The sequence below is a fragment of the Gossypium hirsutum genome, chromosome A06 (assembly GCF_007990345.1).
Source record: "Gossypium hirsutum isolate 1008001.06 chromosome A06, Gossypium_hirsutum_v2.1, whole genome shotgun sequence".
Lineage (NCBI taxonomy): Eukaryota > Viridiplantae > Streptophyta > Magnoliopsida > Malvales > Malvaceae > Gossypium > Gossypium hirsutum.
In genome coordinates this window covers 88,424,161-88,488,274 of record NC_053429.1, presented here as the reverse complement: position 1 = coordinate 88,488,274, position 64,114 = coordinate 88,424,161, and the positions used below count along the sequence as shown (strand labels likewise).

Here is a 64,114-nt window from a genome sequence, read left to right as displayed (position 1 = left end):
GTAAGCATAAATGCTTAGTAAGTTCATATATAAATAACAAGTAACATAACAATACAAATATACCAAACAACTTTAGCATGGTACCACCAAAACATATATCACATCTTTAAACATCATTCATCATCTTACCACCTTATCGTTGTTGTATCTATTTTCAACCCGAGGGTTAAGAACATACCTCTCCAAAGTGTCCATTTCACAACACTTACCCAAAACGTCACTTATATCTTAAGTGCTCTTCCATTAAACTAGAAATTTCACCCGTTGAACACATCAGAATATAACTCGGATACATGGATAATTTGCACATAAGTGCCACATATGTAATCAAGAAATCATGTAACCCGCCCCTAAGTGAACTCGGACTCAACTCAACGAGCTCGGGCGTTCGCATCCATAAATGAACTCAGACTCAACTCAACGAGTTCGGATGCCTAGTTACATCTCACGAACTCGGACTCAACTCAACGAGTTCGGACATTTGCATCCATAAGTGAACTCGGACTCAACTCAACGAGCTCGGATGCTCAACCATCCTAGTGACATGTCACTTGTATCCTAATCTATTCCTAAAGTTCAAACGGGCTTTTTCCCTCGATCTCACATTTGCCGTCTTCCATGGAATATCGGAACCGATACTCGGTAGCAATTCATATTTATCAAGTAGTAAACATAATTTGCATATTACTCAACATTAACCACAAAGCATAATATTTCACGATTAAAAATCAGCATATCATATAATTAACATTAATAACTTAAAAATAACATTTATGCTACATTATTTACACATGAACTTACCTTGGTACCAAAATATAAAGATTTTGCAATTTAGTCCACAATCTTTCTTTTCCTCGATCACGACTTGAATCTCGTTTCTCTTGATCTATGATGCCAAATTAATCTTATTTAATACATACATTCATCAAAACAGCATTTAATACGAACTTTTGAAAAATTACACTTTTGCCCCTAGGCTCGGGAATTCAACTTTATTCCTTATTCTTATGTTTTATAACATGCTGATCACTTTTCCCTTCTATGGCAACATCAAATTCTCTCTCTAACATATACTTGTGACTATTAGGTATTTTTGCCGATTAAGCCCTTTTACTCGTTTTCACTCAAAATCGAGTAGCACAAGTTGTCTAACATAATTTAAAACCCCATATTCTATCATAAAACATAAAAATACACAAATTTCACCTATGGGTATTTTTCCAAATATAAACCCTAGGTTGAATTATTGCTAGCATAAGCTTAATCGAGCTTCCGGGATTCCAAAAATGTAAAGAACATTAAAAACGGAGCTTGGAATCACTTACTATGGAGCTTGGAAGCTTGAAACAAACCTTAGCTATGGAGAACCCTTGAAATTTCGGCCTAATGAAGAAGATGGACAAAAATTGGCTTTTAATTTTGTTTTTAATTCATTTTAATAACTAAATGACCAAAATACCCTTACTAAACTTTCCAAAAATTCCTTCCATGTCCTAATTTTGTCCATGAACTTAAAATTGGTCAAATTGCTATTTAATACCTCCTCATTAATATTCCAAAACAATTTCATACTAAAAACTTCTAGAATGCAAGTTTTGCAACTTATTCGATTTAGTCCCTACTTTCAATTGAAAAAGATGTAAAAGTTAATTGCTATAGATTTAATATAGTAAAGGGACCAAAATGGTGATTAAACCATGGTCAAAAAGTCTAAGAAGTGGTGGATGTCAATCATTCCACTAACTTTTGGGTTATTTATTCATTTAGTCCTAATTAGTTTAAGGCTAAATTATAAATAAGTTTGTTTAATTGGATTTTAATATAATTGAAGGACCAATTGTGTAATTGAACCCTTGTTAAATGGCCTAATAATAGAAATGATGAGGAATTCTTTAGATTGTGGTAAATTTCAATTAAATTCTAATTAAATAAGGATTTACTAATTAGTTTGTTTTTCAGTATGTTTAGAAACGATGGTTTTGGGGCCACAACTCCAATGTTTCAGGTCGTAGATATTAAGTGTTGTATTAAAATTTGGTTAGGAAATTTTAACGTTTGGATGGTTAATTAAGTAAAAAGGACTAAATTGTAAATATGGAAAAGGTGGATTTATTAGTTAAAAGGGGTAAATTAAAGGGGTTTGGATGGCAAATAAGCCATCGTTACCCATAATGGATGGTTTTGGCTTTCATTTAGCTAAAATTTCATGAGTTAATTAAGGGTAAAATAGTAATTAAGTAAATAAATAAAATTTGAATTAAAAGCTAAATTGGCTAGGAAAATTTCATTGCTTCTTCTTCCAAAGGCCAAAACACCATTGTTAAGGGGAGAGCAAGCTTCGGCTAGCTAGGTTTCTCTATTGGGTATGTGTTTGATGTCTGTTTTTAGTAATTTTTATGTTTTTGAGCTCGTATTAGTTTAATTTAGCTAACCCGTAGACTAATTTGTAAAATTATCAAATGTTATGCATTGGGCCAATAATGAATTTGAGTTTTTCTTGAAGTTTTATGGTAAAATATTAATCTTGGTTGCTAAATAGGACCATTTTGTAAAATAATTTTTGTTAATTTTAATGTTTTTGGACTAAAATGTGAAAATAGTAAAAATACAAGGACTTGGTATGAAATAATTGCAAATAGGGGCTGTTAGGAGACCATTAATGTGTCAGTTGTATTGGGTTTAAGGTAAAAATAGTTAATTTGCATGTTTAGGGCTTAAGGACTAAATTGCATAAAAGTAAAATATTTGGGGCAATTTTGTAAAAATGGACTTAAAAGCATAAAAGAGTTAATTTTATTGTTGGATTCTGTTAATTAAATGAAATTAACATTTTAGTTCAAGAATGATTTGAAAATCGAGGCGTAGAGAAGTTGTTGAATAGTCCCTGTACTTTCACAGTTACTGCAAATCAGTCCGATAAGTTTGTACTATTATTTCTATAATATAATGATTCTTTTTATACGGTCTTTGTTATATAATTAAATTCATAGTATGCTTAATAATTGATTGGTTGAAAATATCTAAGAAATGATTAACTAATGAGTTATCAGGCTTCGAGCCGGTGAATACTAAATGAATATTCTGCTCTGTTGATACACACCATCATGATGGCTGAGATCCTGAATATGTTGCGGATTCTCGAAAGCTTGTGTGAGCAGCATCGTGAACTGGTGAAATGACTGAATACTCTGTTTTGATGAAACAGGTCATTAAGATGGCTGAGATCCTGCATTCGTTGTGGATTCTCGTCAGCTTGTGCGAGCAGCCTCGTGAACTGGTCAAGACTTTGTAAGTAGTTGAAACGAGCGAGATCTGTGCTTACTAAAATGAGATCATGCCTGTAACGACCCAAATTTTACTGTTACCGGAAAAGTGTATTTTCGGGTCTCCGTTTCTAAAAAACAGATTCATAAATATTTATTAAAAATATTTACGAAGTAAAATGAGTGGTTAATTAGAGTTTAATTAAATGAATTTAATTTAATTAAGAATAATTAAGTAAAAGGACCAAATTGAATAAAGTGTGAAAGTTTAATTGTAGATTAAAAGAAAATAAAGAGGACCAAAATGGAATTATGCCATTTGTCTTAAGTGAGGCGGCAAATGCATAAAAATCTTTTGATTTTTATGCATAAATATGTTTATTAAATTATTATTATTATTATTTATTATGGTTTTTACATTTAATATTTATTAATATTATTTTTATTAAATTGATATTTATTATGAAATAAATTACAAGTTAACAAATGTATGGTAATAAAATATACATGTGTAATGAATTAAATACATACATGTGTAATATAATTATATAATTACTTATAATATAAGAATTATTATTATATTATATATATATATATATATATAGTAAAGTAAACGAAAAAAAGAAACAAATAGAAAAAGAAAGGAGAAAGAACAGAGAGCAGGGACGAAATAAGGGAAGGAAAGAAAAAAAAAAGGGAAAATTGGGGGTTTGATGCTTGAAGCTTAAATAGGTAAGTCAATTTAGCCATTTTTACTTAATTTTTATGTTTTAGAAATTTTAGAGCAAGGTTTTGATGAAGTTAAGTTGATATATTGTAAGATAGTTGATTATAAGACATTGTTCTTGTTGAACAAAAAGATGAATTAAGGGCTAAATTGATAGAAATTCAAGTTAGAAATGAAATAAGGATTGAATTGTAAAGTGATTCATAAGTTTTATGCTTTAAGGACTAAATTAAAAGAATTTTGAAATTATGGTTTTATGATGAAAAATAGATAATTATGTCTAAGTTTGGTTAAAAATTGAGTAGAAATAAAGTATGAATTAAGATAGAAAAGTAAGTGAATTTAGTTAGGATTAAATTGAAATTAAAGTAGAAAATCAATATTTTGCATTAAGACTGTTTGGGACAGCAGCAGTAGTCTAAGTTTGAAAAGTCACCAAAAATTTTAGAAATTGAATTAGAGGATGAATAAAATATGGAATTAAAGCTTATTGAGTCTAATTTCTTATAGAAGAAACAGTGTAAGCAATTGAATTGTAAATTATGAGATATAATGAGTTTTGTGAGACAAGGTCAGAATGAATTTGGGTTTCCCTGTTCTGACTTTGGAAAATCACCAAAAATTGGAGAAAAATAATTAGAAGCTTAAAGTTATATGTTTAGAATTCCTAATGAGTCTATTTTCAAGAGAAATCAACAGGAATATTATCCGAGTTCTGTACTGTGAGATAATTAATTTTTAGTGAAGAAGGGTCAGAACTGTCAGACAGCAGAATAGGGGTGAATTTAAAGAATAAACTGTACTTAATGACTAAACGAAAATTTCTGAAAATTTTATGGTAAGAAGATTTGTGAGTCTAGTTTCAGGAGAAATTAACGGATCTTAATTTAGAATTCTGTAACTCAAGATATAAATTAGTAATGTATTAATGATTATGAACTGTATTACTTTCGTAGTCAATGTGATACCGGAAATCTCGGCTAAGAAAGGACAAGACAAAGTCAACGGGAGTTAGCTCGGAAATTAAGGTTTGTATTTCTATAATTCGAACTTAATATTTAATTATTGAATTTATTATTTATTATGTATGGTAGGTGCATTGATTAGATTATTTGAAATAAAATGAATATTGATTGAAATTGAAGGGTGAATTTAATTAATAATTGTTGTATTTTAATTGAATGTTATGGTAAATAATTAAAGTATGAATTATTGGTATTTTGTTTTTATTGAAATGATTTGATTTGAAAATGTGGTGAAATAATTATGAACATGTGTTTATTGTGGAATTTAATTATATGAAAATGAAAAGTGAATTGAATTGTATTCAATTATGAATTAATGTGAATAATTGAGATATATATATATATATTGAATTGAATGAAAATGTATGAGATTGTGAAAATGTGTGAATATATGTAATTATTGGAATGGTATATTAAGGAAAGAATTATTGAATTGAGAAAGTGAATTATAATTGATACTGAACTAAGATAGAAATTATACTGAAAAGTGAGTTAAATACCCTATTAACTAGTCGGGCTAGTCGGATATAGTTGGTATGCCATAGGATATAAAAGAGTACGGGTTTTTTTCGGCTTACTGATCAGGCACTTATTTGCCGACTACTGCTACGTTACCGTTACTGTTACCGACTCGGCACTTTGTGTGTCAAATACTGTTACTGTTACCGTTATCGATTCAGCACTTTGTGTGTTGAATACTGTTATTGTTACTGTTCTGAATTTGTTCCGATGAGGTACTCTGTGTACCGTATTGCTACTGTTACTGTTACTGTTTCGGCTTTGGCCGATGAGGCACTATGTGCCGTACTGGTGTGTTGGTTGGATCCGTGTATCCGTCTGAGTCCGAGTCATGTTAATAGGGGTAAATAAAGGTATAAAATAACTGATTATTACTGAATAATTGACTATTACCGGATAATTGACTGTTACTGGATATTAGACTGTTACTGAATAACTGAATATTACCGAATAATTGATCATTACTGAATAACTGATTGTCGCTGAATGAACGACTGTTACTGAATAACTTAATTGTTACTGAATATCTGATTTTACTGAATAATTGACTGTTACTGGATAATCGATTAATTGATCGATACTGAATAACTGGTTATTATTGAATAATTGATTGTTATCGAATAACTGACTATTACTGAATAAATAATTGTTCTGAGTGTTAATGAACATTACTGATTGATTAATTGTTATTGAAAAATAATAAATGATATGAAATTTAAAGTAGACCAAAACATTGGTTGGAAAGTGAATGTTTGAATTCTCATTGAGTTTTAATAGTTCAATATATATAAATTAATATGTTTTATAATTGTTTAAGTGTTCAGATTATAGAAATACCACTGAGTGTATACTCAGCGTACAATTTGTTTCCGTGTGCAGATTAAGTTAAGGCTAGACTGTTGAATCAGCATCCCAGGCCGATCCCGAATTTAATGAGGTAAAGTATGTTGAGTATTGGTAATGGCATGTACCTAGGATGTTTTGTGAGAGTCATTTAGGTTGTAGAAGTATTGATGAAATGAGTAAATTATGGTTGGCAACGGTATGTAGTATGAATTTTGAAATTTACTAAAAATTCGTAGTGATTCTAAATTAGTCCCGAATTGAATTTACTGTTCATTTTGGACCGCGAGGGCCCATTAAAGGGATGACATCTTAAAACTAGGATGTGTGTGAATATTTATTTTAATTAATGACCAAGAATTGGGCTGTACTGACTGGTAATGTCTCGTAACCCTGTTCCGACGACGGTATAGGGTTAGGGAGACGTTACAATGCCTTACCGAAATAGGAAGAATTTTAGTTATGGTATGTTATAATACTCGATGTTGTGAACTGTGTTTGATAGGGATTATGTTGTTATTTCTTATAATTGAACTGTTAAATTTGTTGGTAAAATTTATCGTTAATTTGGTGAACTTACTAATCTTTCATTAACCTTTCCCATGTTTTGTTCTATTTTTGTAGATTTTATTTTGGGGCGGGAAATTGGATCAACCTACAACATCACACTATCTTAAGGACCCTTTGGTAGATTTTGAAACAACTTGGCTTATATGGCATGTAATAGGGCTATTGAATATGTTTTGTGATTGATTATGTGTAAATTGTTGTATAACTTGGTTGCTTGGAGTTTTGTGGTCTAAGGTAAGTACATGTTTGATAACATGAGTCATGTTGTAGCATATGCAAGTGTGCTGAATGAGTTGGAAATTGGTATAGTTTGAATATAAAACAAATAAGGCATTTTGGCTGTGGAAGCAAGACCTTGGATGTGCATTTGTGACTTTTATGTCAATTTAAAGTAAAGAATTGACTAGGTGTTTGAGTTGTGGTGTCATTGATGACACATTGGTTTGGCACTTAGACTAATTGCTTTGCCATGTTTTAAGCATATTTGAATGTACTTTAAAGGTTAGTATGCATATACTTTAGGTATGTTTAGATACACAAGCATTTGGGCATGAAAAGGGCAAGTTTTAAGTCATTTAATGGTGCACACGGCCTGGTGCACGGGCTGCCACACGGCCGTATGTCACACACTGGCAGCCCACACGGGCGTGTGTCTGGGCGTACTAGGTGTAGGGTTCACATGGTTTGGTACACAGTCTGAGACACGGGCGTGTAACCCAAGTTAGTGAGTTACAGAAGCAGGCACATGGTTGATCACAAGGGCATGTTGGAGAGCCACAAGACTGTGTGACCCCTGTAGGTGAAAAATTTTTAGTTTTGCCTGAAATGTCCTAAATCTTTCTGATTTGGTTCTCGGTTATTCGTAAACTATTTTTAGGGCCTCGAAGGCCCGATTTAAAACCTGTACATGTATGTTTTATTTCTTTCGAACATATCCGTATTAATGGAATTTATTTGATATTTGGATGCAAATTGTTATGAGAAGTCTTTGTATGTCTCGTAACCCTATTTCAGCGACGGAAATGGGATATGAGTGTTACAAGTCCCGATTTAGTTTTGAACTTGTTCGAAGGCTTTCGTAAGCCCGATTAAGGCTCGATTTTGATTGTAATGCATGTTTAACATTGAATTAACTTGTATTTATTAATTATTGAGTATTATTGAATAAATCACTTGTGAATGTTTCGGTTTACTGTTGTAGCATCCTATAGCTTGGGTCTGGTGACTGAGCCGGGTATAGGGTGTTACAAATATATTAAAGTTCGATTAAATAATTTAGATGAGAAAATAGTTAATTAAAGCTTAGGGACTAAATTGTAAAAGTCCAATTACTATTGGGTTTTAATTAAGAAATGATTTAGGAACCTATATAAAAATTATCCAAAAGACTGGAATGGTAATTAAACCATTATTTTCTTATAGTTAGTGGATGTGACATTTCCATTTAGTTTAATTAAAAGTTAAATTATTATACTTAAACCACAATTAAGTTATTTAAGATTAATTAATTTTAATCATGGCATAAATATTAGCTTTAGTGAAAAAATATGAGAAATATCATCATCTTTTTTAGTTTCTCTACTGTCCACAATTAACACTATAAAAATCCGTTTTTCAATGGTATTAGAAACAGTAGTTTTGGGACCATAATTCCGACGAGTGAGTTCGTAAATATTATTATTTAATATTTATGAGTCAAATATGATGTTGTAGTAAGTCTTGATTGTAACATCCTAAACCCGACCCGACTCACTGGGTCTAGATCTTGGGTGTTACCAAAACCATTTAACAAATTTAGTAAAACAGTTAACAATCACACATTTTTATTTAAAATCATTTCTTATTATTTTAATGAAAGACCACATATTAAAGAGAGGAGGAAAATATCTAAAAATAATATTTACATCAGACTTACTACAACACAAATGTTTACAAAAGACAGACTCTTTAGGCATAGTCCTAAAATATGCCAAGTTTTCCAAAACAACCACTGTATGCATAGTATCTTGTAACGCCCTAAATTTCTTAGTTATGAATTGCTAAATTATGTCAAGTAAATTGATCTGGTTTAGTGGTTAAGTACTCTGGATAAATGATATCCTTTCATCTCCATTACATGATAAATGATTTAATTATTATTTATTAGTAATTGATTTTTCATGAAAGAATATGTAATGATTACCATGGGATAAAATAAGATCATATTGGGAAAATGGATTTATCCTAATGAGATTAAGGATATCCTATGAAGGTAAAATACTTATTATAAAGTCATTAGACAAACACTTATTGAGTAGCTTTCATAATAAAGGAGAGCTCAATCATTATATTTTAGTGGAATGACTTAATGATTAAATAATTGTAACGCCCCAAAATTTTTATTTCGAATTTTGTGGAAATGTGATACAATTGTGTATCTGTTTTAGTGGTTAAGTGTTCTAGGTGTGTGTGAGAGGTCCCAAGATCAAGCCTCAACTTTGGCAAATTTTGCTATTTTTCTGAGCTAAGCCTTGTGTTTGGGGAGTGAGCTTATATTTAGTTATAGGTAGAATCATATTAGAAAGGGCCTGCTGGTGTGGTGGTTATGTTGAGTGTTAGTTTGCTGGAGGTCTTGTGTTTGAATCCTTGTGCAAGCAGGGGTATTTATTTTGGTTCGGCTATGGCAAGTGTTTTGGTGGAGTTGGGTTTCTGAGTAGTGGCTATTAGTGGGGTTAGTAGAGAGGAATTTTAGGGATTCCTGATGTTATCTGATTCCTTTCACTTTTGCAAATTTTCCTCTCTCCTCCTAAAATTTCCAAGTTTCTGACGTGCATTCTTCTTCTTGCTCTTGTCGTTTCTCCTCTTTTCTTTTCGCTACTTTGATTCTTTTCTTTTTTTTTCTTTCGTCTTCCTATTTGTTACCAAATTTTAGCGCCTCTCTAGTTTAGTTCCTTTCGGGCGTTATAGGTAAGTTGGGTAGAGTAATTATGTTTTTTCTTGTTAATCCTTCATTGATGGATGTTGTTAATGCTGATTAGGGGAAAATTCAGGGGCTTAAATCATTTGTTGGGGACTTAATTCTTGGAATTTACTGTGGTTTGATTGAAGGTAAGGTTTGGCAGCTTTTCGGATGAATAGCTTAATTTGGGTTTGATTTTAATTTGGTTCGAAATGACTAAATTAATGTCTTAATAGATGATTTTAGGTTCTGGAGGGCCCGGGAGTGGTTTCACATCGAAACAATACCAAGTGTGTACCCAAAAAGCAGAAATTGAACTTCCGAAAAAAGCTGAAAAAAGCCACTTTCAATGCCACACGGGCATGTGGTCACCCGTGTGGTAGGCCGTGTACGGCAGCACGGCCGTATGATCGACGAAGGCCAGGCCATGCGTAAGACACGGTCGTGTGATGGCCGGGGTGTGGTAGCGTGGGCCACACAAGCTACGCCAAATCGGGTGTGTGGGCTACACGGGCATGCCACATGAGTATGATATTTGGGACAGGCCGTGTGATCCATACGGGCCAAGGCCAACCTGGGCGTGTGGGCCACACGAGCAAGCTACATGGGCATGTTGGCCCATTTAGTTAAAATGTTTCCAAGGGTTGCATAGGTTGCCCAAGTCGACTGTGAACCTATTGTAGGGTCAGTAAGGGCTATTTAGACTCTAAATCGTCTGCCCTGAATATATAATGTATGTACTGAGCATGTTAAATTTATGCATGTTTACTGATCCGTATGTATGATTGATAACTGAATCTTAGCATGTATTATTGTATGTCTACATTGAGCATGTTTAGTTGTATCTGCATTGGTGGGATGATTGATTATTGGAGGAAGTGTACTGAAAGGCTTTCATGCCTATTATCTGGTAGTTCAGCTGCAATATTATTAATATGTGCCGCATTCGGTACGACTTGGTGTGTAGGGCTGGGTGGGTGTTTTAAACCCCACATGGTGTGTAGGAATGGTCGGAGATGGTGTGCAGAGGCTGGTGGGTAGGATACTGATTTCTGTTACTGTATGCATATTGTATCTGAGATGGGCTAAGGCCCTAATTTATATCTAAAACTATATCTGAATTGGCTAAGGCTTCAACTGTATCTGAATCTGTAATGGGCTTAGGCCCCAGACTATATTTGACTGATAGCTTTTGTTTGACTGTATGCATGTCTTCTGTGGGGATTACACACTGATTTTACATAAACTCACCCCTTTCTATTTTATCTGTACAGGTAATCCCCAGACTTAGACGGATCGATGTGGCAGAGGACTTAACGGTGTCCACAAGTCTATTGAACTGCTTTAATTTTATTTATGGTTTTTGTTTCCTATTTTTGATGTGATTTGAGACTTTTGGACTGTTTTCCTTTAATTTGGATTTAACTGTTTTCATGGACTTTTAAATTGCAAAACTCAACGAGAACTCGGTTTAATTAAAAACAACATTTTCCTAAACGTGAACGGCTTTTCTCTAGATATCACGGTTTTAAAAGCTTCCGCTACAGAATATGTTTTTAAATGAATCAAATCAATGAGAAAATAATTTTGAAATTGAAGAGAGATAAATAGAAGCTAATAAATGAAAATGGTTTTAACTTGATAAATTCGATTTCAAATCTCACTCCATGTGACATCGCCAGATTCGGCCATAACGTCTAAGCCGGGTTTGGGGTGTTACAATAATGTTATAATTAATAGATGAAAAGTCGAAACTTAATTAGAAATCATTTGGGCCCTAATTATATATGTTCAATCGGTCCCTCCGCTAGCTCAAGATAACCATAAACGAATTGCATGTAGAATCAATGTTATAAAATAATGAAAACAATGCTAGCTCAAGATAACCAGAAACGAATTGCATGTAGAACCAATGTTATAAAATAATGAAAACGATGAAGTAAGAGAAATATCATGTATCATTATCTGCATAGAATGTGTTTTCTCACTAAGTACAAAAAGATGATTTTATAAATTAATTTAATTTTTTCGAACTATCATTGAATTGAGTATTATTAAATAATTGAAGTTAAAAGTCATAATTGAATTAATTAGTCATCATGAATTTGTTCAAAAAGACAATTAGATATGTTTTCTTTATAAATTCTAATATGGTAAAGTTGTCATTACTTTAACAAAATTAGAATTTGATTGAGAAAATAATTTAATTGATAAATTAATTAATTAATATTTTGGTAATAGAAAATAAATATTGGGTTGGATAAAAATCTAGATAGAACATATAATTAGATCCAATACATAATAGAACCAAATAAGCTTTGTTACTGGATAGCAGCGGCAAACCCTAGTATTTTACTACAGGTGTTCTCACCTCTTATGTTCTAGTTCTATTGGAATATTGTAGTTTTTATTAAAATTTTATTATCTAATTGGACTTTATTTGAATAGAACTATTGTGCTAATTTTTTATAAATAGGAACTATGTGTTAAACTTTACACAAACTTCATAAGTGTTATTACTCTGTCGGAACATAGTGAAAATTTATTTTATAGAATAAATTCTATTGTTTGGAAAAAAACTCATAGTTACCAATTAAAGAGATAATTAACTTTTCTATTGAAAGTTAAGAAAACTTTCATTGTGTGGGATTGATACATGTTTCTTTGAGTCTACACTCAAAGCAATTCGTGGTTTGAGAATAGTGGAAAAGATGATTCAGTAGAAAGCCAAAATTGACTTAACCACATTGTACAAAGCACAAGTATAATTTCGATTAAGGGTTTATTACTATTAATAACATAATGGCTCGGTTTTAAAAGAAAATTTTTGAACTTTTGCTGACCTAAAAATACTTTTTTTAAATCAATTTTTCCAACAATAACATTCCTAATCTGGACCGACAATAATCTTGATTAAATAGTGCTACAACCTATACGTGGTGACTTTTTTTGATTTATCGGTGAACAATAATACTACATCATACATTTATTAGAGCTTTCCAATCTAATGTTATTGAGCAATCTATACTTAGGTGATAAATTTGAGCTTGACTATCAAAATACTGTCAGAACACCGATATGCCTCGTGGGGTAGCAGAAAAATAATTTCGATGATCACATTCCATTGAGCCATGTACGAGGAATAAATCTGTATTGAGAAAAGTTTAAAATATACCTTAAACAATTTGAAAAAAAACATTGGTACGAGGTTGAAGCCTCTGTGATATTGCAAACCTTAGCCGCAGCAAAAAAGTCCCAACCATTATGTGATCCATCAAGAAAGAACAACCAGACTAGAAAACCTCCAAACTTTTTAGAGAAAAATAAAACTTTGTTTCTAGTTAATATGATGTTTCGGGTAACCCAAAAATTGGAATTCAACCTCCCTTTTATTCAAAACTCTTTTGAATGATAATTAAACAGTAAGAGTAAAGTTAAGATTTTTGCCAAAACATGATATGTTTCTTTCTATAAGGAATATTAGTTTATTTCAAATTCAAACCTAATACTTATTCACTGAATTTTATTAAATTCTATATTTAATTAATTCAATATAGTTGATTTATCACATTAAAATATGTAAAATATATTTTCACATTATTTTAATCGAATCCTCTGTACGCATCAAATATGTACAAATATCATGTTCAATTTTAACATTTTCAAATTAAATTAAATATTAAAATATTTATATAATCAATTTAATTCTTTTGACATATTGAATATAATCCCAACTTTAATTGCATTTGATCGTCCCAACCAAAAGGTGTGACCCTATAAAATCCTCTAATGTTGACAGTAACATTAAAACAATTCTAGGTTACAAATAATGAGTGACATCTAGCAATATATTATTACTACTCAAGTTGTAGGAAGTCGTGGTTCGATATAACCTTCCGTGATAATATTATTATGTAGTATATCTCTTTATACTTGATATCTAGGTTGAACACAAGTTACAAAATAATCACACTTGTATAGTCTAATCTCTTGTTTCTTGATTCCCAAGTAGACCAACATAAACAAATAAGTGTGGTATCTCATATAAACTCATTTGAGCATGACCATCATTTTTAATCTCACTTGATCAAGAGGCCTGAGATATTGCTCTCAGTATGTAGGAGGGACAAATCTTATCTTTGTAGGGCCTAGTCAGACAGTGGTTTCAAGACCACAAATCTGACGTAATAAAATTTATTTTTATTATATTTTTATGGTCTACGATTTTTCGTGAAAATTTCGTTCGAAAATTTCGAATTTTGGGCACTCAATTTGGTCAAAAGGACTAAAGTGTAAAAAGTGCAAAAGTTGAGTTCTACATGTTAGAGGTTCTAATTACTATGAAATTTTAAATGAGAAGTCCTTAAATGGTAATTAGACCATTAGTTAATTGCTGGACAAAAATAGACATGAAATGGGTGTAATAAAATATTTTTAAGTTAGGGGCATTTTGGTAAACTAATAATTAAAAGAATTAAAAAGCCAAAATAGCCAAAATTTGGTCATCTTCTCCATGTACCAGCCGAAACCCCCATGGAAGCCATGGTTAGGGTTTGGTTCAAGCTTCCAATCTCATTTGTAAGTGCTCCTGAGCCCCATTTTTAAAGTTCTTTACATTTTTTAAATCCCGGTAACATGTTCTAGCTATTTCTACCATTATTTTGAGCTAGGGTTTATGTTTAAAAATTTACCCATGAGTAATATGCATGCATTTTTATGTCTAATGGTAGAAACTTAGTGTTGGGTGTTTAATAAACGATTTTTACTAAGCGGTTTTCGATGAAAACGTCCGAAAGGACCGTTTTGTAAAAGTTGTAAAATTGGTTCTAAATGGGGGATTTAGTGGAAATTGGGGGCTGTCATAGTTATAAAAAATGATCAGCATATCATAAAACATAAGAAAATAGGATGAAGTTTAATTTCTGAACATTGGGGCAAAAGTGAAAATATGCAAAAGTTTAGGGGTCAAAATGTAAATTTGTAAAAATATGATTTTTGGACCCCTATGAATAATGTGACTAATTAGTAGGCTAAATGTGATATTATAGATCAAGGAAAACAAGATTCAGAATTAGAACGAGGTCGAACAAGGTTAAGCGCAAACTCGAAATAAATAGTCATACTCGAAACTGAGGTAAGTTCATATGTCAATGATAATGCAATAATATTATTATTCATACTTGAACTTAAATTGATGTGTTAACATTGTGTGATGGATATTTATTTAGTTTATATGAAGATTATATATTGTAACAAATGCCAAATTATAATTATATGTAATACCATGTTTATCTTATGGACTAATGTCTAAATAAACATGGAAATGTGTTGAATTGGATGTACATGGCATGAGCAGCTATGCATAATGAGTTACTTGATGAAAAGAGAAAAATCTCGGTTGAATAAAAAGGGAAATTCGATGGATAAACCATGGCTTACATGACTTGAGATCCTGCATGTGTTGCAGAAAAGTATTTAGCCCGGACGGGTAATCCGTGATCTCAAGTATGAAACGATCTAGCCCGGACTGGTGTTCCTTAAGTGATCGAGCCTCCTGAAGAATATGTGTACATTAAGGATTTAGCCCGGACGGGTAATCTAATTGGGGTCTAAATTTAGCCTGGACTGGTAATTCAGATTCGGGCTCATTGAGAGTGCTTGTCATACAAGGGATTTAGCCTGGACTGGTAATCCCGACATCACTCCACGAGTTTATATTACGGGGGATTTAGCCTAGACTGGTAACCCTGCCGTAAGATGTGAGGTTCGCAGGAGTGCGATTATGAAAGGATTACTTGTATGAATTGATGGTGAATGGGATATCCATCGAGATTCTGAGAAATTCAACGAGATTAATATGAGAAATGAAATAAAAGGCTCTTGCCATGATACATAATGTATGTTATATGATAATATTATGATGCATGTGAGTTGTCACGTTTGGACAAGTGCGGTGCTAAATGATAGCGCAGGTAAGTACTCGAGACCCATGAACACGTGTTTGACATGTGAAATGAAATGGACTTATGAAGATGGTGCAAATGAATGAATGATATTTATGAGAATAATTTCTATGACAAATTTGTGATGGTTATTACCTTGTTGCACTAAGACAGATTTGGTATAACAGCATTGGTCCAACTTTGAAAATCAACCAAAAATTGTGGAAATTGAATTAAAGACTGAATAAATATGGAATTAAAGCTTAATGAGTCTAGTTTCACATAAAGGAAACGGTGTAAGCAAAAGAATTTTGTATCATGAGATATTTGAATTCTTGTAAGACAGAGTTGGAGTGATTCTAGACTCCCCTATCTCAACTTTGGAAAATCACTATAACTTTTAAAAAAATAATTATGAGTTAAAATTCATATGAATGAAATCCTTAATGAGTATAAATTCAGGAGGAAGAGACGGTAACATTATTCGAGTCTGGTACTAGGAGATAAATAAATTTTAGTGAATAAAGGTTGAAGCTATCAATCAGCAAAACAGGGGAGATTTTGAATAATAAACTGTACTTATTGAATAGACCAAAAATTCTAAAAATTTTATGATAAGAAGAGATATGAGTCTAGTTTCTGGGAAAATTAACGGATATTAATTTGGAGTTTCGTAGATCAAGTTATAAATAATTTATCAACTATGACTCGAGTAGACAGCTTGACCAGAATATGAATAAAAGGATAATTATAGTTGTTTTACCTAAGGAAACATGCTATTATAATGCTTATTATTTTCATATGGACTTACTAAGCGTAAAGGTTACTCCCCCTTTCCATCTTTTTAGTTTGACAGGTCAGCTCGGGGTTGGAGATCGTCGGAGGCAGCATCACACTATCGAGCCTTTACCCTTGGAGTATTGACATGTATATGTTAAACGTGTTCAAGTGAGTGACATGTATAGGGACATAGTTTTTCTATGATAATGTCGTTGTGATTAGCCAAATGTATTGGCTTATAATGATTTTTTGTATGTAGCCATGAGATGTGGCTCATAATGATTTCGGCTTGTAAGCCTATTCATCCATGATATGTGTAAATGTCTTGTGATGTGGGTATGTGATTATGCTTGTTCACTATGTATAAGAAGTATATGGCATATGTACATGCTGAGCGCCTTAGGACCAATCGAGGTGGTCATGGCTATGGAATAAATGTATGATATAATAATAAGTTGTTAGTACCCTGAACATGGATGTTTAATTTAAAAGTTAGTAAACATAGTATAATGGTATAAGGAGTAGAAAGGGGTGACTTAAAGCTTGGAAAATAACCTATTAGGGTCCACATGGTTGGACACACGGGCGTGTGCCATGGTCGTGTTTAAAAGTCAGCGTTGCCCATGGGCTAAGGGCATGGGCGTGCCCAAAGCTATACGGGTGTGGGAATCCACACGGCCCACCTACACGGGCGTGTGGCGCTCCAAAGCTAGAAATTTATTAAGTTGCCCAAAGTTTACCGAATGTTTTCGGTTTTGTCCCGAACCGCCTTAATGTAAGTTATAGGCCTCGATGGCCTGTTTAAGGGACGATAGCATATGTTCTAAAAGTTTTAATTTTGGGCGAAATTTGGTGACCCGGTTTTATATGTTTATGAATGTTTAAGTCTGGTAATGCCTCGAGCCCTGTCCCGATGTTGGATACGGGTGAGGGGTGTTACAATCTTGATCACTCATAGTCCACTATATAGATTGTGGCATACCTAACATCAATCTTTATAGTACAACCATTTATGAAAGATGTTTGACTGTGTTAAAGTGTACAACTCACAATGTTTGAACAATGGTGATCTCAAGTCAAAGGATAATACATACAATTATCACTATGAGAAATGTTGTGACTATTACATAAAAATCCAAGAAGCATTCTCATGGCAGGCTAATCTAGTATATTGTTCTCTAACATATATGTTGACTTGATATCACATATTTATAACAACACTTGCTATCAATCAAACACATATTAATGTCAATGCATTATTGTTGTCCAAGCTCACAATAATACTTGACTAAAGATATTTAAGAATGATCATATCATTCTTAGGACATTATTATTATACAACTTATTTAACACAGAAATGAAGACTGAAAAGAATAATAGCACTGTCTTTATTAATAAACTAGGTAAAAAGTATGTTATTATAATCATCATATGATTGGTCTTTGGGTATATTCCAACAAATAAAACTTATCTTCCAAATTTAAGCTTTAGGTATTAATGCTTTTTGAAAGGGCATCAACACCCTTAAGTAAGAAGGTAAAGGTGTTTACAGTTTGGTTAAAATAGAATTAGCCGACCGAATAGATCTAATTCGGCTAATCGGTTAGTGGTCGAATTTAGTTTGGTCAAAGGTCGATTAATGACTTTTTTTGGAATTTTGGTTATCGGTTAATTTGGTTCGAAACCAGGTAATTAACCAAATTAACCAATTGACCGAAACATTTATAGTTTTCAAGACTTATGTAGTGTTTCTAATGTTTTATTTGTTATTTTCACCTCCATTTAAAGTTTTTTGAACTATTAAATAAAAAAAAAGAACATTAGCAATGTACTTTTTATATGTTTTATACTTATTTTAACCAAAAAGAAAAAACATATGAATTTCGGTTAACGAAGTAACTGAAATATCTCGGTTCAATTTATGTATTTGAAAAAAAACTTCGGTTTGAATAACAGTTAACAATTTTTACATTTTGGGTAATTCGATTAATAGTAATTCGATTCGGGTATTTACCGAATCGACCGTTTGAACACTTCTACCAGAAAGTATCGATACCCAAAGCTTGGGTATCTATACCAAGGTCTCTTGTTTTCCTAATTTAGGTTAAACATTTATAAGTATCGATACCCTCATGCCAAGTATTAATACTTGGGTATAAGGTATCTATACTTAGAGTTTAGGTATTGATACTCAACTCCCCTTTTTCACTAAATTGGTTACGGGCTTCCCCACCCATAGGTACTTATAACTAAGCACGGTACAACCAAAATTAAGCTTTTCTAAGTTATTTACCTTGCAAGAAAACCCTTAAAAACTTTATGGAACACTCCAACTACCTATGAAAGTCTCTAAATTCGTCCTATACATTTTAGCCAAAAAGAAAATTGGTCCTAAACAATTTTAACGCTTAATTCATCTATTCATTCTTAAACGATTTGAATACATGTCATTATTATACTATCATCCATCAAACATCAACACCAACATTCACTATTTGATATAACATCTCACCATATACGACTAAGCATTCTAGCCAAACATATAATTGTTACACCAAGATAACCTTATGTAAGCACTTTATGGCCAACCCTAGTTATGAACATGAGATTCAACTCTAAGTGTTACAGAAATATAACAACAAAGAAAATTACATATAAAGAGAGGTTGTGACTTTGAAAAGTCATTACAACTCTTCACAAAAACAGTTGCTTGAAATTTAGCTATAACACGCATACGATAACAACTACATGCTAAACGTTAAGAGTTCAATAGTGCTCACATGAACAACAAAACATGTACAAACATTAGGTGTTTGTGAGGATCATTTGATTATCAAAACGATTACCTCACTGTCATATATGCTAATTGGTCCTATTACCCATAAGACTCTTTAATCAAATAACAATCTTTGTGGAAATATAATTCTCCTAAACATTGTTCTTAAAACACAGCTCTACTCTTTTCAAATACATCTTTTAAGCATTACCACAAGTTTACAATTTAAAAAAAAAATAAAAAAAATTAGGGTTTCTGTTTCATTCCTTTATGCTATGAGCAATCAAATTATTAAAGCTATTATTTCTTGACTATGATACCTTTCACTGACCATGGTTTTTTTTTCCTTTTCTATTGCATTTGAATTAAATTATATTTCGTCTTTCACTAGATTCTTATCATATTAGTTTTTTTTCTTAAATTGTATTTTGTTTCGATTGAAAATTTGGATTTGAGTTTCAATTGTTATGATAAGAATGAAGTAGACAAATTAGTTGAGATTCAATCTAATATATATTAGAAAAGTATAAAAATATGAGTTTATTGTATCCAAAAATATTTTAAGGATTTCAAATTCATTACTAAACAAACTTCTAACAAATTCATGGATTTTAGAAATGATAATGAATCTTTCTATTCAATTTACACTATTTTTAAATCCAAATCCAAATTCTCAAATGTTACCTTTAAAAAATTTCTTTTGATAGTTTTAATCTTTAATTTAAAAAAAAACATTTTATTTTTAATTACTTGTTCTATGTATAAATTTTATTTTTGTTGGCACTGAATCTTGAATAAAATAATTTTTATCGGATCAAAATAATAGTAGCTTTTAAAATGAGATATTATTTTTGAACAGTAAATGAGTCAGTAAACTCAAATAGATTCACATTGAATCTAAGTGAAATCCGACGCAATCCATAGATTTCGGTAAAAACAATTCAATGAGTTGAGTTGACTACAATTCATGATTCAATTGGCTCAATTAGTGGCCGTCTTCAATGAAAAGCTTAACTGATTTTTTTAAAATTATTTTATAACAACTTATTTAGCATTTTAAGTTTTTTTTTTAAATGAAATATTATTTTTGGAAAGTAAATGAGTCATTAAACTTAATCTGATTCACATTAAATCTAAGTTATATCGGACTCAATCCATGTACACGAAAGATTTTGGCATGATAAAAAAATCTAGCTGAAGAGGGCAAAAATATATAATATGAATGCAACACAAATACAAAAGAGAATCCAAATACAAAAATGGTAAAGAAAGTGAAAACTAGAACAAGGGGGAGATGAATACCTATGTGAATTCTCATTGATTTTTGCTAAAATTTTAGTCCCAATACAATGAAACAGCAAAATGGCTGACCATTTTTATAATATATATAAAACTATGTTTAATATGTATATATACAACAAAAAATGGATCAAAATAGACAATTGCCAAAAGTTAGATAGCAGCCAAAAAGGTGAAAGAAGTTGGACTGACTGTAGTTTTTATGGAACAAAACTTACAACACTGTTTGCATCGTCTTGGAAGATCTGAGATGAATGTCTCTGAAACTAGAAGAGGCGAAAAGTAGTGCAATTAGACTCAACACTTCAACTCGAAATAATTTCGTTGCTGACTTTGCGTTGACGCCTAGAATCGGACCTCTTATCTCTTCCACGTCTTGGTAAGATGTTCCGGAATGGAGCTTTTAGAATAATATTTTCACCTGAAATTTCAACTGCAAATTTCCCAGGTGGTTTGTTGGCCGAACGTAGCGGTTGAGGTGGAGGGTAAACAGTCGGTGGAGCCATATGCGCTAGAACATCCTTATGGTATTTCTGCAAATAACAAATAATGCAATAAGAAAAGTAGGTTCGCTTCAAGATTTTGCTCAATTTGAAATTTGGTGATAAGATTCCGGGTTCTAGTAAATCTGAACACGGTATGCAGAAGAACAGAAACAAGTCCAAAACATGGTTTATCAATAGTGAGGTAAGACTAGGAAAAACTAGAAGGTTTGGAGAGTCAACAAGCACCTGAAATTTCGGATATTTAATTAGGATTCAATTTATGGCAGTAATTATGCATCAAGAAGATAACAACAAACAAATAAATTTTGGTTCAATAGACACTTATCCTTGGTTATAATTGAAAGTTCAGAAAACAAAAAAGAATTCATTTGTTAAATTTCCAGCATTAAATCACTTAACCATATTACTGAAAAGATGAATACCTGAACGACAAAGTTACGCCTTTCACAGTCCAAGAACATATTCAAAGTCCAATTTGTCTTTGCCGCAATCTTATCCCTCACTGTCGAAAAACTAATTTGGTCTCTTGAAGTAAAAAGGTCGACTTCATTGAACCAAAGACAAGTAAAGAGGTTGCTCATAGGAACATGTTCCCTTATTATTACACATCCTTCAGGAACATCTGAAGAGCCAGTCATTAAAGCAAACATTCATTAAAGCTAAATGAAACACAATCAAACACGATAAATACGAGCAAGTATCTCACACCGTACCACTTGTTATAGGAAGTTTAGCTTCAGAATATGGTGTCAAACCCTCCTTTTTATAAAAATTGACCTGAAAATTGATGGAGGCATTATCGTATTTGCCTGCAGCTTTATTTGCCTCGGCTTCATCAAAAACATCAAAGCGTTTATAATGCCTAGAGATTGCAAATGTAGCATTTTTTCTCCACAAGAACCTGTAAGGAACACTTAAAACAGTTAGTATTAACAAACAACAGGCCCAAACTTCGATCATCGCAGTATTTGTGAGAGTAATCACAAAATGTAACTCCAACAGAACCTGGATAGAATTCTGAAGTACCTCTCAAGAATTTGATAAGGATCAACAACGAGCTCGAGTTTTCCATCAATCCATAAAGAAAAACGAGCATTTGGAAATAGCCTGTGCGTTAGAAGCTTTGGGATCTGTTACAAGCATAACACGAGTCAAAAAGGTATCAAGTTGATGCATTATCTCAATTTCTTTCTCTTTGTCTGATGCTCATGGAAGGGATCTAGTAATGAGGATAATATTCATTGTAATCTACTAAAATCTCGATTTCTCTAATTCTGATCTAAACTCGAATGACATTGTGTGTATTTTGAACATTTACCTTTCCATTGCGCCTTCCATCAGTGTAAGGAAGATTATGGGCAACAACAATTCTCCATACTCCGATCTTCTTGCTCTCATCCAAACCACCATTCAGTTTCAAATCAGCCTCTGTTTCTTCATCAACAAACATGTAGAAGCAGATAGTTTGCTTGGAATATTCGCTAATATTCTGTGGCTGTTGTATTATATCAAAAGCTCCTGAAAACGAATCAGGTTATTCAATAAAAATCCATTTGACCCAGACATAGAAACTGAACAATAAGATAACATATAGTACAGTTTCAGATACCAAATATCGCTGATGCAACAACCACTCCATGACATTGCTCCATCTTGAGAAGATCATCATCATTGATGTCGAACCCTGACCCACGGCCAGGTTTGCTTCCTTTGACAAATCTGGCAAATGTACAATGCACATGGATCAAAAGTACTAAATCAGCAAACTAGTAATATGATTCAAAAGATAAAAGAATACCAAACTATATTCATTTATAAACCCTTAAAAAAAAAAAGCGTAAACCATACCCACAACGCACATTCATCAACTCTCTTATGTCATATGAATCATCCCGTTGCTTCAAAGTAGGATATCCACCAAAGTCTGAACCTCCAAATTCCTTGTCTTTATTTAAGTTTTCCTCATAAATATATGTTAAATTCTTAAGAATCGGAGAAAATGATGGGACTTTAGGCATCAAAGCAATAGCTTCTTCCACAGGAAGGTAACATACAGGACAAGCTGAATCATCATAAACAAGCGAGAAAACTCAAAAAAACTAATCTCAATAAGAGGGTATGAAACTTAGCAATGTCAAAATACTAAATCAAAAACTTACGACGTGGTCCTGTTCTTTTTTTGTCTGCTGGTGGAGGGGGTAAACTGAAAGTGTAGCATGGATGCCCCGGAGGAAGAGTGTAGCCGAGAAAATATGAAGGAGGAGGAGGAGGCATTTTTCTAACTTCAGTTCCTTCAACACTGTCACTGGCAACTAAAGATGTCCAATTGTCTATTTTGACACTTTGCACTTCATATATCAGGGGAAATCCGGAATTATTAATCGGTAAGCTATCGTTCACCTTACGAACATTGTCACTATCCTGGTATTCACCTGAAAACACCTCCATAATCCCTTTGAATTAGCAGCTACAAGTCCAAAACTCAAAAGAGCCAGTAAGTAAGATCTAACATTCATCCAAGTTTGGAAAGAAAGAAAAAGTCATTCAATTGAGCATCATTTCCCTCAACAAAAAGTGGGCAGACACAAAATTCTCAGCTCAATTTAGTTCAGTGAGCCAACATCTAGATGCCTAATTCTTAATTCAAACACACTAAACCAAACTTGACAGATAAAATCCAAGTCCAACCACAAGGTAAATACAGTATGTATTCAAACTATCAGAGCTTGATTTTTAAAATTCACTAACAACAATCCAATAATGAAGAGAAATAAAGGGGGGGAAAATGAACGAACCTTTGCCAACATACACGACCCAAACAAAAACAGCAGCAGAGATTACAGAAAGGAGCAACATTCCGACCTTTTTACGCCCAGCAAGCTTACAGATCCAATGAACCAATGTCTCCTTTTCCTTGAAAACTTTAGAAGGCTTACTTCTTGTCGCTAAAGGCACTTGAATTGGCAACAAAACACTGTTTTGAAGCTGTTTATCCAAAGAACCATAACTCCCAGAACGAATCCCCAATGACCCTCCAGTCATTGTCTCCTTTATCAACAACCCCAATTCACTTCTCTCATCAATCTTTACATAAATCAAGCCAAAAAAAAAAACTATACCTTCATTACTTAGAAAACAATTATACAACTCAAAAAAAAAAAAAAAAAGGAAGAGGAAGAAGAAGAAGCCGCCAACTCTTGGGGCGGCGCCACACAAATTGAAGTCAAATGCAGTTGGACGATCAAAAAGGAGAGTAAATCTGGGATTTCCAGTTTTTGATAGGTTGCCAAAGGTTTTCTGAAATCAAGGGAAGTGGGTTTTTCGATCAAATCTTACAACACAAATTTCGAGTTAATAATAGTATCTTTCTTATTACAGGCCTTTATTTTTTTTTGTTTGTTTTTATGTTTTTTTGATATAGCTGAAATGAGGAAATATCATAGTAATATTATATATGACCCATTTTATGACATGAATGTGAGTAAATCCTAAAGGGTGGAAAAATGGGACGGTAGATGGATTTTATAAAATTGTAATAAAAATAAACCCTAATGTAGCGTAAAACCTATGAATGATATTTGTCAAAAGAATTTTAAAGATGTTAAATAAATGGTTGCTGGTTGGATTAAGAACATCAGACAGCTCTTTGTTAACTAAAAAATGTCTTTTTATTTTCTTTATTAACTGGAATTTTATTTTATTTTAACTATTTAATATGTGGATACTTTTGATATACATTATTATTATTATTATTATTATTATTCAAATATGTTTAAAATTTCTTTTTAAAGCAAGAGTACGTATATGCTTCAATCATGTTTAGGGTATTTATTTTAAAGAATGCAATAATTGAGATTTAAATCCTTAAAAATGATGGCATTAAAAGAGTGTAGCAAAAGTTTTAATAATACAAACGACCGTCCCATGTGGAAATTGATGGTAATGAAAGAATAATATTAATTGAGCCCACTCCTGTTTATTTATTATTACAGATATTGGAAGTGGGTTCTAATTTCTTTTCTAAGTTTCTATATTTACATTATTCTATTTCTTTAATCATGTTCATTTTAATTCTAATCAAAACCAACCCCACATTCAAATACCAAATCTTAATATATATATATGTATATTCCTTTTTAGCTTATTAGACTATGTGCCAAAATTTTCATTATTATTTACACAAGTCTTTAGATTTGTTAAAGTATAAAACAATTATATTTGCAAAACTTATTAAAAATAATTTTATTTCTTATCCTCTCTACTGTTTAAATGAAACCCCACAAAACTACATTTAGGGTGCGTTTGGTTCGCTGTATTGGATTAGAGGTGTATTGGGATTAGAGGTGTATTGGATTAGAGGTGTAATAGCTAATCCACTGTTTGGTTGAATGTAATGGAATAGAGGCGTAATAGTAATCTTGTGTTTGGTTGAATGGAATAGAGGTGTAATAGCATAATGGAAAAAACTAAAATGACTAGAATACCCTTAGCATAAATTTGTTTTGGTAAATGATTATTGTTATTGTTATTTAAATTTTAATAATATTATTATTATCAATAATAAATAATTTAATCATATTTAAACATAATTATTATTAAATATATTTTAATTAAAATATATAATTTAATAAAATTCTTAATAATCAATATTCTTATATGAATTTACTCAAATCATAATATATGATACTATAAAATATAAATTAACATAATTATTATTAAATATATTATAATTAAAATATATAATTTAATAAAATTCTTAATAATTAATATTCTTATATGAATTTACTCAAATCATAATATATGATACTATAAAAGATAATTTGAAATAATTAATATTAAATATATTTTAATTAAAATATATGATTTAATAAAATTTAAAATAATTATAACTAATAAATTATCTTATATGAATTTGTATAATTTAAAATAATTATTATTACATATAATTTAATAATAATATATAATTTCATAAAATTCTTGATAATAAATTTTCTTATATGAATTTATACAATTTAAAATAATTAATATTAAATATAATTTAATAATGATATATAATTTCATAAAATTCTTAATAATAAAATGTTCTTATATGAATTTACTAAAATCAAAATATAACTTGAGAATTATAATCTGCATAAACACTCAATCCGAGTTCCAAACATACGTGCCAAGGAAGACGATTATTAAACGTGTCACTGTATTATTTTGCTTGTTTCATGTTTAAGTTGATAAGAGAATTCTTGGACCGCCAAGATTTACATAAATTAAGTAAAATTTAGTTTCAACTGTATCGGTTCAAAACAAGTAAGATTTGCCAGTCCATGCTTTGCTGGCTTTTAAGTTTAAAACAGATGGCATATAGCTGACAATTTTCATCGAGGAAAACAAGTAGTCTGTTCTACCCAAAATATCTCAAGAGTTTTAAACAAAAGGTAGTTAGTTAGATGTAAACATGCCTTTTCTGAAACCTACAAATGTCAATGGCTAGTTCTTAATTACAAGCAGATCATCCTCCTTGCATATGGGCACCTAGTTCACCAAACTGATCATCAGCTTCCACAGTATCCTCAGACAGGCGAACTGCATCCAGCTTCTGTTTCAAGATTTCTATAGCATTGAGAACCAACTGAGAAGCTTTGATCGCACCAGTGGATTCAACTGTAAAGATGAAACTGTCTTCTTTGGCATATATCTCCACAAGACCTGGCTTGCCCATAGCTTCAGCTTTCTTTAGCACCTCATCGTCATAGGTATACGCCTCTGGATCAACCACCACAACCTGTTTTCAAGATAAAAATAGAATTCATAGTTAGCAGCGCCAACAGCAGCAGTAGTGAAATAGCATAACCTCCAATTTTTGGCTCACAATATAGGGACTGAACGAATGCACTCAACATACATGAAACATATGATGCTCAAGCAAGTCAGAACAGCTATCTACACAAAATATGAGGCAAAAAAAAAGCACTAATCAAACGAACTAATTCCGAAATGCTCCAACACTCACTGCAATAAACACAGGGTGGTATTAACAGCCCTAATACAAGGAGAAACACTCCAATCCAGAAACCTAAACTGAAGCTCAAGTTCCATCAATATCCTCATGATTCACAAAAGTAAAAGGCACATAAGAGGAACTTTTGTAAGAAACATATAAAGACAAAATGCTACTAAAACACATCCACATTTTAAGCTCAAGCAAACTAGAAACTCTAAAAGAAAAGACCTTGATGACAAAAGAATAAAATTACAATGCTTTTCAGCCAGCTATCCGAAAGAAACCACTAAATGTTTACCTCAGACATGTGAAGCATGGCCATTACCACCCAATTCCACAACAGCCGACTTCTCTTTCACCAAACCATCTTCTTCTTTAATCCCACTATCGAGATCATCATCGGAATCCAAAGTGAAATTCCCCCCATTACTATCCATTAGCTGTATTTCAGCCCCTAATGGCTTATACCGCAAACCATCCCCTGAAGCACCAACAACAACACCGTTTCTTTTGCCAATAAGCGATAAAATCCCAACAACCAGAACCACAAGCAAAGCAAGATGGCAATTGAATTGCAATGTGGCAATAAACCTTGCTCTATGATAATCAGGGTGACTTCTGCATTTAATAGTATAATTCCCTCTACTTTTTTCATGTAAGCTACATCCATGAACCATCAAATTAGTGTAAAATGAAAATCCCATTTGCACAAACCATGTTCCGTGTAAAATCAACCCAATACCTCGTACCGATTTCGAGTAAATGGACCTGTTAGATCTCAATTCTAACATTGTTGAAACCACACAAATTGCTATGGGAACACATAAAGGATCAAAATATCTATTCTCAATCCCACTTGTATCCTTTCTTTGCAAGTAATACAACAAAAATTCTTCAACAAAAGCTAAAAGCAGAACTAATTCAAGAACAGGATCAGGCCAAAAGTATGAACCTTTCTTATTATTTAAAAGACCTAAAGCAGAGTAAAGCAAGAAGAGCAGAGCAAGTGAGAGCACTTGTAACTGGAGCACCGTCCCCACCCGATCTTTTGAACTGAAAGCATCAAAGATTGAAACCACAGAATTTAAGAAAATCGAAAGGGAAAAGATTGATACAAAGATGAAAGATGGTGAAGAAGAAAAAGGGTTCTCTTTAGTTTTAGAAATAGAGGTAGATTTGATCTGGGTTGAAAGTGAAGAAGAAAATGGAGTTGGACTCGGGTTGAGGCAGAGGGTAAAACAGGGAGGGGAAACTGAAGAGGCATCTAATCTGGGCAAAAGAGAGGGATTAGAAATCGGTGGTTTTCACCGATTAGAAAAGTAATGTATTACACGCGTATTAGCAATACATTGAACCAAACGACGGAATAAAGAGGGATTAGTGGGGCCCACCGATTAGGGGTGTATTGGCATAGCCAATACACCCAACCAAACATGGCATTAATCTTTCTTCTTTTTTTGCTAAACAAGTCAATTTAAACCCACTCAACCCAGTCAATTCAGCTAAATTACACATATATATATATTCTAGTTTTTCTTTAATAAGTATTCGTTTAGTTTTTTTATTTTCTTTAACAAATATATATATTTAACCAAATATCCTACATCAATCAATAATGTAAAAATTATTAAAATTTTAATAATTTTAAAAAAATTATCGGGATTGAGTTTGGACATATTTTTGTCCAAATGCAAATAAATCTAGACAACCATATTTTTATATTCATTCTACACTTAATTTTTAAGTAAATTTTATTTTTTTGAATTTTTTAAAATTTATTTAAAATTTTTATAATATTTTGTAAAAATTTTAATTTTTTTAAAAATTTTAAAAATTACATTCGAAATTAACCTAAACAAATGATTGTTCAGGTTCAAATGATCTTATACAACTATTTGTCCAACTTCATTCTAGAATTATAATTTTTAAATAATTTAAAATATTTTTATTTTTAAAATTTTTTATTTTTGATAACATGGCACTACGATGGTTTACATGGACCGTCACTCAGCAGCTATTAACGATCACATTAGCATTTTAATGGTCAAAGGTGAATATTGTTGGTCAAAGGGCTTCCTTGATTAATATTTAAAGTTTGAGAGCTTAATTCAGTACATTTTTCTTAGAGAGGCTTAATTGATTTTTGGATTAATGGCAGAAACACTTCTGTACTTTATCAAATCTTTCAATGTGGTACTTACACTTTCTATTTGTCTAACGTGGTATCTTAACTTTTTATTCCATCTATCTTTATTGCACCTTTGACTAACAATGTTAATTTCTAATACAAGTTGACACATGTTCCAATTATATAGTGCCACTTATCACTTTTTATTAGATTTTTTATTTTAAATAATAAAAGGACCTTAAATTAAATAACTCATAAGTTATGTTAAAACGAAACAAATAAAACAAATATAAGACAAAAAACTAACATAATAAAATAACCCAACTATTAAAACTTAAGTTTCATAGGAAAACAAAAATCATATGGTATTTCATATATGGTTAAAGATTGAATTATTGTAAAAGAAAACAATAACACTTTGAACAAGGACAAGCGAGACGATGTCGACGTTGGCCTTCGTGGAGGGTGTGAATATAGCAGGTTCCAGTAGTGGCATTGGTCGGGCAACGAAGAAGGTAAGGAGGAGACCAAAAATACCATTGGATACGGAAGATCCGATGGTGGATGAGAATGGTAGGAAGGTCCAATCTTCGGGTGAGCCTAAGGCTTTGTAAAAATCAACATTGTTGAGGAATTCATCGGGGTCGTTTCAAGTTGATAGAATGAAGGAGGATTTCCATCTTCAGAGGGGACGAGACCACAAAGATAGTATAAAGTGTACCATCTATTACTTTCCCTGATCGAGTCCAAAAATATATCGAGAGGAATATGGTGAAAACAATTATCGTCAAACTTCTGGGTAGAAGGATTGGGTTTAATGTTTTACTCAATAAGGTGTCGTCAATGTGGAGCCTTAGGAATCCAATTCAAGTAATGGACTTGGAGAATGACTATTACCTTGTTCGCTTCCGAGATGAAGAGGATTACAACAAGGTGCTTATCGGGGGTCCTTGGGTGATCTTTGGGCAGTATTTAACTGTCTGCCTATGGTTGCCATTCTTCTTTACAATGAAAGATGAATTGGATGCTCAAGTTGTTTGTATATGTTAAATATGACTCCTATTTTCAATCAAATTTGAAAAATAGTCTTTCAGTTAAACTCTGTTTACTTGTTTCAATCAAACACTGATTAGTTTAGATTATTTTACTATTATTTGACTTATGAATTTAGCCTATAAATAAGCTCTTTTACAACCTTAGAAAATTACACCCATTAGAGATTAGAACTCATAACACATTTAGAGAATTTTGTGTTTACGTTTTGTGGGTTCTTTATTTTCGTGTTTTCGGGGTTTAGTTTTTATCTCCATCTTTTGTACTCTTCGTTCTTTTGCCATTATAGTAAAATTATCTTTGCCCGTGGTTTTTTATCCTCTTTGGAGGGGTTTTTCCTCGTTAAATTTGTGTGTTCAATTTCTCAATTTATTCCGCTATTTTACTTGTTCACTACTTAATCGGGTTAAAATCTAACAGTATAAGACTACTCGGATTACCAGAAGGTTAATATTCGGAGTGTCTTCTCCAGGCTATAGGTCAAAACATTGGATCGATTACTAAAATTGACAAGCAAGCTAATGCTGTGAGAAGGGGAAGATTTGCTTGTTTGGCTGTGAGTGTTGACCTGAGGAAATCACTAGTGTCCAAAGTTAAGATCAATGAACGTATTCAATGTGTTGAATATGAGTCATTATTGAATGTTTGCTTTAAGCGTGGACTTTATGGACATAATACGGATTGGTGCATGGCAAATAATGAGCCATTGCCGGATTGTCAAGCTGATTGGGGTGCACATACCAATATAGTGGAAGGTCTCCAAAAACAAGTGGAGAAGGAAGCTTTTGAACCTTGGATGTTAATTGAGCATTGGCATAGAGGGAAGGGATGCAGCATGGGGTTAGTAAAGACTGACTTATGGTATAACTGTCGTCCGTTCAAGATTCATGGTGCTTAAGGAGGATCAAAAGGAAGATACTATAGATAATTGCGACAGTATTGTAGGAAAAAACCAAGGCAATGATGGTGCGCATGTCAAGGCAAATAAGGTGACTGTACCTGCAGGGGAATCAAATGCCAAAAATAATAATTTTCATAAGAAAATAGTACAAAAAGTCAAAAGGAAAATGTGTGGTAATAGGTAATGGATCCAAACTTGGTGTTACTTTATTAAGGCCTACAAATAGACGTTCGGCTGAATCTTCTAGTGCTGGACAAGTCCAATTTGATAATGGGGCCCAAATAAGCCGAAAACATCCTATTAAGAAAGATCCTATCAAGGTAGCGGATTTTTAACTTCCAAGAAGGAACGGTCAAAACAAATTTAGACAAAGAAAGGCACATGGCTGTACGGGTACTAGAAATTGGGTGCAAAAATGGATAAGGAAAATCGTGATTTTTTCTTCGATGAAAATGGTGTCAAAATTTGGTCTGCTAACCACCATCAAAGACGATATCCAATAGAAGAAGCCACCTGATAAAGCACTAGAGAAGCAGATAACATCCATGGTTGATCTAATGACGACAATAGAATGAATTGTCAAGGTCATTGAGCAGGGACTGGGAGCTTCGTATGATGAGAATATGGTTCTATTCGTTGTGGGATGCAATGGATGATGAAGATGAAGTAAGTTGCTTATTAGTGTCAGCTTTTTGGATTTTTTTATTGTTTATTTCTATTCTATTATATGGATACCAAACTATTTTTTTGGAACTGTTAAGGAGCCAGACACCTCCGGTTCTACAAATTTTTGAATGAATATAGAAATAGACTTTTGCCCGGAAATGGTCTGTCTCTTTGAGACAAGAAGGAGATAGGGCTAATGGAGTTATTGCAAGAATTGGGTGTCCTAACTCTTTTTGAATTGAGGTTGAAGGTTATGTTGGGAGAATTTGAGTTTTTTGGAATAATAATATCTTGATTGATGTTTTGGAGTTGCATCCTCAATTGATCCACATGAAAATTTGCAATAGGTAAGATTCAACTAGTTTTTTTATGTATGACTGTGTATGCTAGTCCACAATGGGCAAAGAGATGACATCTTTGGAGTTTTTTTGGACTCAATGGCAGAATTAGTTATTGGACCATGGGTTATTGCTAGGGATTTCAACTTGATCTTAGAGGGTTTAGACAGAATGGGTGGTGCAGATGTCACACAAATTAGATGTCGATGGTTCCAATATTTGATTTTCAACAATGAACTTTGCGAGTTAGGGTTTTATGGACCTCAATTTACGTGGAGTAGAGGTGACTTATCACAACACCTAGACAGGGTTGTGTGTAACTCGGATTGGGAGTCGTTTGTGCCTCCGTCACTTACATCGCCTAAAATTTGATCACAAGTCGATTTTAGTCTCACTTTGTGTATTATATGAGAGAAGCCACCGGTTGTTTCGCTGTTTAGCTTATTGGATGATGCATGTAGAGTTTAATGATATTATTAAGGGGTGTCGGAAAATTAATATGGAAGTGATTGAGAAGTTGGATAATTTTCAGAAAGTTGCTTAAGATTGGAACAAATGCATCTATGGGAACATTTTTGTACGTAAACATAAGTTGATTTTAGAGTTGAAGCGAATTCAAAGGATTTTGGAGCTAAGACCATCACTAGGGCTTTGATCTCAGGAATTTGAAGTTCGTCAGGAGGTTGGGGATGTCTTAAAACATGAGGAATTGTTATGGTTTCAAAAGTCGAGAATGATGTGGCTTTCAAATGGTGACAAAAACACAAGGTACTTCCACAGTCGCATTCTAGCAAGGTGGAAAATGAATAAAATCAAGGGGCTAAAAATAGGAATTGGAATCGATTAGTGGTGTTTTGATAATTAGTTGTTGAAACAACATTTGGTGGGATTTTTTAGGGAGCTTTACTCTTTAGAGTATGGTATCTAAAGGGTCTTTCCTTTTCACGATCATTTTTTATCCTTAATAATAGTTTAGAAGGAGAGCCATCTAGTAGCACCTATTGACAAGGAAATTTGAAGATTATTTTTTTGTATGGCACTACTAAAAGGTCCAAGAGTTGATAACTTTCATGCAAAGTTTTTTCAATCATAATGGGATGCTATTGGTAGTTCGATTTATTCTCTTATTCGAAATATTTTGGGAGGGAAACTTCTAGACTCAAATCTGAACAAAACTTTTCGTCTTTTACTTCCTAAAGTTCAGAATCCAGAAAGGATTACACAATTTAGAACAATAAGTTTATGTAATTTTTTATATAAGATTGTTATGAAGAAAATTGTGAATAGACTGTAACCACTAATGGTGAAGATTACAAAACAAAACCAAACGAGTTTTTTTACTGACAGATTTATTTCAGATAATATTGTGATTGCACAGGAGGCGGTACACTCTATGAAAAAACTTAAGGGAAGAAAGGCTTGGATGGCTTTGAAGATCGATCTTGAGAAAGCCTACAATCAGGTCAAATGGGATTTCTTAGAGGACACACTTAAGGAATTGGGCCTTCCACCGACTTTGGTAACTATAATTATGAATTGTGTGACTTTATCTTCTTTATAAGTTCTTTGGAATTGTAACGCCCTGAAAAATTTATTTATGTTTCTGTAAATATTTAACAAAAGTGTGCATCTGCATCAGTGGTTAAGTGTTTTGAGAGTGTTTGAGAGGTCTTAGGTTCAAGCCTAACCTTTGCCAAATTTTGTTATTTTTGGGATCTAAGCCTTATCTTTGGTCAGTGGGCTTATATTAAAATGTTTGTTAATTCATATCAAAATGAGCTTGCTAGTTCGAGTGGTAAGGGAGTTGGTGTGTTGGAGGTTCTGTGTTCGAATCTTTGTACGAGTGTGGATGTTATTTTTGTTTCGATTGTCTGAGAGTGTTTGGATTGAGATAGAGTTCTGAAGTGGGTGGTTGGAGATGAGTGAATAGTGGGGAGTTGGGATACTAGGGAGTTATCAAATTTATTTTTATCTTTTGTTTTTCCAAAATTCAGTTTTCTCTCTTTAAAGAAAAAATCTATCGTTGGTATACTCTATTCTCTGCGTTTTCTGTCTTTTGACGATTCCTCTCTTTTACTCTTTATTTTCAGTTAATCTAATTTTCAATCGTGATATTTCGACTTTTGGTGTTCTTGGGGATTGGTAAGTTTTGTTAAGTGTCTTTGTTAGATTTCTTGTTTGTTAGTGTGTAGGTTCTTATTAGGGGTTTTAATTTTTGTAAGGTTGCGTTGCAAAAGGCGATGTTGCTGTGGATTTCGTTTCAACGGATTGAATTGTGCGTACGGTCGTTTTAGTTAACAGTAAGTGTGTGCGCGCATTGTTAGATTTAGCATTTTTGTGAACGCAATTTGCTAATTAAAGGTGTTCAGTACTTTGATTTTAGGTTTTGGAAGGCTCGAGATTGTTTTTGCATCAAATTGATACCAAGTGTGTACCCGAAATGCAGAAAATGAAGCTTCGACAAAATCTGAAAAATTACTTTGTCATCACCACACGGGTTTGTGGTCGCCCATATGGATGGTCGTGTGCGAGGCATGGGTATGTGGTCTATGAAGGCATGGTCGTACGTAGCACACGACCGTGTGGTTGCTTGAGTGTAGCCGAATGGCTACACGGGCCAAGTCAAGTTGGGTGTGAAGCTTTTGGGCCAGGCCGTGTAGACCATACAAGCAAGGCTAATATGGGCATGTGGTCCCATACAAGTAAGCCACATGGACGTGTAAGCCCATAATTCTGAAATATTCTCTAGGGTCGTGTGGGTCGTTCCATTCGGTTGTGGACCTACTGTAGGGTCAGTAAGGGCTAATTAAACCTCTCTCTGTATGCTATGAAATTCTGTTAGACTAATCTGATTAGGATACTAATGTATGCCTGATTATATTGATATATGTGAATTTGTTATTTGTATAAAGCATGTTAGCATGTTTAGTCTGATAAATCTGTATCTGATATCTACATCTGTTTTGGGGTGGGTTTTATATATATGTGGAGGAAGTGTTCAGTATGGTGATCCTAGCCTATATTCTGGCAGCTTGGCTGTACTATATCTGATATGTGTCGTAACGACACAATATGGTGTGTAGGGATGGGTGGGTGTTTTTAACCCCACACAGTGTGATGGGATGGTCGGAGTTGGTTTGTAGAGGATAGAGGTAGGACTTTGCATATCTGAATTTGATATTTGATCTGTACATCTGTCTCTGTAACTATATCTGAGATGGGCATAAGCCCGATTCTGTTTCTGATTGTCTGAAATATTTCTGTATGTTTGCTTGTCTAATTCTGCTGGGTTACACACTGAGTTTACGTGAACTCACATCCGTTTATCTGTTCTGTTAAGTAATCCATAGATTTAGACAGATCGGTGCGATGGAGACACAACAGTGACCACCATATCGTAAAACAGTTAAACTTAGTACTTTTGGTCTATTTTGAATTTTGGGACTTATTGATAGTTGTAAATTTTGGGGACTCTCTAGACTATTTTGTTTTTAACTATTTATTTTTGGATTGTTTGTTTAATTTGATTTCTTTGGTAAAATTGATTTATTAAAACGAAGGTTTTTATGTAAACAATGATTTTCCTAAAAACTCGACTGTGCTTTCAAACTATAACGATTAAGGCTTCCGCTGTAATAAGTTTGGTAAAGAAACTAACTAAATTGTGAATTAAGTAAATTTTAAATAATGATGGTTTACCAAGTCAACACGGTTTTCAAAACCCATCCCTTGTGATGTCATCAGATTCAGCCATAATGTCTAGGCTGGGTTTGGGGTGTTACATTTAGTGGTATCAAAGCTAGGTTGTAAAAGCCAGCTATAAATTTTAGGTTCCAAAATTTTGATTTTAAAAAGAATTGGTTTTCTAATATCTGAATAATTTGAGAAAGCATGTGGTACACCAAGTCTCCGACGCCGATCCTGTAACTATTTCTGAAACTTAGATAGAAAACTGTAAAAATACTATAGTTGATACTCTCTGAAACTGAACTAAAAAGTTAGAGATTGAAACTTTTGGAAACAAAACTGAACTTCTGATAATTTATGCATAAAACATCTGTTAATAAATACTAAAACTGATGCATAAAATTTTTAATGTAGATTAAAACTCAAATTTACAATGAGCACTTATGGAACCCGCGAAGGTGGTATTTAAGGCCGTGGTAGAGGCCGTAGGGGGCTCGAGCTGAGTTTTTCTCTCTGGGCAGTATGCTGAATTTGGATACAAGTGAGACACCAGTTTCGCCTACTACTGAGACTAAGTCTCAAAATAACTTAGATGGGGATGGCGCACTATCCCAGGCCATGTTGAGGATATTGGAGAGGGTCACTAGACCGCATTCTAAAGTTGGGGTCGGTTACTAAATGACTCCGGTCCAATGGTGTTGAGCTATTTAGGGGTGTCACTAGAGTCACCCCTAGTGTGGCCGAGTATTGATTGGAGGCCACCATAAGGATTATGAATGATTTGGACTACATTCCTGAATAGAAATTTAAGGGTTCAGTCTCCTTGCTTCATGACAAGGTATACCAGTAGTGGTTAATGGTTGAGGAGGGTACTCAGCTTGATCGTCTAACTTGGGACTTCTTTAAGACCACCTTCTAGAGTAAGTACGTGGGCGATCTATGTTGATGCTCGTAGGAGTGAGTTCATGAATCTCACGCAAGGTGATAGATCTGTGGCCGAGTATGAGGCTGAATTTATGAGATTTAGCTGCTACGCTCGAGGCATGGTGGTGTCTGAGTATGAAAGGTGCATCTAATTTGAGGATGGCTTCAGGGATAATTTGAGGGTGCTAATAGCTCTACAGAGGGAGTGAGAGTTTACGGTTCTAGTGGAGAATACGAAGATCGCGAAGGAAGTTAAGTGCATAGAGCGCCAGAATAGGGATCGAGAGAGGGGTAAAAATAAGAAGGATTCAGAGCCCTCTAGTTCTGTTTTGAGGCCTAAGAAAAAGGTCAGATTTGATGGGTCAGTTAGAGTGGGGGCTTTATTATGGTAGGTGCCATCTGGGAGAGTGTTGGAGGAGGATTTGGGCCTGTTTGAGGTGTAAATCTTTAGAGCACCACATTAGAGACTGTCCACAGCGAGTAGATCAGATGCAAGTTTCGGCTCTGGGTTCTGTGCAGCCTTAGAGAGCAGTTCAGCAGCCTCCTAGGGGTCGTGGTTCAGTTAGGGGTGGTAAAGGTTTGGGTCATAGGTAGAGAGCACTGGGAAGATATGCTAATCAGACAGAGGCGAGGCAGCCTGCACTTTTCTATGCTACTTGATGCCGAGAGGGTAGAGATGCTCCAGATGTTATCACCAGTATGTTCTTAATTTCTGATGTACTTTATACTGCTCTTATCGACATAGGTTCTATACACTCCTATGTAGCTAGCACTGTATCTGAAAACTTGGGGGTTACTGTGAGAGCACTTCTAGTGAGATCACTGTACTAAGCTCATTGGGGCACTTTATTCAGGTTAGTAAACTCTATAAGGATGTTTCGTTAGAGGTGCAAGGTACTATTTTTCTGGCAAATCTGATAGAGCTTCTGTTTGAAGAGTTCGACTTAATTCTAAGCATAGATTGGTTGGTCAAGCATTGAGTTAGTTTGGACTGCACGACTAAGAGGGTTGTTTTGAGAACTGAGGACGATAGGGAAGTGGTCGTAATCAGCGAGTGTCGAGATTATTTGTCCAATGTGATCTTCTCTCTTGTGGCTAAGAAACTAGTTCGGAAAGGGTGTGAGGTGTACTTGGTTTACATCAGTGTTTCTGATTCTGGGGACTCTTTTATTGGGGATATCAAAACTGTGAGGAATTTTCTAGATGTCTTCCTTGAGGAGTTATCGGGTTTACCTCCGAATATAGAAGTGAAGTTTGGAATTGAGCTTCTACTGGGTACAGCTCTGGTGTCATCGCTCTATACAGTATGGCACTGAAGGAGCTTATGGAGCTTAAGGCTCAACTATAAAAGCTTCTAGATCGGGGTTTCATCCATTCTAATGTGTCTCTGTGGAGAGCACCAGTTTTATTTGTCAAGAAAAAGGATGGTACCATGAGGATGTGCATTGATTATCGGTAGCTGAACAAGTTGACAGTGAAGAATAAGTATCCACTTTCGAGGATCGACGACCTGTTTGATCAGTTCTGAGGGGCTTCAATGTTTTTTAAGATTGATCTTCGATCTGGGTATCATCACTTGAGGGTTAAGGAGGCTGACATGCATAAGACTGCATTTAAGACTCGGTATGGACACTACGAGTTCCTAGTTATGCCTTTTGGTTTGACGAATTCTCTGGCTGCAGTCATGGATTTAATGAACCGAATGTTTCAGCCTATCTGGATCAGTTCGTCGTGGTCTTCATCGACGATATTCTAATTTACTCTAAGACCGAGGATGAACATGATGAGCATTTTAGAGTAGTGCTTCAGATTTTTCGTGAGAAGTAGCTTTATGCTAAGTTAAGTAAGTGTGAGTTCTGGTTACGTGAAGTGACTTTTCTGGGGCACATGGTTTCTACTGAGGGGATTCGAGTTAATCCTCGAAAGATTGAGGCTGTGCTTGGTTGGAAACAGTCTAAGAATGCATCTGAGATCCATAGCTTTCTGGGTTTGGCGAGTTATTACCAGCGATTTGTTGAAGGGTTCTCTCTGATTGTGGCTCCATTGACTAAGCTTCTGTGTAAGCGTGTTTCGTTTGTCTAGATTAATGCACAACAATCGAGCTTTGAGAAGATCAAGTCTATCTTAACTCAGGCTCCTGTTTTAATAGAGCCTGAATCTCGTAAGGAGTTTATGGTCTACAGCGATGCATAGCACATCGATTTGGGATCTGTACTGATGCAAGATGGTTAAGTTACAGCTTATGCGTCCTGTCTTAAAGGAACTATACGACGCATGATCTCGAATTGGCTGCTATAGTCTTTGCATTAAAAATCTGGAGGCACTATCTGTATAGTGAGAGGTGTATTATCTCTACTGATCACAAGATCATCAAGTATCTCTTTACTCAGAAGGAGTTGAACCTTAGGCAGCACCGTTGGATTGAACTGCTCAAAGATTATGACTGCATTATAGAGTACCATCCCAGTAAGGCCAATGTGGTGGCCGATGCTCTCAGTCGAAGAGTAATGTCTGATTTGAGAGTGATGTTTGCTCGCCTTAGTCTGTTTGATGATGGGAGTCTGTTAGCCTAGTTGCAAGTAAAGCCGAATTGGATTGATCAGATTCGAGATAAGCAGTTAGGGGATGAGTCTTTAGGTTCGCGGTTTTGTCAGATTGAGAGTGGCAGTACTTCAGATTTTTGGCTGAATAATGATGATGTGCTATGTTTTCGAGGTCAGATTTGTGTGCTAAATGATTTTTCTTTGTGGCAATTGATTCTGAGGGAGGCGCATAGTAGCCCTTATGTTATGCATCTCGGTGGTAATAAGATGTATCGTAATTTTTGTGTGTTGTACTGGTAGTCGAGATTGAAGCATGAGGTTACGAATTTTGTGTCTCGATGTCTGATGTGCCAGCAGGTTAAGACTGAGCACTAGTTGCCTTCGGGATTGTTGCAGCCAGTTAAGATTCACTTATGGAAATGAGAACGAGTAACGATGGACTTTGTTAGTAGGTTGCCATTGACACCCACTAAGAAGGATTCTTTTTGGGTCATCGTGGATCGATTGATCAAGTTTGCTCACTTCATTCAGGTTCGGATAGATTATTCTCTGCAGAAGTTAGTGAAGCTCTACATCTCTGATATTGTAAGACTACATGGGGTGCCTATTTCGACCATTTTCAATAGAGATCCTCGCTTCACTTCTCGGTTCTAGAAGAAACTACACGAGGCTCTGGGCTCGAGATTGGACTTCAGTACTGTGTTCCATCCTTAAATCGATGGTTAGTTTGAGAGGGTGATTCAGATCCTGAAGGATATGTTTCGGAGTTGCGTGATTGATTTTCGAGGGAGTTGGGAGGATTATCTGCCGCTAGTTGAGTTCGCCTATAATAATAGCTCCCAGGCTAGCATCCAGATGGCGCCTTACAAGGCTTTATATGGTCGTAAGTGTCGTACTCTGCTACCTTGGACTGAGTTGGGTGAGCGTCGAGTTTTGGATTCTGAGTTGGTTTATGAGACCGAGGATAAGGTTAGACTGATTCAGGATCGTCTGAAAATGCTTCAGATAGACAGAAATCTTATACAGTCGGAAGAGGCATGATATTGAGTACTCTGTAGGGGACTTCATGTTCCTCAAAGTTTCTCTATGGAAGAAGGTGTTGAGATTTGGTCGTAAGGGCAAGCTGAACCCTAGGTTCATTGGGCCGTATCTAATTTTGAAGGGTGTGAGACCGGTTGCTTATCAGTTGGAGCTACCTCTAGAGTTAGACCGTATCCGTGAAGTATTTCACGTTTTGATGTTGAGGTGGTATCAGTTTGATCCATCTTACTTTGTTTCTCTTGAGGAGATCGATGTTAGGCTGGATTTGACCTTTGAGAATGAGTCAGTTTAGATCCTGGATCATGACATTAAGGTTTTAAGGAGGAAGTTTGTCCCTTTAGTGAAGGTTTTGTGGCGGAATCATGGTTCGAGGAGGCCACATGGGAACCTGAAGACTCGATGTGTCACCAGTATCCTCATCTGTTCTGATCAGGTAAATTTTGAGGTAGAATTTTCTTTTAGGGGTAGAGTTGTAATGCATTGAAAATTGTATTTATGTTTCTGTAAATATTTAACACAAGTGTGCATCTGCTTCAGTGGTTAAGTGTTCTAGGAGTGTTTAAGAGGTTTTAGGGTCAAGCCTAACCTTTTTGAAATTTTGCTATTTTTGGGATCTAAGCCTTATATTTGGTCAGTGGGCTTATATTAAAATGTCTGTTAATTTATATCAGAATGAGCCCGCTGGTTCGAGTGGTAAGGGAGTTGGTATGTTGGAGGTCCTGTGTTCGAATCTTTGTGCGAGCGTGGATGTTATTTTTGTTTTGATTGTCTGAGAGTGTTTGGATTGAGATAGAATTATGAAGTGGGTGGTTGAGGATGAGAGAATAGTGGAGAGTTGGGATATTGGAGAGTTATCAAATTTATTTTTATCTTTTTTATTTCCAAAATTCAGTTTTCTCTCTCTAAAGTAAAAATCTAACGTTGGTATGATCTTTTCTCTGTGTTTTCTGTCTTTTGATGATTCCTCTCTTTTACTCTCTATTTTCGGTCAATCTAATTTTTCAATCGTGATATTTCGACTATTAGTGTTCTTGGGGATTGGTAAGTGGTCTTTTTTAGATTTATTGTTTGTTGGCGTGTGGGTTCTTATTAGGGGTTTTAATTTTTGTAAGGTTACGTTGGAGAAGGCTGTGGATTTTGTTTCAACAGATTAAATTGTGCGTGCGGTCGTTTTTGTTAACGGTAAGTGTGTGCACGCATTGTTCAATTTAGCCTTTTTGTGATGCAATTCGCTGATTAAAGGTGTTTAGTACTCTGATTTTAGGTTTTGGAAGGCTCGGGATAGTTTTCGCTTGAAGTCGATACCAGGTGTGTACCTGAAATGTAAAAATGAGGCTTTGGAAAAAGTTGAAAAACTGCTCTGTAGACGTTACACGGGCGTGTGGTGGCTTGAGTGTGGCCATGTAGGCCACATGGGCCAAGCCAAGTTACGCATGTGGCTTTTGGGCCAAGCCGTGTGGGCTACACGGGCAGTAATGATCTGGGCGTATGGGCTACACGGCATATGGGCCCACACGGGCATATGGGCCCATAATTTTGAAATATTCCTTAAGGTCGCCCAGGTCATTCCATTCAACTGTGGACCTACCGTAGGGTTGTTAAGGGCTAATTAAACCCCTATCTATATGCTATGAAATTATATTAGACTGGTCTGATTAGAATACTAATGTATACCTGATTATACTGATATATGTGTATTTGTTATTTGTATAAAACATGTTCAGCATGTTTAGTTTGATAAATCTATATCTGATATCTGCATCTATTTTGGGGTGGGTTTTATATATATGTGGACGAAGTGTTCTGTATGGCAATCCTCGCCTATATTCTGCTAGCTTGGCTACATTATATTTGATATGTGTCGTAACGACAGAATGTGGTGTGTAGGGATAGGTGAGTGTTTTTAACCCCACACGGTGTGATGAGATGGTCGGAGTTGGTGTGTAGAGGATGGGGGTAGGACTTTGCCTATCTGAATCTGATACCTAATCTGTACATCTGTTTCTGTAATTGTATCTGAGATGGACATAAACCCAATTCTGTATCTGATTGTCTGAAATGTTTCTGTATATTTGCTTGTCTAATTCTGCTGGGTTACACATTAAGCTTACATAAACTCACATCAATTTGTTTGTTCTGTCAGGTAATCCATAGACTTAGGCGGATTAGTGCTATGGAGACATAGCGGTGACCACTATATCGTAAAATAGTTAAACTTAGTACTTTTCGTTTATTTTGAATTTTGGGACTTATTGAGAATTGTAAATTTTGGGGACTCTTTGGACTATTTGGTTTTTAACTATTTATTTTTGGATTGTTTGTTCAATTTGATTGCTTTGGTAAAATTTCTTTTATTAAATGACGGTTTTTATGTAAACAACGGTTTTCCTAAAAACTCGACTGCGTTTGCAAACTATAACGATTAAGGTTTCTGCTTTAATAAGTTTGGTAAAGAAACTAACTAAATTGTGGATTTAGTAAATTTTAAATAATGATGGTTTACCAAGTCAACACAGTTTTCAAAACCCATTCCTTGTGCCATCACCAGATTCAACCATAACGTCTAGGCTGAGTTGGGGTGTTACAGGAATGATACAGTAACTAAGGCTTTTAGATCATTGCACAGAATAAGGCAAGGTGATCCTCTCTTTCCATACTTATTTGTGCTCTATATGGTGTGACTAGGTAGCTTATTAATGTGGCTATAGAGCAAAAGACCTAGAGGCTGATACATCTATCATGGAGGGGTCTGAGCTTATCTCATTTATTTTTTACTGGTGACTTTTTTTTATTTAGTGAAGCAGACTGAGATCAAGCATCCCACTTAAATTCTATCTTGAATATGTTTTGTTAATTTTTTAGGCAGAAGGTAAACAAATACAAGTTGTAGGTATTTTTCTCTCCTAATATCTCAGATGATCTAGTTACTTCAATTTGTAATGAGGTGGGTGTTGTACGAGTGGAGGACCTTGGTGTTTATCTAGGTATGCCACTGTTACATAACAGTGTAACAACTAATACCTTTGATTTCATGGTAGATAAAGTTTGAAGTAAGCTTAACAAATGGGATGCAAGGTGACTATCAATGGTAGGCAAAATTACATTGGTAAAATCAATACTACTTGCTGTCCCAAATTTTTTCATGAGCACAATGCTTGTCTCTATTTCAATTTGTAATGAAATTGAGAAAATGTCTCATAAATTTATTTGGGGAACATGTTCAGAAGTAAGGAAATCGACGCTTTTGTCATGGAGAGACTATTGCAAGCCGCTAGATGTTAGGGGCCTCAGTTTGAGGAGTCTTGATGATCAAAATAAATTATTTTGTTAAAGTCGGGTTTTCAGTTAGTTTTTAATACTGGTACTCTATGGGTTTAGATTTTGCAAAACAAATATAACATCCAAAGTGTTTTATCGTTGTCAATTGTGAGAAGTAATTGTTCATTCATTTTGAAATCTTTAATGGGAGTTTGGATTGAGGTTATGGATAACGTGTTTTGGTTTATATGCAATGGCCAGCTCATGAATTTTTGGAATGATGTGTGGCTGAAATAAGTGGGTTACCTTAGAATATTTTATAGAGGGTTCGATCAAATGGACGATACTTTGCGGGAATTGCGATATTGTTGATGGCAATAAAATTTGGGACTAGCATCGATTGAGGAGTATACTTCCTGATCATATTGTAATGCAAATAACAATTATTTTACCTCATTTATTTACTGCATGATTAGATCATTTAATATGGAAATGGATGGCAAATGATGTTTTCTCCACAGCAAAAACTTACAAATGTCTATACCATAGAGATTTTGGAGACTTTTCCAATGTGTGGAAATTGATATGGAAGGCTAAAGTACCGTAAAGAGTTTGGGTTTTCTAATGGCTTTTCTAGTAGGAGAGGCTTCTCATCAATAGAGAGCGTACAATGGGACATATGACTAATGAAAGTCATTTTCCTAGATGTGGTGATGTGTTCGAATCGAATCTTCATACGATACATGATTGTGAGAGTTTTCCAATGTGTGGAAATTGATATGAAAGGCTAAAGTACCGCAAAGGGTTCAGGTTTTCTTATGGCTTTTCTAGTAGGAAAGGCTTTTTACTAATAAGGAACGTACAATAAGACATATGACTAATGAAAGCCATTATCCTAGATGTGGCGATGTGTTTGAATCCAGTCTTCATATGATACATGATTATGATTTTTCTAGATTAGTTTGGATAGTTGTTGTAACACCCCAACTCTAATGGATCAAAAATTTTGGCGTATAGTTGTAAATAGTTTGTCTAGCGTAGTGCTAATTGCCCAAATGATTGTTTTAGTGTATATGTGTTGGCATATAGTATCCACCACAAAAGCAAGTAAGAACTTGACTTCATGATATTATGCTATACTAATAAAAAGTTTGTGTTAAGAGATAAAATGTATGTATGGAATAAGTATTTGCCAAAGGCATAGTATACCTGATTTGTCTAAAATACTGTGCTAGTTAGATTTTAAGTAACTTGGTTAAAAATCAACGAGATAGTTCAAGGTATTTGCTTATACTGATACTTTCTTTTAGTCTAAATGTACCTTACATCTATGATTTAGAAGTTATAGTGCTTTTATGATCAATGGTAATAGTGAAATTATGTTTCTAAATAGTGGTTGCTACTGGTTCGAGATGGATATATGGATCTGGAGCTTGGAACTGTAATGGGTGAGGATCATGTGAGTCTTTACTCTAACTCTTGCATGTATACTGTTCATAACGAAGTATGTTTGTAGGAAATTGATTGAACTATGAATCCGGAACCATGGAATGTATAGTATGAATATGATAAGTATGCGACTGTATGAATGGTTACTAAAGAAAATTTGTGAGTGTATGAACGGTTGTTGAGGTCATTATGTATATTTGGTACGGAGTCTGATAAGTTCATGTATGTGATGAGTAGTGTGTGAATATTGTGATGTTGAAGTATTGCTATATATGTCTGTCTAGAATGTATGCTATGAGTTGCGTGTTCTTTATGGTTCATGTTAAGGAATTAAATTGTTGGTTTTAGATTGTGTCAGTATATGAAGAGTCTGTAAAGTGAATCTATGTCTGGTTACCGCGGTGGTATTTGACGAAGTCTATTGGGATAGAAAACACGAATTCTGATATGAAGTTTGAAGGAAAAGTCTATGGCCATAACATCTTCTGAAAAGGAACCAATGAATGGTGATTACTTAATAGGGTTCTCTACGTGTCCCAGGACGATGATGGTCAAACCTCACGTAATGTGAGTTTAGGCAAAACAATATCATAAACTCGATAGCTAAAGATTTCCCTTTGTGGCGCACTTTAAATGAACTATTTTTGTGGTAAATTCTAAATGAAATGTTTATGTTGCGTACTTTAATGAATGTCTTCTGTGGAGAGTTTTGTATTAAGCGAAATGGCCTATTTAGTATGGCTCTTAAGTGTATTCAATAAAATCAACATAGCATAAGGTATCTATTGATTATATGATAAAACACCATGTAAGGTTAATAATCAACTGAAGGTAAGGAATTGAAGAGATGTAGAAAGGTAAAGATGATTTGACAATTAGAGTTGTTCTACATAAATGTTAAATTTTGAATGTTCGAAGAAGGTACTCACCAACTATGTATGTGTTGATGTGAATTGTGTTGGTACGTTCATTTTGGTGTTGGAATGTACATGACATGATATTCTGGATGCACTGGTTATTGAAAGGAGATTTTTAGGGATATATGAATATTAAAATTGAAAAATATGAATGAAGAACTGAATTCACTAATGGGAAATAGAAATGGTTTCAAAGTAAAGTATGACAGTTAGTGTTTGCAAAAAGACCAGATTGTGGAAAGTATTTGCTGGAAGCAAGTAAGACATGAAAGGACAGTCAAACGTCAAATGGTGTTTTTCTCATTAAGTTCTTATGAACTTATCTATGTATATATATGTCTCTAGTTAGTATGCTGAGAGACTGTGTCAAGAGGGACGATGTCAGGACCACCCCAATAAGGTGTTACATGGGGTTATTATGCATACAGAGCATGTTTGGTGGTGTATAAGAATAAATAATATTGAATAAGAGTCTATATTTAGGATATTTGTAATAAGTTCTAATATAAGATGATAGTTTTTGTAATTAAATTTCTCTACTTATCATTTTATATGTATAGATATATATCTTTAATGTTTATGCGTTCATAACAATTTGTAAATTGCTTAGAGTTGTAATAATCAATTGTAAATTCATTTATGTTCTGGTGTGGTAAGTCTTGAAATTTGGATATCGTGAATCGAATTAAGTTGAGGATGTTACAAGTCGATATCAGAGCTCGGTTTAGCTGGTTCTCAGATAGCACTTATGGAAAAAGCGTTGTATGCATAATACGTCGAACCTGTCTTAGTCCCTCAAGTATGTTAAAATATCTTATAAAGTGATGGATGCATGTTACAAGAACAATTAAGGAAGTGAAATAATATTGTAATAAAGTGGCAAAGGAAGAATAAAACTCAGTTTCATTTATGAAATTTCAAAAAATTACTAAGCTAATGAAAAACCAAGGTACGTGATTAAACAAAGAAAATCTCAATCCTCTCCTTCATAAGACAAATCAATGGGTGTAGTTGAGGCCTCTTCAATTGGAAGAGGGTCTTTAGGATTCTGACCCTCAAATAGTAGACCTTTTCCATTGTCTTAATGTAGGGCATATTAGGATTGAATAAATCGCTTGATTTTTTCCATTGTCTTTGAAAGGTTCCCCATTCTTCGCCCTCAAGATGATAAATGTTAAAGTGAATAGACTCTGTAGAAATTTTTTCGAGGTAGTTAAAATCTATGTGACTGAGATCAAAATGACCTCTAACCACTTAGGCGTGTAGAATCAGATTTAATCCCCATTTTGGTAAAGCATCATTGATATTCTTTCTGGTGTCCTCCTAATACTTCGTGAAGGTTTCTTCTTGAGATCAACGTAGATTTTCTAATTCTACTCTGTGAACTTCCTGAGTTCTGAGCTTCTCTCTAAAATAGAATTACCATCCTTCAAATGATTACTTCCTCTTTTAAATGTTCATATTCAGTTTGAGCATGTTTATGCTTACCCATCAGAGTTGTGATTTATGCACCCAATCTTCCAATAAAATTGTTAGAATATTGATATTTTTGGCATAGTTCAGCCAAAAAAACTTTGCAAGATTTAACAATTTTCTCTAAATCTACTATATTATTATTAGAATGCTTACTGGCATCCCTGAGAGCACCACTCCAAATATTATGTTCTATAGATAGAACTTCTAAAACTTGGGCTATGAGAGATAAAGGGCACACTGTAAAACTAGATGTAAGGTAAGAGGAGAAAGCCTCTTTTAACTATTGAGTGTTAAATTCCATTGTTGTCGAGAGATGAAATAGAGAGAGATAGAAGTTGGTACTCCAAAATATCTCGCTAAAAAAAGATTCCTTCTATTTCACTGGAAGGAACAGTAGAGTGAATCATAGGCATTATCTTTGTCTGATTTTTGAACAATGGGGATTAGTAAATTGCATTGAAGGACTTATTTGGTGAGTGGGCTCTATAGTTAGTGAAGGAACATCAGGTAAAAAAGGAACTGAAGTGGAGCGAGTATCTTCTATGATAGGCTCCTTATCTGGTTTTGTAACACCCCTAACCCGTATTTCGTCGCAGGAATGGGGTTACGAGGCATTACTAAATAAGTATAAAGTTCTGAATATTTCATCGCAATTCATGTCATAAGCACATATATAGCATGCAAAGGTTTAACTATCATATTAACCAAAGTGTATGTACCTTATACACAAATAGGCTATAAGCAAAATTCAATTAAAAACATTATGGTCGAACATCACATGTACACACGTTCTAGCATCAGTTTTGATAGTCAACCATTTACTGTAAACATAAGTCATAATTTTTTTTTACATGACAAGCTCATGTTAACTCTAGCATGAATAATATCAATTATATACAAACGGCCGAGCCACAAATACCTTACAATTTACAAAAATACTTAAATACACTTCCAAAACTATTACAATGATTCTATACTATCATATCATAGGGCTTAGTTATCAAAAGATTTAAGCGATAATTCACTCAAAACCGAATTCAGACCTAAATAATATAGTCATCTCCATTACACAAATTTCTTACCTCAACACCAATCATCATCAAACATAATCACATATATCAAACCAAAAATAAAAACATCATAATAAAACACACATAAAACCGAGTCTAGATATATATATCAAGCCATTTTCGCATGGCTTTTAATACATAACCAAAATCAACACTTCAAAACATATGTTCCAGCCTATACATATATGTTTCATATCTCAAAATTCAATGGTTCCGATAATAGTCCTTGCGCTCCATTCCTTCCCGGCATGCTATATATCCTCAACCGTTTTCGCCCACATAACACTAATCAAAAAGCGCACAGATAGTGCTATGATAAACCGCACACATAGTCCATTGAAAATTTACTCATGTATTGATATTCAAGCCAGCACACATAGTGCCATTAACTTCACACACATAGTGCCATTCAAATCCGCACACTTAGTGCCAATATCGACTCATATGATAAGGAAATTTACTTAAATCAAATAGCATATACAACCACCCTATAAATACGTGTACCACTCCAAAAGAATACCAACATAGAAATCCTTTCATGATACATTAGTATTATTTATTTCTAAGTTAATCAACCTATGAATGCTTATGGACTTACCTTATGTCGTATGAAATGATTTCCAATCAGCTACTCAATATTTTTTGTTTTTGCCTTTGCTTGACTCCCCTCCTTTGGGTTCTTAATCTCCTACTAGCTAATGAAGGTGCCGAATTGCTTTAGGGTAAATTTTCCTTTTTCTTTCCCCTTTGTTTCGACTTTGGAAGAAGAAGAAGAAGAAGATGAACACTTTTTTTTTAATTCATTTTGATTAGAATATTTTATTCATTAGCCAATTTAATATACAATTTAATTTAAACTAGTGGAGAGATATCATTTCTTGGCCGGCCACTTAGTATGAATGTGGCAATTTGACATGCAAACCCAAACTTTCCTATTTTAATATTATTTGGTCCTTACATATTTACCTAACATATTTTTTTTAAGTTCTCAACAAAGTCCTTTCAAGAAAATTCACATTCCCAAGACTAAATTAAAACATCAAATTTTCACACATGCACTAATACACATAGAGGATATGCAACTAAATTTTAAATAAATTTTATGACTCGGTTTTGTGGTCCCGAAACCACATTCCGACTAGGGTCAAATTAGGGCTGTCACAACTCTCCCCCACTTAAAAATTTTCGTCCTTGAAAATCTTACCAGCGAATAAATTTGGATAACGTTCTTTCATAGAATCCTCGAGCTCCCAAGTAGCTTCTTCGACCCCATGTTTAAGCCACAGTATTTTCACTAATGAGATTTTCTTATTTCGTAGTTCTTTTATCTCACGGGCCAAAATACGAACTGGTTCTTCTTCGTAACTCAAATCAGATTGAATTTCAACCTCTGATGGATTAATTATGTGCGATGGATCAGATCTATAACGTCGAAGCATCGAAACATGAAAAACGTTGTGAATCTTTTCATGTTCAGGGGGTAAAATTAATCTATATGCGACCGGCCCAATTCGTTCGGATATTTCATACGGTCCGATGAATCTCGGACTCAATTTACCCTTACGGCCAAATCTGAGTATTTTTTTCCAAGGTGATACTTTAAGAAACACTTTGTCTCCAACCTGGTATTCGATATCTTTTCTTTTTAAATCCGCATACGACTTCTGACGATCCGAAGCTGCTTTCAAACTTTCACGGATCACTTTTACTTTCTGTTCAACATCTTTAGTTAAATCAACCCCGAAGATTTTACTTTCACTAAGCTCGGTCCAAAACAACGGTGTACGACATTTATGACCGTACAAAGCCTCGTAAGGTGCCATCTTAAAGCTTGATTGGAAACTATTGTTGTAAGAAAATTTAATCAAAGGTAAATACCTTTCCCATGAACCACTAAACTCAAGAATGCAACATCTCAACATATCCTCGAGTATCTAAATTATCCGCTCGGACTGACCATCAGTCTGGGGATGAAAAGCGGTGCTAAAATGCAGCTTGGTACCCAATGCTTCTTGCAATTTTTTCCAAAATCGTGATGTGAATCTCGGGTCTCTATCCGACACAATAAAAATAGGTACTCCATATAATCGAACAATTTGGGAGACATATAATTCTGCCAATTTATCAGGAGAGGAATCCGTACGGACAGGGATAAAATGAGCAGACTTCGTCAATCTATCAACAATAACCCAGATTGAGTCTTTCTTACTCTGTGTCAACGGCAAACCGGATATGAAATCCATTGTGACTCGATCCCATTTCCATTCAGGTATCATGATCGGCTGAAGTAATCCCGAAGGCACTTGATGTTCCGCTTTCACTTGTTGACATATCAAACACCTCGAAACAAAGTTATAAATGTCTCGTTTCATACTAGGCCACCAAAATTGATGTTTTAGATTATTGTACATTTTTGTACTACCCGGGTGGACTGACATTCGACTACTATGAGCCTCGCTCAAAATCATCAAAATAAGTTCTGAATTCCTTGGAACACATAATCGACTCTTGAACTTCAAGCAATCATTGTCGTCAATCTGAAACTCTGATTCCACATTTGAAACACATTCAGCTCGTTTAGCAACCAATTCATCGTCGACTTTCTGGGATTCACGTATTTGATGAATCAGTAATGGTTTGGCCTTTAATTCTGCTACTAACACATTATCGGATGAAACGGACAAGTGAACATTCATCGCTCTCAAAGTAAACAATGATTTACGACTTAAAGCATCGGCAACCACGTTAGCCTTTCCCGGGTGATAATCAATGACGAGCTCATAATCTTTCAACAACTCAAGCCAACGTCTTTGTCGCAGATTCAAATATCTTTGAGTCATCAAATATTTGAGACTTTTGTGGTCCGAATATACATGACACCTTTCTCCAAACAAGTGGTGTCTCCATATTTTCAAAGCAAAAAAAAATGCCCGCTTATTCAAGATCATGGGTCGAATAGTTTTTCTCATGAGGCTTTAATTGCCTCGACGCGTAAGCCACAACTCGACCTTCTTGCATCAACACACAACCTAGCCCAAGTAAGGATGTATCACTATAAATAACAAACTCTTTACCGGATTCTGGCTGTACTAGCAATGGAGCTTCAGTTAAGCAGGTTCTCAATCGGTCGAAACTTTTCTGACATTTTTCTGACCATTCAAACTTAACATCTTTTTGAAGTAGTTTTGTCATCGGTGTGGCTATCATCGAGAAACCCTTTATAAACCGTCTGTAGTAACCGGCAAGTCCCAAAAAGCTCCTAACTTCAGTAACATTCCTCGGAGGCCTCCAATCAATTATGGCCGAAACTTTACTCGGATCAACTCGAATACCCGATGCGGATACCACATGTCCCAAAAAGCTAACTTCTCTCAACCAAAACTCACATTTACTGAATTTCGCGTATAACTGCTTGTCTCGTAAAATCTGTAATACCAATTTTAGGTGCTCGGCATGTTCAGATTCATCGCGCGAATAAATCAAGATGTCATCTATAAACACCACTACAAACCGATCCAAATACTGTCTAAAGATTCGATTCATCAAGTCCATAAATACCGCAGGGGCATTAGTGAGCCCAAACGGCATCACTAAGAACTCGTAGTGACCATATCTCGTTCTAAAGGCAGTTTTAGGTATATCTGATTCTCGAACACGCAACTGATAGTAGCCCCTCTCAAATCTATCTTTGAAAACACTGAGGCTCCCTTTAGCTGATCAAACAAATCATCAGTACGTGGTAACGGATATTTATTCTTTATTGTCATTTTATTCAATTGACGATAATCGATGCACATCCTCATGGTTCCATCCTTCTTTTTCATGAATAATATTGGTGCACCCCAGGGTGAAAAACTCGGTCGAGCAAAACCTCTATCCGTCAACTCTTGCAACTGAGTTTTCAATTCCTTCAACTAAGTTGGTGCCATACGATACAGAGCTATCAAAATTGGTGTGGTACCCGGTACAAGTTCAATGCCAAACTCTACCTCCCGAATAGGTGGTAACCCCGGTAATTCTTCGGGAAAAACATCCGGATATTCACAAACCACTGGCACTGATTCAAGCTTCTTTTCTGATTCTTTAATATCAAGTATGTATGCAAGATACGCTTCACACCCCTTTCTCACATATTTTTGAGCCAACATTGAGGATATTATTTTTGCTGGCAATCCGTTCAAATCAGTAGACTCAACTCGGATTATCTCATTATCTACACATCTCAAATCGATGGTCTTACTTTTGCAATTCACAACTGCATCATGTACGGTCAACCAATCCATACCGAGAATAACATCAAATTCATCAAACGGTAAAAGCATCAAGTCGGCTGGAAAACAGGAACCTCAGATTATTAAGGGGTATTTCTTGCACACTTTGTCAACGAGTACATATCGCCCCAAGGGATTCGACACTCGAATTACGAACTCAGTAGACTCAACAGGTAGAGTCTTACTGGATGCTAAAGTCTCACATACATATGAATGAGTAGAACCAGGGTCAATCAATGCAATCACATTAGTATCAAAGAGAGTGAAAGTACCAGTGATAACATCAGGGGAAGATGCCTCCTCTCGTGCACGGATGGCATAAGCTCTGGCAGGAGCACGAGTCTCAGATCGAACGGCAGTATCAGAAGTTCCTCTCTGACTACCACCCCTACCTCTTGTATTTCTCGGTGGTCTTCCTCTATTCGTTGCGCCACTCGATCTTGTATCTTGCACCTTATTCTTCTCAACAGGTTCCGTACAATCTCGAATAAAATGATCTTGCGATCTGCATCTATAACAAGCCCTGTTAATAGACTTACCCGAACACTCACCTACATGTCGTCTTCCACATTGTGAACATTCGGGTTTTTCCTGCCGATTGTTACCAACACTAGAAATTGAGGTAGCTCCAGAGTCCGTTGATAGTCGCTCCCTAATAGAAATTCCTGCAGTCGTCTTTGATTTATTAGCATCGTCTCTGAACCTTTTTGTAGTCGAGAAAGAAGTTTTACCCGCCGATCTTTTACGAAAGTCTCTAGCTTCAAATTCAGCTTTCTTTTTCTCATTTCCAAGCTCTTCAGCCTTGCAAGCCCGTTCAACTAGTGTTACAAATTCCTTTATTTCTAAAATACCCGCCAGTAGTTTTAAATCTTCATTCAATCCCTCTTCGAATCTTTTACACATAGCGACTTCATCAGCTACACACTCCCGAGCATATCGACTGAGTCTTACAAACTCACGTTCGTATTCAGATACCGTCAAACGACCTTGTTTGAGCTCCAAAAATTCTTTATGCTTTTGGTCAATAAATCGTTGACTAATATACTTCTTACGAAACTCCGCCTGAAAGAAATCCCAAGTAACCCGTTCCTTCAGAACAATAGAAATCAGAGTTCTCCACCAATAGTAGGCCGAGTCCCGTAATAAGGATATAGCACACTTTAGACACTCTTCAGGTGTATATGAAAGCTCTTCAAAAACACAAATGGTGTTATCAAGCCAAAACTCGGCCCTTTCAGCATCATTAGTAGCTGTGGCTCGGAATTCCTCGGCCCCGCGCTTCCTAATCAAATCTACAGGAGGTTTACTCGGCCTCAAAGGATCAATAGTTGCTGGTATTATAGGAATCTGAGGTGGATTATTTAAATTTGGAAATGGTTGAGCAGCCGGGTTAGTCTGAGCATATTGTGCGACCCACTCGTTCATCATAGAAAAGAAGGCTTGTTTTACCCCATCATCTTAATTATTTGCAGATGATTGAGGTTCAGCAGGCGGTGTCCCTTGCGCGGGAGCAGCCGCTACACTCTCAACGTCATCCGCCAAGGCTCTCTCTAAATTGGGTTCCATTTACTAATCAAAACAATAATTTCAACCGTCAAAAGCCATCACACTATCATATACTAACATTATGGCATGTATAGCTAGACTCGTACGCGCTACGGTAGTCCTAGGACCGACTAAACCGAAGCTCTGATACCAATAAAATGTAACACCCCTAACCCGTATTCCGTCGCAGGAATGGGGTTACGAGGCATTACTAAATAAGTATACAATTATGAATATTTCATCGCAATTCATGTCATAAGCACATATATAGCATGCAAAGGTTTAACTATCATATTAACCAAAGTGTATGTACCTTATACACAAGTAGGCTATAAGCAAAATTCAATTAAAAACATTATGGTCGAACATCACATGTACACACGTTCTAGCATCAGTTTTGATAGTCAACCATTTACTGTAAACATAAGTCATAATTTTTTTTTACATGACAAGCTCATGTTAACTCTAGCATGAATAATATCAATTATATACAAACGGCCGAGCCACAAATACCTTACAATTTACATAAATACTTAAATACACTTCCAAAACTATTACAATGATTCTATACTATCATATCATAGGGCTTAGTTATCAAAAGATTTAAGTGATAATTCACTCAAAACCGAATTCAGACCTAAATAATATAGTCATCTCCATTACACAAATTTCTTACCTCAACACCAATCATTATCAAACATAATCACATATATCAAACCAAAAATAAAAACATCATAATAAAACACACATAAAACCGAGTCTAGATATATATATCAAGCCATTTTCGCACGGCTTTTAATACATAACCAAAATCAACACTTCAAAACATATGTTCCAGCCTATACATATATGTTTCATATCTCAAAATTCAATGGTTCCGATAATAGTCCTTGCGCTTCATTCCTTCCCGGCATGCTATATATCCTCAACCGTTTTCACCCACATAACACTAATCAAAAAGCGCACACATAGTGCTATGATAAACCGCACACATAGTGCATTGAAAATTTACTCATGTATTGATATTCAAGCCAGCACACATAGTGCCATTCAACTTCGCACACATAGTGCCATTCAAATCCGCACACTTAGTGCCAATATCGACTCATATGATAAGGAAATTTACTTAAATCAAATAGCATATACAACCACCCTATAAATACGTGTACCACTCCAAAAGAATACCAACATAGAAATCCTTTCATGATACATTAGTATTATTTATTTCTAAGTTAATCAACCTATGAATGCTTATGGACTTACCTTATGTCGTATGAAATGATTTCCAGTCGGCTACTCAATATTCTTTGTTTTTGCCTTTGCTTGACTCCCCTCCTTTGGGTTCTTGATCTCCTACTAGCTAATGAAGGTGCCGAATTGCTTTAGGGTTAATTTTCCTTTTTCTTTCCCCTTTGTTTTGGCTTTGGAAGAAGAAGAAGAAGAAGATGAACACTTTTTTTTTAATTCATTTTGATTAGAATATTTTATTCATTAGCCAATTTAATATACAATTTAATTTAAACTAGTGGAGAGATATCATTTCTTGGCCGGCCACTTAGTATGAATGTGGCAATTTGACATGCAAACCCAAACTTTCCTATTTTAATATTATTTGGTCCTTACACATTTACCTAACATATTTTTTTTAAGTTCTCAACAAAGTCCTTTCAAGAAAATTCACATTCCCAAGACTAAATTAAAACATCAAATTTTCACACATGCACTAATACACATAGAGGATATGCAACTAATTTTTAAATAAATTTTATGACTCAGTTTTGTGGTCCCGAAACCACATTCCGACTAGGGTCGAATTAGGGCTGTCACAGGTTTACTTCTTAATGGAGGGCATTCATTGCTCTCAATCTCTTGATCAATATCATCTAATTTGGACCTCTTTTTAGACTTCTTTGTTGATGATTTCCTTGATGGAGCATCATTAACCATCTCCTTAGTCTGAGCCTATTTAAGAATTGAAGTAATTTCCATGTCTTGAGTAGAACTGGGTGAACTATGTAAATGGAAGGAAGACCCTGCACCAACAACTTTCAAATTAGCCGAATTTGATGAGGAGGTAAAATTTGAAACAGGGTTAGTAATAATTTTCCAATATTGTGGGAGAAAACCAAAAATGTTGTAAAAGTAGAAAGGAGGCTTTTGTTTGCACCCCAACAAGATGTGTGCCAAATCATTATTTGAGTTGTAAGGCCAAGCTTCAAAAGAAGAAAGTATGATGGGATCATTTAATTGATTGGTAGAATAATCAAGTCAGTAACCATTCGGGCTTAAATTTTGCAAATAATGTTAAAGCACGTTCCTAATTGAAACTAACTCCACCAAATCAAGTATAGGCCTTCTTCTTAATTGATTGTACTATTTTGTGGCAATTTGAGCATCTATTGTGGAGGGACCATTGTGTAGGAAAAACAAATCCCAAATCAAGTTTGCATACAACCCTTATTTACTTGTCTTTTTTATTATTATTATGAAGATTTGAAATCCTATTTTGAATTATAGGCTCACATCTTTGTTGTATACTGAAGTGAGCACTACCAGTAGAATTTCCTTTCCTCTTTATCTTAGCTGATAGAATTTCTGGAATACACCTACCAATGGTAACTCGTTGTGCATACAACAGTCGATGTAAAACACCACCAGTTTCCACTAGGATAGTGCTAATAATTGCCTTGGTGCAATGCTGTATCCATTTTGTACAACACAAAAGAAAGGGTTGAGTGGAAAATGAAAACCTGCCTCTAATAAAATCAATGGTAAGATGAAACCTATAACACCCCTCACCCGTATTCATTGCTGGAATAGGGTTACGGAGCATTACTGGACTTATTTCATAAATAAACATACATTTCTCATACATTTTTTTTATTTCAAATATAAAAACATTCACAATCATTGATAACATCCCTAATACGAGCCTGCGAGGCCCAAAATATGCTTTAGAAGTGGTTCGAGATTAAACCGATATCTCAGGAAATATTTGGAACACTTAGAAAATTTGACAAAAATATAGGGGACACATGTCTGTGTGGCCCGGCCGTGTGTCTCACAAGGCCAAAGACACGCCCATGTCACAGGCTGTGTGGACATTCGAAATGGAATCACATGGCCGTGTCCCAGCCCGTGTCTGACGCCGTGTAACTCTCTGGCTTGGGTCACACAGCCAACACACATGCCCGTGTGCCCTTCGAAATGGCCACACACACCCGTGTGCTAGGCCACGCCAAACCTATAGGGTATACTGACTTATGCCACACAGCCAAGTCACATGCCCTTGTGTTGGATCGTGTGGAGCATACTGGCTTGATTTCTAATTAAACACCAGGGGACACACAGTCGTGCCACTTGACCGTGTGTCATACACGACTGAGACATACGGACATGTATCTACCCGCATGGACAAATGTAACGCCCCTTACCCGCATTCAACACCGAAACAGGGTACGAGGTATTACCAGAACATAACACATACCATTAAATAAAACCAAGACAAAAATATGGCATCCAATTAGATCATGAATCATTATAACATATGCCTTTAACAATATTAGCCAACTTCAATGGCTTTGTACAAAATAATCGGTCAAATACTATAACCAATATTTTAAACCTAGGCAATTATGACACGTAACAAAATAACTAAGCCTACTATACATGCCATAATTCAAAATGTTTAGTTCAAATACCAAAAGCATTGATAGTACGGGCAGATCTTCAATGATCTCTAACTCCTATGCTAGCTGGATGACACTATAAGAAAAAAGGGAGAAAAGAAAGTAAGCTTATAGCTTAGTAAGTAAGTATATAAATAATAAATAAGGAATCTAATATGTTTACAAAATAACTCAATGATATCTATTTTTAATTTCACTATTTTCTCCAATTTGATCAAACTGTCCCTCCTGCGTCATGTTCACTGAATAAATCATAAATCGAGTTAAAAAACTCAAAATTAAAATCCGTAAAATTTTCCTAAAACTAGACTCATATTAATTCTTACTAAAATTTTTCTAAAATTTTTGGTCTAGCCAAGTAGTACAGTTTATTAGTTAAAGTTTCCCCTATTATACAACTTGACTAATCTGACCTCTATACACTATGAATTAATTTTCTCCCTGTACAAAAGTCAAATAGCCATGAAATTTGTTTCATTTAAAACTAGACTCAATAAGGAATCTATTCATATAAACTATATTTCTTATTTACTTTTGTACAATTTTTAATGAGTTTTCAAATTTAGAACAGGGGATCACATAGTCATTCTGACAAGTCTTACAAAAATATAAATATATCAAAATATAAGATTCCTTTATTTTATATGTTTCTTTTAAATAAAAATAGACTCATTAAGATTTAATTTCATATCTCATTCAGCCTCTAATTAAATTTCTACTATTTTTGGTGATTTTTCAAATTCATGTCTCTACGACTGTCCAAACAGTTTTATTATCAATTTGATCTTCCACACTTTGGTTGCATTCTTTGCCTATCCTTAACAATTTTTCCAACTTCCAGTCACATATCGAGCTTATTACTCATACGTTACACATGTGTATTCTTACACTTATCATTACAAGGTCATACATAATTTCATTTAGTCGATTTTCCTGTTGAACACTTTGGATCGAGTCTCCGATACTTGGTGGTTTCAACGTGTAGTTCCACCCATCACATAGTTCGGCTCTCTTGTACACATGGTGAACGTGAACACTTAGTACCACCCATGTGACCTAGCCATTTTATCTCATAGCTCTCTTGTCTACATGGTGTCCTTCACCTAGAACACACATGTGACCTAGCTACATTTATCCCGTAGCTCTCTTGTCTACATGGTATACATCTCGTATCACACATGTGACCTAGCTACCACATAGTATCTCATAGCTCTCTTGTACACATGATGTGCACTTGGCACCATACATGTGACCTAGCTACATACCATCTATATCTTTCGATTCCGAAGGTTTAAACAGGAAGTATTTCACTTTCTAATACTTATTTCCATTCTTCCAATAGTCGATTTATGATTCAAAATAAGCTACAATATATATATATATATATAAAATATGCTGAAATATAAAAAAATAAATAAAGATAATGTATTATTTACATACAAACTTACCTCGGTGCAAAATATGGAAATTTTGCAATTTAGTCCAAAATCTTTTCCTTCCCCCATTTGAGGTCGATTCCACGCCTTTCTTGATCTATAACAACATATTTAGCTCATTTAACACTCATACTATCTATTTCAATCCAAAAATCACATTATGGAAAAATTACGTTTTTTCCCCTTAACTTTTACAAAATTACAATTTTACCCCTAGGCTCAGAAATTTAATTTCAGCCCTTATTCTTATGTTTTATGACATGCTAAACATTTTTCTCTTCTATGACAACATCAAATTCTCACTCTAACATGTACTTATGAATATTAGGTATTTTTACCGATTATGCCGTTTTGCTCGTTTTCGCTAAAAATCGCTTAGAAAAGATCGTTCTCCTAACTTCAAACATTCATATTCTACCATCAAACATCAAAATACATGCATATTATTCATGGGTAAATTTTTAAACATAAACCCTAACTCGAAATAATGGTAGAAATAGGTAGACCGAGCTACGAGGATTTCAAAAATGTAAAGAACATTAAAAACGGGGCTTGAATGCACTTACTATAGAGCTTGAAAGCTTGGGAAAAACCCTAGCTATGGTTTTTATGAGAGTTTCGGCCAAGCTTGGTGAAGATGATACCAATTTTGGCTTTGTTTTCCCATTTTATTATTTTATTTAACAAATGACTAAATTGCCCTCCATTAAAAACTATGGTGTTTTATCTTCCTTTAGGTATTTTTGTCCAAACTAGTATAATGGTCTAATTACTATTTAAGCACTTCTACTTAAAACCCCCATTTCAATCAAGTACTTTATGAACTAGAACACACATTTTTCACCTATTTCAATTTAGTCCTAAACATCAAATTAAACACCCAGTCATAAAATTTTCAACCTCGAATTCGTGGTTTCAAAACCACTATTCCATTTTGGCCCTAAATCGGGCTGTTACAACAAAAATAAGCTATTTAGCAAGCCATCTTTCTCACCTCAATTGCTTTTTCCTACATCAAACCAAAAGGCATATAACATGGCAATAATAGGCATTTAAACTAATCTAAACCAAGCCTAATTCATGCTAAAACCGTACCATTAATCACAAGATACACAAGTATCACAATAAGCCTTTTAATTTCATACCAAAATTCACATTCTCAAATCATCAATATGGTCACTTTCAACTGTGCATCACTTTACCTAAAACCACAAGCATACCAACCTCAATTTCTACCATTTGATACTCCAAATACCAATTCACAACAAGCATATAAATGAAAATTATACATAACATATCAAAGGCCTTTTTGCACATATATAAACATCTCCAAGCATACCAAAATAAGCTAAGTCACACGGCTATACACATAACAAACCATTCATCAGTTACAAGCTAACTTAAATGGCTAAATTCATTATTAACAATTATACCAAAATGGCCATAATTCCTATACATGTTATATAACCAAATACACAATCAAAAGTACCAAAGTGAAAGCTTGATAGTATGATGCAATCTCCGACGACTCCCAATCCTAGCTAGCTTCGATATTCACTATAAAACAGGGAAAAGTAAATAGAGTAAGCTATAAAGCTTAGTAAGCTCATATAGTTAATAAGTAAAGCTCACCATTCATTCACAATTCAAGTAGTATTAACATAATATACTACAAAATCATTAAATCAATAGGTTAACATATATTCAATCACATAAGCAATCATAAACTCACAACTTTCATAGGTCCAATGCTTATATATTTTCCGTTCATACTTGTATTGATACGTAACTATTTCTCATTGTTTCATATCTTCGATGTACCCGTTGAACCATTTGGAATACTATTGGATACTAGGGAATCTTGCACCCTAAGTGTCAATACATAGCTGAAGCTATCTCAATCTCATATCTCATATAATGCTTACTCTCGAGCTATCAACGGGTCTGCTCACACAAGTTGACAGACATGACATATGTATCAGCCCGATTTAGACCCTAGTCGAAACAATGATTTTGGGACCACAAATATGAGTTAGAAAAATATTTTAATATTATTTTATATATTTACAACATGATATGTGATACGTATGAAAATTTTGTGTGAAAATTTTATCGTTTGTGTGCTCGATTTTATAAAAGGACTTAATCATACAAAATGCAAAAGTTGAATTCTAATTTTTAAAGGTGTCTATTTGTTATGGCTTATTAAATGAAAGGTCCTTATGTTGTAATTAGACCCTTGTTTGTGATTATGGACATTTATGGAAATCCATTATAAGTTTTTAAGGTTTATTCATTAAGGTTATAATAGTAATTTGGTTATTATTCTATATTAAACAAAACAAAATGAAATTAAATTTCATTATCACCATCCATAACTAATTAGTGAAGAGAAAAGAAAGCTTATTCATTCAACTAGGGTTCAGCTATTATTCATCTTAATTAAGGTATGATTTTTTTATCGGTTTTTGATGATTTCTATGTTTTTAAGATCGTTGCTTCGTGATTTAGCTAGCCCATGCTTTAATTTCTAGAATTGATGATGAATTTAAGATTTTCCATTGTTGATAGCTTGATGATTTTTTTGTTTGATGATGAAAAATAAATATATGTTGTTAGATTGTCATGTTTAATTAAGTGATTTTTAGTAAAAATGCATATTTAGGATAAAATTGTGAATTTTGTAAATTGAGGGTTCAAAATGTGAAATAAATAAAATAAATGGGATGCTAGGGACCTTATTAAAATTCAACTATGCTTGGGTGTGGTGAAATTTTAAATATTTTGTGTTTTGTGAAATAAGGACTAAATTGTGAAAAATGTGAAATGTTTGGGGCAAAAATGTAATCTGCCCATTTATGTGTTTATCGATGAATTTGAATGAATATATGATTAAAAAATTAAAATTTATATTAATTTTGGATCAAGAAAAGAGGAAATCATATTTGGATCAGGGGAAATCAAAAGTTGTCGAATAGCCGTTCCGGTCCGTTCGACTCCGTACGAGGTAAGTTCATAAGTAAATAATTGTTGTTAAATTCATATGAAAGTGTATTTAATTGTGCTGAATTGAATTTTAGTAATTATATATGTGTATGTCGAATTGATATAAGTATAGGAAAAGTAACTACGAGCTTAAAACGATCGAATTACAACATCCGAAAGTCCCGTACGAACCATAGGAATAGTTAGGATACATATGTCATGATATAGGATTCGGATATGTGATTTCGTGTAAGACCACAGCTGGGATGTTGGTATCGATTTGATATTTACATGTAAGACCATGTCTGAGACATTGACATCATATATGATTTCGTTAAGACCTTGTCTGGGACAGTGGCATCGATATTTGATTACATGTAAGACCTCGTCTGGGATATTGGCATTGTACGAGCTTTTTGAGCTATCCGAGTATCCTTATTGATTTCGAATGGTTCAATGGGAAATGTTGAGTTAGGATCAAATGTGAAATCGAGCTAAAGGATTCAGGTATGTGCGAAGTTAAATGTTCATGAAAACAAGGTAAGTATAGTATTTGAGATGATGATATGAATTATGCATGTTAAAGGTGTGATAATTATGTACATGAGATTGTTCATATTCGGCCATGTTGAAATAATCATGCTAATGTTCATTTGATAATTTATTTGCCTGTGACTTACTAAGCTTTTAAAGCTTACTTTGTGTGTTCTTTCCATGTTTTTAGATCATTGAAGCTAGCTCGGACTCTGGGATCGTTGGGAAACATCATCACACTATCGATCATCTCATTGGTATTTTTGGAAGCTTTATATATATGGTATATGGCATGTATAGGCTAGTGTCATCTTGATATGTTTTGAGTTGTGGTTTTAGCCATGTGATTTGGCTTGTAAATGTTCATGTGAATTTGGCCATTTAATTTGGCTTAAGTTATGTGTGTGATAAGTTAAATAAATGATGTATATAATGCCTTATATGTTGGCTTATTTAGTATGATGATGTGTTGGTTAGTTTGAATAGTTGTTAATTGATGTGCTTATGTTTGAAAGCTAGCATATTGTGGTTTGATGTAAGATGACTATGTGGTATATGTTGAATTATAAAATAGGTAATAAGTTGATGGATAAATACATTTAGTAGTTATGTATGTTTGATGTTTTTGGTATAGTGAAATGGTATGTTTTGGTTGTGGAATTGAGTAATTGAAACGGTTGATATTAGATGGTATAATATGTGGTAAATTGACATGTTTTGGTTATATATATATATATGTTTAGAAATGATGCAATTTGATGCGTTTAGGTATGCTTGAGGAGGGTGAGAAAGATGACTTAAACCAAGTCTATTTTCACTCCACACGACTGAGCACAAGGGCATGCGGCTAGACTATATTATACATGGCCTTGGTACATGACCATGTGTCCCCTAGGGTACCCTACGATTTAAAGTCAGTATACCTTACAGTTTTGACACAGCCTAGACACACGGGCATGTGTATTGGTCGTGTGTGGCACACGGGCTGGCACATGGGCGTGTGGTCAGCCGTGTCAC

At 34.4% G+C, this 64,114-nt stretch overlaps 2 protein-coding genes and 2 long non-coding RNA genes across 4 annotated transcripts; 2 read left to right on the top strand and 2 right to left on the bottom strand.

Moving 5' to 3' along the window:
* Positions 1-20,674: 20,674 nt before the first annotated feature.
* LOC107895352 (probable hexosyltransferase MUCI70) lies at positions 20,675-24,615 on the bottom strand. The gene is made up of 9 exons (XM_016820663.2): positions 23,984-24,615; positions 23,348-23,620; positions 23,037-23,250; positions 22,798-22,907; positions 22,507-22,706; positions 22,215-22,318; positions 21,902-22,089; positions 21,611-21,810; positions 20,675-21,215 (listed from the first exon to the last, which is right to left on the bottom strand). Exons 1-9 carry the CDS (start codon positions 24,228-24,230, stop codon positions 20,988-20,990), a joined length of 1,764 nt encoding a protein of 587 aa, XP_016676152.1. The 5' UTR covers positions 24,231-24,615; the 3' UTR covers positions 20,675-20,987.
* A 2,840-nt stretch (positions 24,616-27,455) lies between these two features.
* Positions 27,456-28,490, bottom strand: LOC107894405 (uncharacterized; the record flags this gene model as incomplete). Its single annotated transcript, XM_016819681.2, has 1 exon — positions 27,456-28,490. A coding segment is annotated over one exon (1,005 nt), but the record flags the coding sequence as incomplete, so codon positions are not given.
* Positions 28,491-31,515: 3,025 nt separating this feature from the next.
* LOC121230658 (uncharacterized) lies at positions 31,516-35,514 on the top strand. Its single transcript, XR_005928705.1, has 5 exons — positions 31,516-31,934; positions 33,631-33,791; positions 34,363-34,414; positions 34,495-34,572; positions 34,642-35,514. It is a non-coding gene; the product is annotated as an uncharacterized lncRNA (long non-coding RNA).
* A 3,037-nt stretch (positions 35,515-38,551) lies between these two features.
* LOC121230657 (uncharacterized) lies at positions 38,552-42,201 on the top strand. Its single transcript, XR_005928704.1, has 3 exons — positions 38,552-40,900; positions 41,580-41,649; positions 41,732-42,201. It is a non-coding gene; the product is annotated as an uncharacterized lncRNA (long non-coding RNA).
* The last annotated feature ends 21,913 nt before the right edge of the window (positions 42,202-64,114 follow it).

Bases quoted from the DNA above. Each gene is read 5' to 3' on its own strand.
- LOC107895352 (XM_016820663.2), bottom strand. From the start codon at position 24,230: ATGACTGGAGGGTCATTGGGGATTCGTTCTGGGAGTTATGGTTCTTTG. The intron at 22,908-23,036 runs GTATGGTTTACG...TACATTTGCCAG, and splicing joins TTGATGAATGTGCGTTGTGG to ATTTGTCAAAGGAAGCAAAC. The intron at 22,090-22,214 runs GTACTTCAGAAT...TGTTCCTTACAG, and splicing joins CCTTATCAAATTCTTGAGAG to GTTCTTGTGGAGAAAAAATG.